General features: G+C 31.2%; 7 protein-coding genes across 10 annotated transcripts; 3 read left to right on the top strand and 4 right to left on the bottom strand.

Moving 5' to 3' along the window:
- The first annotated feature begins 964 nt into the window (after positions 1-964).
- LOC107425030 (branched-chain amino acid aminotransferase 2, chloroplastic-like) lies at positions 965-6446 on the top strand. 2 transcript variants are annotated; one of them, XM_016034958.4, is made up of 10 exons: positions 965-1246; positions 1325-1410; positions 1730-1907; positions 2324-2500; positions 2588-2719; positions 2867-2965; positions 3512-3628; positions 4190-4285; positions 5568-5680; positions 6065-6446. In XM_016034958.4, exons 1-10 carry the CDS (start codon positions 1121-1123, stop codon positions 6180-6182), a joined length of 1242 nt encoding a protein of 413 aa, XP_015890444.3. In that variant the 5' UTR covers positions 965-1120; the 3' UTR covers positions 6183-6446. The 2 variants fall into 2 exon arrangements, with proteins under 2 accessions (XP_015890444.3, XP_015890443.3); XM_016034957.4 differs by having other exon boundaries at positions 970-1246; positions 1319-1410.
- A 4687-nt stretch (positions 6447-11133) lies between these two features.
- LOC107425014 (transcription factor RAX3) lies at positions 11134-13096 on the top strand. Its single transcript, XM_016034941.4, has 3 exons — positions 11134-11635; positions 11741-11870; positions 12099-13096. Exons 1-3 carry the CDS (start codon positions 11500-11502, stop codon positions 12850-12852), a joined length of 1020 nt encoding a protein of 339 aa, XP_015890427.1. The 5' UTR covers positions 11134-11499; the 3' UTR covers positions 12853-13096.
- Positions 13097-36863: 23767 nt separating this feature from the next.
- LOC107425000 (1-aminocyclopropane-1-carboxylate synthase) lies at positions 36864-39975 on the bottom strand. 2 transcript variants are annotated; one of them, XM_048478716.2, is made up of 4 exons: positions 39487-39975; positions 38684-39064; positions 38257-38549; positions 36864-38122 (listed from the first exon to the last, which is right to left on the bottom strand). In XM_048478716.2, the coding sequence occupies exons 2-4, from the start codon at positions 38828-38830 to the stop codon at positions 37141-37143; spliced, it is 1422 nt and encodes a 473-aa protein (XP_048334673.2). In that variant the 5' UTR covers positions 38831-39064; positions 39487-39975; the 3' UTR covers positions 36864-37140. The 2 variants fall into 2 exon arrangements, with proteins under 2 accessions (XP_048334673.2, XP_048334674.2); XM_048478717.2 differs by having other exon boundaries at positions 39491-39975.
- An 8629-nt stretch (positions 39976-48604) lies between these two features.
- Positions 48605-53145, bottom strand: LOC107425026 (probable pectin methylesterase CGR2). Of its 2 annotated transcripts, none has more exons than XM_016034953.4 (7): positions 52699-53145; positions 51824-51967; positions 51524-51563; positions 51189-51230; positions 50370-50744; positions 49687-49742; positions 48605-48990 (listed from the first exon to the last, which is right to left on the bottom strand). In XM_016034953.4, the coding sequence occupies exons 2-7, from the start codon at positions 51935-51937 to the stop codon at positions 48838-48840; spliced, it is 780 nt and encodes a 259-aa protein (XP_015890439.3). In that variant the 5' UTR covers positions 51938-51967; positions 52699-53145; the 3' UTR covers positions 48605-48837. The 2 variants fall into 2 exon arrangements, with proteins under 2 accessions (XP_015890439.3, XP_024932239.3); XM_025076471.3 differs by lacking the exon at positions 52699-53145 and adding an exon at positions 52056-52176.
- A 164-nt stretch (positions 53146-53309) lies between these two features.
- Positions 53310-58585, bottom strand: LOC107425025 (GTP-binding protein At3g49725, chloroplastic). Its single transcript, XM_016034952.4, has 13 exons — positions 58036-58585; positions 57696-57760; positions 57523-57585; positions 57250-57339; positions 57026-57138; positions 56798-56866; positions 55433-55577; positions 55291-55346; positions 55153-55203; positions 55008-55062; positions 54858-54914; positions 54325-54444; positions 53310-54212 (listed from the first exon to the last, which is right to left on the bottom strand). Exons 1-13 carry the CDS (start codon positions 58460-58462, stop codon positions 53622-53624), a joined length of 1902 nt encoding a protein of 633 aa, XP_015890438.3. The 5' UTR covers positions 58463-58585; the 3' UTR covers positions 53310-53621.
- Positions 58586-64677: 6092 nt separating this feature from the next.
- LOC107424983 (DUF21 domain-containing protein At2g14520) lies at positions 64678-68229 on the top strand. Its single transcript, XM_048479303.2, has 11 exons — positions 64678-65150; positions 65586-65662; positions 65760-65843; positions 65963-66076; positions 66203-66289; positions 66373-66512; positions 66619-66706; positions 66980-67053; positions 67453-67577; positions 67693-67952; positions 68040-68229. Exons 1-11 carry the CDS (start codon positions 64970-64972, stop codon positions 68079-68081), a joined length of 1272 nt encoding a protein of 423 aa, XP_048335260.2. The 5' UTR covers positions 64678-64969; the 3' UTR covers positions 68082-68229.
- Positions 68230-68584: 355 nt separating this feature from the next.
- LOC107409509 (putative pentatricopeptide repeat-containing protein At5g65820) lies at positions 68585-70924 on the bottom strand. Its single transcript, XM_016016945.4, has one exon. The coding sequence runs from the start codon at positions 70816-70818 to the stop codon at positions 68800-68802; it is 2019 nt and encodes a 672-aa protein (XP_015872431.4). The 5' UTR covers positions 70819-70924; the 3' UTR covers positions 68585-68799.
- Between the last annotated feature and the right edge of the window lie 493 nt (positions 70925-71417).

The following is a 71417-nucleotide window of genomic DNA, read 5'->3' as shown; positions in this document are numbered from 1 at the left end:
TAAAAAGATGTAAAATAATATATTCTTTGCAAATATAGCTAAATGAATTGATAAAATATTTATGAAATGTTGTCAAATAATAACTTATGGGTACCATATGAAATTCAACAATCAGAAACCATATTATATAATAATTATTAACAATAATAGCTCTCATCTAAAACAAAATTATATTATTGATATATTAATAATTACATATTAAATTATCAAGCAGATAGAGTTTTTAATAATTATTTTTAATTTTTTTACATTTCAAAATAAAATTGAAAAAAAAAATTTAATCATTTAAAAATTTTATTTAGTATTGAAATGATACTTTATAGCATATAATATGTTTATAAATATTTTTATATTTAAAATTTTTGATTTTAAAAGAGAGAATTTTAAAAAAAAAAAAAAAGAAGCTGAAAGGCAATATTATTTGAGTGAAACTACTGATACGACTTTTATGTAAGATTTTTATAAAAATATCAGGGCTGATTAATTTATTTTTAAAAATTGTTACAATCAATTTCATATTAAAAATTACCACAAATAGCTATGTAATAACATACTTGACTGGGGCGATCAACAAAAGCATGCTTGACCAGTCGACTGAATGACCAATCGACTAAAAAAAAAAAAAAAAAAAAAAAGGGGGAAAAACAAAACTGGTCAGACTTTTTATATATGCTTAAACTGAAAATTGAAATTTCTCACCAAAAACGAAAAAATATTTTTAAGGGAAAAACGCTGTCCTAAAAAGTAAATAATTATAATCTTGCGCTGGCTAAGGAGTAGAGAGCCGTATATACACGACCAATCTCGTGGTCAGCAGGAATCCGATTAAAAAAAACAAACAAAGAAAAGTTAATTCCAAATTAGTACTTGAAATTAATAGAAATAATATAATAATAATAAGAATAACCAGTGGAGGTGGGTGTTGGTGGGTAAATCTTTTTAGGTTAAAAAAGGACAGAGTCTATACATAGTTTCGTACCTTAGTCAGCCGTCCCTGTTGTTTATAGAGCTTTGTATTTAATATTACTATTTATTAGAGCCTTCCAAGTTTTGCCATTTTCACCTCAGCACATACAGAGGAGAAGAAGAAGAAGAAGAAGAAGAAGAAGTAGTGAGGGAGATGGAGAGCGGCGCCGTTTTGGCAGGGCTTCAACCAAATTACCTTCTCTGCCCCTCCCGTCATTCCTTTGTTCTTCTACCTCCCTTCTTCTCCACCAAAACCAATTTCTCTGCTCTTTCGCTTAAGGTATTTGTTTGTTCGCAAAATTTTTAAGTATTTTTTTTTTGGCACTGTGGATTTCCATATGCCTTTTTGCAGTTGCAGAACCAAACGCTGAGTTCTCTTGCTTCTACTCGTCAACCGCTGTCTTATTCTATTCGCCGCCATGCCACATTATCCGATACATACAGGTTAAAATTCCTACTAATTTTTCGATTTTGATTTCGCTTTCTTGTTTTATGTACGGAAGACGTTTTTGATCTATAGTGGAATGATGATTAAAATTGTGAAAAGTTCAAAACGAAAATAGTAATATTTTGGTAATGGTAATTCTTAAAATTTTTTACCGTTATAACATTCTGTTATGGTGGAATAGCATCCTAGTAGATGAAAATGGGGTATTAATGATTATATTTGTAGAAATTTTAGTTGAGAAATGTAGTTTTGATAGTGGTATCTTTTGTTGGTTGAATTTTTTGTTTTTATGTGTTTGCAATTATGGAAATACAGCATTCAAACAGATGAATTAGCGGATATAGACTGGGACAACCTTGGATTTGGATTTCAACCTACGGATTACATGTATATCATGAAATGTACTAAAGGTGGAAATTTTTCAAATGGTGAATTACAGAGATTTGGCAAAATTGAATTGAGTCCCTCTGCTGGAATTTTAAACTACGGGCAGGTTAGATCACTACATACTCACTGTTTCAATGTTAAAATTTGATTTACTTGTTGATTATGAGCCTCAAGTTACTGTTACTACTCTATAATCATTATAAACTATTGTTTTTGTTGTTGTTGTTGTTTTAATTTGTCCTAGAATCTCTTCAAGTTAAATTATCCTTTAGGGTCTGATTTAGTCTCTGGCGTCCCTGACATCTATTTTGATTTTATTTCTTTTCTTGGCTATTTTTGACGGTAACTTTTGGATTTCAGTGAATTAACTTATCCTCAGAGAATGTTACCATACTCTTAATTATTAGTTGCCCAATTTTAATTTACTTATAATATTTTTTAGTTTTATATCAGTTGCCTAGCCTTAATTATATTGTCTCCTCCCCTTGCCTCCACATTACTTACTTATTCCTATTTGTGTAGGGTCTATTTGAAGGTCTGAAAGCCTACAGGAAGGAAGATGGTAATATACTGTTGTTTCGTCCTGAGGAAAATGCATTACGGATGAGGTTGGGTGCAGAACGCATGTGCATGCCATCACCAACTGTTGAACAATTTGTAGAAGCTGTAAAGGCTACTGTCTTAGCAAACAAACGTTGGGTAATGTGTAACCTAAATGTTGCAGTGTCCTTTTTGTTTGTGATATCTAAGTTATAAGATAAGCAAGTTGTTAATATCTCCTTTCAGGTGCCTCCTTTTGGTAAAGGTTCCTTGTATATCAGGCCATTGTTAATGGGAAGTGGAGCAGTTCTTGGTCTGGCACCTGCTCCTGAGTACACATTTCTGATTTATGTTTCGCCTGTTGGAAACTATTTTAAGGTTTGTTGTCTTTGCTTGCATATTACTATCAAGTATCATTTCAGTTGTAAGGTCCATGGTCACTGACTTGAATTGTAGTCTAATGATGTGTCTTGTTGGCTTGCTGGGTGATTCTACAATCACATATATTTATTTATCTTTTGACAGGAAGGTTTAGCACCAATAAATCTAATTGTTGAGCATGAATTGCATCGTGCAACTCCTGGTGGTACTGGAGGTGTAAAGACTATCGGAAATTATGCTGCAGTGAGATACTCCCTGTGCTTTCTTGGTTATCTATTTAAGTCTTGGCTGAATTCAATTTTATGCTTTTACTTGTTTCAATTATTTTTCCTGTTGTTTTTTCTCTACTATGGGCTGTAATTTCTTAGTGTATTGAGAATTTGGAGCATTCTTCTTCTGACTCTAGATTTTCATCTGACATAATGAATGGAATTTTTTTCAGAGCCATTTCGTAAGATCTGGTCAATGGGCTGACAGAATATATATGTGTGTGTGTGTGTGTGTGTATATAACTTTTTTTTTTTTTCGGGGTTTCTGGGAAATTTAAATTTTTAACTTTATGTATTTGACTCTGACAGAATAGAGCCTAATTTGGCTGTCTTTAAATTTTTAACTTTGTGTATTTGACTCAATGACAGAATAAAGCCTTATTTGGCTGTGTTAATATACTAATTTCGGGATCTCTGTTTGTATACACAGTTTTTGAGACTAAATTTTTATTTATTTATCTATTTATTCTAATTTAGTTGCTTACTTATCTGTTTGCATCTTTTGAATTATTGTTTTTAGGTTTTAAAGGCACAATCTGCTGCAAAAGCACTAGGCTATTCAGATGTTCTGTACCTTGATTGTGTACACAAAAAATATCTGGAGGAGGTTTCATCTTGTAACATTTTTGTTGTGAAGGTAATATGACTATTCTTTTAATAAGGATGTTTATTTTACACTCAAGAATTGTGTCATCCCAGATTGTCACGGAAGAAGAATAGTAACTTAATAGATTCTCTTTAAATTGTTATAATTTATTTTCTGGAATAAACAACTGGATGGATCATAATATAGCTTATAGGTCTTAGTTCTATGAAGAAACATGCTTACCGGTGCAAGCAATTAACGATTGGGTTTACTCAGTCACGGCCCAGGCAATTTGAGGGTACCCTTGGCTTGCCATCTTTCCACAATGATCATTCTTACCTCCCTGCCCTGTGATACCTCTTTAGCTACACTTGTCACTGCTGTAGCTGTTTTTGTTATCTGTCCAGTGATGTTATCAATACAAAACAAGTTCCTACTGCTTCTGAAGATGACAGCAAATATGCTCCCAAGTTACTCTGTGTTGTATACTAAACATATGTTAAGAACTAAAATTCTGCCTTACAGATGAACCAAAATTTAGGTTTAGTATTATGCCCATTACTGATACTTTCAGCTAATATGATCTCTTTTTTCTTTTTTATCTGTTTGTAGGATAACATTATCTCTACTCCTGCAATAAAAGGGACAATATTACCTGGTATTACTCGGAAGAGTATCATTGATGTTGCTCGTAGTCAAGGATTCCAGGTACTCATTTGATTTAATGGAGACAATTGACCAATGTCTGGTCTTAGATGTTGAGTTTGTTATTTAACTTGATATTTAATAGTTCATTTATTATTGAAATTTTCTTCAGAGTTACCTTACTGAAAATTCCAATATCAAGCCATGATTATCTTAATCTTACTTGCTTGAAGTATAAACATGAAATATAGAAGATTGAAAATTATATGCCTACTGGTAATCTAAGCATATGCCTTAATATATGCAGATCAACCCCATATTTTTGTGCAATTATTGTGTTAGTAAATATGTGGTTTTTTGCATATAGGCCTCTTTGGGATGTCTAGGCCAGTCAGTTATGTCACTTGATCATCTAGTATAATGGATACCATCTACTTCCTGCCCATATGGTAGATTATCTCATGAAAAAAATTCATAGATTGTTGTATAATTTAGAATTTATAGTTTGCAAAATTCAGGCTATGCTTACAAGTGCAAGATTTCTAGTGTAAGATTGTGGGAAATGTTAATGTCTTTGGTTTTATAAATATTTTCTTTCATGCATATATTACTTAACGGGGGTCTCTTCCGCTGAGAAGTCATGTTATATTTGCATTTATATATATATATATATATATAAATATGTCTGTCAGTGTGTTTGTATTCTTTTTCTTCCCCCATGTTCGGTAAGCTAGGAGAAACTTGATAGTGACAATCTCTTAAAGTGGCTTGAAGATGTGATGCATAAGAATTTTGAGTGTTTCTCATTCTGTTACATTGTTTCCACTTCTACAAGGCTATCCTTTGGTGTTCCAGGTACCTGTTCATAATTTCTCAGCTTCCCGTAAAGTTATCATGCATAGTGAATTCTTCTTCAAATACATTCTTACAATGTTGCATGAACCTACAGTAATACTTGACACAGCACCGTTTCATTTCATGTCCTCCCCTGTTCACCCTCTTCTATTTTTTCACTACCATTTAATGATCGAGATCAATTTAGAGATAATATCCAAAGTTTTCCACCTACAATTAGACCTCACTGCCAATGGTCTAGTTGAATTTGGGATACTATCAAAGATTGACTATTAATTATTTTGTAGCTAATATGCTGGTGAATAACGCCATGCAATCATGACCAAGTTCCTTTTATATTTCATAACGAGGATATAACTTTGGGAGTGTTTACCAAGATGAATTGCTCTGGTCCTTTAGTTTCTGTATCGTTTAATTTGTCTGCATGGCCTTGGTATAAAATCTGTTCTTCAATTACTTCATTTCACACTGTTCATCTAATAATGTGCAGGTTGAGGAGCGCCAGGTGACTGTGGATGAACTACTTGAAGCAGATGAAGTTTTTTGTACAGGGACAGCCGTGGTTTTATCACCTGTTGGCAGCATTACTTATCGTGGTAAAAGGTAGACTATTTATATCTTGGTGGAATGCATTTAGAGCCAATTTTTCACTGTGCATGAACAGAATGGAAAATTTGGATGGCTATCTTTGACCTTGAACATAAAGGAATACATTTTTCCTTATAATAGTAAAACAATCTTGACTCTCTTTATGTAGCATTTTTTCCGAATCATGGGCTATGAACAATAAGTGGTGTATGTCTTATCTTCTATGAAACTAGGAAAAAAGTTGAGCTCATGGCTCAGTGCCAATGGTTCATTTGTCTGACAAAGAATGACTTGGTTTGAAGTTCTGCACCGACTGTGTCATTCATTGGTTATGTATGTGGGAGCATCTATGCTGGTAGCACTGCTGAAGGATCTTATTCTAATCTTTTCCTTGTGTAGGGTGTCCTATGGAAATGATGGTATTGGCGTTGTTTCTCAACAGCTATATTCTGGGCTTACCAGATTGCAAATGGGCATCACAGAGGACACAATGAATTGGACTCTTGAACTGAGGTAGGTATTCAGAGGAGGAAATTCGAGTTTGTACCGTGAGATCTATCCATCCTCCCACTGCTACGAATTTATTTAGTTTGGTTTCAGAGATTTGTAGATAATTCTTAAACATGTATTTCATATTTGACGTTAAAAATGTTGAGTGTGCTGTTAAGTTATTGCAACACAATGGTCTAAAAAATATTGCACCGGTCACTGCCTATGGATAATTGGTTGACAATCTAAATGGTTGACAGGATCTGTTAATGTAACACTATCCTTTAGGCCATTACGTATTTACTCATGATTTGGCTTTAGGCATAATTTGCTCTGATGCGCATTAGGGAGAAAGGAAAATATGAACCCTTTTTTTTTATTTTTATTCTTTTTTGGGAAAAAGAGTATATAAACTTAAAAAAGGTTTAGTTGTCTTTTATTTTTGGGGTAAACTATTTTATTAAAAGGGTTTAATTGTCTTCAGAGTTTGAGTGGCTACTAAAATCATTTAATTTTAATACTGCGCTAAAACATTTATTGACGTGGTATTATCAACAAATTACAGTGAACATGCAAATCAAAAAAAGTTTCTATAATACATACATGTATGATTTTTCTCTTATCGGGGAATTCTAATTTGTCTAGGATTAGTGATCTCTTACCGCTGACAGGATGATTCTAGACCAATATATATATAAGAGAACAACTACATACATGTGTTTTATATTTGGCTTCCAAAGTTTTACTGTAGTTGCTAAAAAAAAAAACAAAAAAAAACTTATGTATGAACAATCCAACATTTTAATTAGAATTCTACGACTGTAAAGGGAAGCAGAGTGGATGTGCTTCAAGGGTACATAAAAAAATGTTCTATTTCTTAAAAAAAAAAAATAGAAAAAAAAAAACACCATGATTAAAAGTTTTCCAGGATTCAAGTATTATGACTTATGAAGTGAATTTTATCCTTCTCATCTTCATCAAACTTGTGTTTTATTAAAGTTAGAAAATTTTAATGTACGGATAACTCTCCAAGCTATTTGCCCCAACCCCACAATGTTCAGTTTGGGAACCACCATTTCCTGGAGGCATTTTTGTCTGTGCCATTTTGCTTGGCCGCCATTAAACCATTTTGAGGAAAAAGAAAAAAGAAAAGGTCTTACATCTAGAATGCTTCTCAGGACGCAATATCCCACAGAAGTAGTACTAGTTTGAAACAGTCTGATAAAGATAATACAAAATTTACCATCTTTTATGCAAACTAATATGACACCCATTACCTTAATACGTCAAAAAGTTAATATTAAAATATTCGTTCAGATTTATCAGCCTCTTTGTCCTTATTCATGGTTTTCTGGCTTCTGAAGCCGCTGCACTTTTTATTTATTTTTTTTTCCTCCTCACTTTTTCAGTACTTTTTTACCTTAAAAAAACAAAAAAAGAACCATGAAGAAGAAAGAAACCGCGTTGCCGGCTTTACTTTTTGATGGAAAGGAAAGTTGAAGAGATAGAAAAGATTCAATTACTTTCTTCTGTTAGGGAATTTGTAGCAGTCATTTACGGATTGCTTCCTCCATTGGTCTCTGACAACAAGATCACCTCAGTCATTGTCACGCTTACATAACATCAATTCACAGTATTAAAAAAAAAAAAAAAAAAGGAAAAAAGAAAAAATTTGGGAAAATTTCTTTACGGTCGTTCTGGTTTGCTTTTATTTCAAGGAGCCGTATCTGGGTTTGAAACCGTCCATGTGTAGCGGTGGAAAATGTTATTAAACCAAAGAAGAACATTGTAACTTTTTTCCTTTGATGAAGGTAAAACATAATTTGTGGGCAGATGAAGCGAAATTACGTTGTTTTGCTTTCGATTTTCTTTAATTGAGTGTGCTGAAATTATCAATATTTGGTTACTAGTATTTTAATTCCCTGAATATTAATTAATTCTTAGAAATAGAGTTTCCTACGGTTTTCTAAACAACAAAATCACGACACGAAATCGTGTTGAATAATTTCAAGGGTGATTTCTTTGCACATCGGAACATTCTACTATGAATAAAATGCATACATATTTATGTATATATATATATATAATAGCCAACTTTTGAGTACTTTTTCAGTCCTTAGATGGACATCATATGGGTATTTCCTTTTTAATATGTATTATTTATATATGTGCTGTGACTTCCTTAAGGATAGTTTAATTGATAATAACTCCTCATAACTCCTAAGTTTTGATTTGCTGAAATCCTTTTTCCCCAATTATATAAAAAGATAACATGTTTTGACTGTGGCTAAGACATGATGTGCGCTTGCTTTTGAAAATTCTTGGACTTGGACTACAATTTAAATGGTTCCACTGGTGAACACAAGTTAAACAAGTCTTTCACACTGTTGATCTTTCGGGTTCTTCTAGATGTTCATAAATTTTCAACGTCATATTTGAGTTATTAACAGATTTTATTTAAATGCATTTTTTTTTTCTCTTCTATTCCAAATTTCACGTCTAGTACTCTTATAGGTTAATTCTCCTTGAAATGTGTGAAATAACCCAATTTTCCTTACATGGTGTCTAACATGTCAACACTGAAATGAAAGCTGCTTCCAGTCTTAAAAAGACTATAAACGCCTAAAAATTAAATAAGTACAGGACCATAATTTCTAGGAAATTAACTATTTGTGACGAAGTTTCTATGAAATTACTTTATGATTCAATTTTAATTTCTTATATTATATAAAATTAGACAATATTATTAGATTATCACTGCCATAGAAATTAAATTTTATAGTTCAAACTTCTTATATCATGGTCTTTTGTCGAACTTAATTATCACTCATTGATTTTGATATATATATATATAAAAGAAATTAACTGATAATCGGTGGATTGAAAGGATATGCATTTAATGACACATTAAAGAGATTATTTTGACATGTCATCAGTAGCTACTGTTGGGTGTTAGGTTACGATTCAATCAGAATCTTCTATTCTAAAAACTTTTCGATGCATCCATTTTATTCGCTGCTCTACTTTTCAATGGTTGAATTCTCACCTATATCTTGGTTTTAAAGCAAGCTAATTTGGGTTTTAAAGTTTCCCTATTTTCACTTCAAGAAACTCCACCATGTAATATTTTTAAAACATACATACGTAACAAAACACACAAAAAAAAAAAAAGAAAAAAAAAAGAAAAAAGAAAAACAATGTGAATGCAAGTACTCGTGTAGATCATTCTTATAGACATTTTAGATGACAATAATTTAACTCGAATTTATGGTCAAATTAATTTATACAAGAAACCCATTCAGGCATTCTATAAAAGTCAGTCGCCACGGTACATGTATTTCACCCTTCTTTTGATTTTTTTTTTTTGATGGAAGTATTTCACCGATTCAAATATCTTTCTGCATATTTACGGCGAACAAAAGAAAAAGAATTCGATCATGGGCTTGAGCTGTATTGGCCATTTTTAACACTGTCAAATGAAGACTCTTTCAAACCCATGTAGGTCCAAGCTGATTGCACACACAAAATAAGAAGGGGAAGCATTTACCTTTTATGAGAGAGAGAGAGAGAGAGAGAGTGTGGCCTACCAAGTAGACCAATTCCTTCTCTCGTTTTTTGAAAAGTATTGTACTTGTATTTTCCCAAAGAACTTTTATTTACTTTATGAAGCAGAGAAATATATGACAGCAAATGCAGTGAAAGAAATTCCAAGGACAAATCTAAACGGAGTGAAAAATCAACCACTAATTTCTTTTTTAATGCAATCTTTGACTTATACCCCTTTCATGTTAAGTCAAGTCAGTCACCATTTTCTTTTGGTGCACCAACTTTCATATTTCTTATAATTTCATTTCTTTGCTAATATTAATTTCTTCTGTTCCTATCGAGAGCATTTGCTTAGACATTTTACTAACAATTAAAATCACATTCTGAATTTTGAATAAAAAAGCATAACTAGTAGGCAATAAGGTCTAATTTGGTGACGTAACAGACGTGACAGTGGGCTTCTTTTGTTTGTGACTGCTAATATAAAAAGTCTTCGATTTTTATTTTTGGGGTCTCCAAAGTGGCATGTGTCGTTTGTATAATTGGTCCCATCCGTAAATTTTTTTACCAACTTTTTTTTAATTAAAATTAAAAATCTTTCTTTTCGGGTATTTTGTTTAGTTGTACAAAGCCATCTATTATTGTCGCTTTAATTTGAAAAACTTTCCATCATAATTTTCAACCGCATACAGTTTAGTTTCTCTCTATTCAGTGGTGATTTGGTTATCCACCCCATCTAAAACTGGTTATATTAGTTAATAAACTAAATTACGAGTTTAATTACGCCATAATTCACAAGAACATGTTCATATATATAATTTGATGTAAAAAAGGATTAATTTTAATAAAAAAAATTTTGGTTTTGCAACTTGGCTTACTTCGTAGTGATTCTTACATAGCACGTTGGTATGCTATCATCATATGTATACAATGTCTAATATAATAGAAGAAACATTCCTAGTCCATGAACCAAGTGAAGGAAGCATTCAACCATGGTGATGCTTGATGATCACAATGAACTCTTCTAGTTGGGGTCCACTCATTTCCTTTTTTTATTTTTTATTTTTTATTTTTTATTTTTATTATTATTATGAAAGAAAAAAGATGCATATTGTAATATCATAGGCATCAAGCTGTAGTTCTGCGCCATATGACATTGCGGTATAAAATCATCTGAAATAATAAAAAAGTTTGCCAAGACTCGAATCTCAACTTTCAAATTCGCATGTGTGAAGGTTGAGGGATTTCTTTCCTCTAAGCTATCACCTTCGATGGTGGATCCACTCATTTCTTGATCATGCAATCATCATCCACATAGGAAGTAGTCCACTCGTTTCTTGATCATGCATCATCAACCACATAGAATTAGGACCTTTGTTTATTTATTTATTTTTCATATTTGATATGTAATAACTGTTCAATACAATTTTTTAAAGGATAATTAACAATAGTAACATATGATATAAAGAAAGATTATATTGTAGATTCTGAACTAAGAAAGACAATGAGAAAACCCTGGTCTTACTGTTCTGGCATTTCCAATTTCTTCAATATTTTAATACCATAAAGCCTCATCTTTTTTTTTTCCAATTCACCTTTTTGAAATTCTGTGACCCTTTCCATGTTTCTTCTCCTCCAGCTATTATGCTCTCTCTCTCTCTCTCTTTTTCTATCTTATATATATAAATATATATATATATAAATTAACGTTATCATTATTGGTATAATCAAGTGGGTAACAAACACAGCGGCTATCTAACTAGAGTCTCACAACAACAACAACAAACCCAGAAACAAAAATGGGGAGAGCTCCTTGCTGTGACAAAGCCAACGTCAAGAAAGGTCCATGGTCGCCTGAAGAAGATGCCAAACTCAAAGCTTACATTGAAGAGCACGGTACTGGTGGTAACTGGATTGCTTTGCCTCAGAAGATAGGTAAAACATTTTAAGAAAAAATCTATACCACTAATCCAATTTAATCTAATTATTCTCTCAGTTTATCAATTATTAACATTGTATGTATGTATGAAACCTGATCAGGCCTTAAAAGATGTGGGAAAAGCTGTCGTCTTAGGTGGTTGAATTATCTCCGCCCAAATATCAAACATGGCGGCTTCTCGGAGGAAGAAGATAACATTATTTGCAGCCTCTACATAAGCATCGGAAGCAGGTACATAAACATATATACATACACATCATATATATATATATGGTGAGTCTCTAATCTAGGAAATTTTTGTGGTTTAGAATCAACTTATATTGGTCAATAAATAAGTTTATTGCCTGATATAAGGTGATTCTGGATCCTAAGATATGTTGAAAATTTGATTTCTTTTTCTTGAAATCAAAGTGAAACAAAGAACAAAGTTGTTTGGCATAAATTTTTTCATACATGTAGGTGGTCTATCATCGCATCACAGTTACCAGGACGGACTGATAATGATATAAAGAACTACTGGAACACGAGGCTGAAGAAGAAGCTACTCGGAAAGCAGCGCAGAGAGCAAGCTCAAGCTCGGCGAGCAAACAACAACCTAATAAAGCAAGAGATCAAGAGAGAAACCGAGAGTTTTCATGTTCTTCCTGGGTTTCTTGTGAACCAAACACTACCCTATTGGCAGGATCATCAGCTTCCTGGAGCATCATTTTCGCCACCGGTGGTGAATCCGAGTAATTACTACAACCCACAACTCAAAAATTATGAAGATCAAACCGCCATTAAGAATTTGCTGATCAAACTTGGTGGAAGATTTTCCACTCAAAGTCAAACTACCACAACCACAGAATTTCACTATCCCAATCCCATGGTTGATATTTCCTCTGCGCCGCTGCAAGATCAAGTATTTGCTAATTATGATCAACAATTGGCAAGCACACAGTATGAGGAAGATGGGTGTGGTTCAACCATGTTTCAAGGGCTTGAGAGTCTACAAGCTGAACTAAGCCAACTGATCTATAGCAGCAGCTCACAGATTGATGGTTCGGAGAGCTTTTATGGAGTAGACATGGTCAATGGTAGTACTACTACTACTACTACTAATACAGGCGGTGGTACTAGTAGCACTTCTGCAGATAGTGGAAGTTGGGGATCAGAAATGAACTCCTTTGTTTATCCTCCAATGGTTTCAGGCTTCTCTAAAACCTACCAATGAGAGGCCGAGGCATGGATCCCCTTCAAGTTTCTGGTTCTGGCTTTTTGTTTGAAGAGTCAAGCTAATTAATATAGGCACATGTGAAGGTGTGTAGATTTTAGGGGGGTCTAGGGGAAAAAAATTGGTGTCAGAATTATTAATTCCAGCAAATTTACTATAATAAATATTTCATCAATTGCTTAGAAATTGTTTTTACTCTGTAGTACCTTAACACTTTCTTTCATTAGTTTTTGACTATCTCTTTCATGATCGATTCCCTTATATATCTAGCTCCATATATAAATGTTTTTCAATCATTTTGTTATGATGATGAAATTGATATCCTAAATATAAGAATGCCCTTTTCTCCAGCTTAATGTTGCATGCATATGGGTCCAATCGATTCTAATGGATTTACCTTTTTTTTTTTCTTTTTTTTTAACAAGAACTCCATATTTTTATCCATTTAATTTCCTAGGAACACATTGGGGGTTGAATTGTATCAATCACAAAGTACACCCGGAACCCCTACGAAAAGGCAGTAGTATTAAAGTGGGAAAAAAAGAGGCGGTTTGACGTTTTGGATGCAACTTGGGAAGATGTAGCGAGCAGGGTATCAAAATATGGCTGCACTCTTTTATAGTTTCCTTAATGTTTGCAATAACAAACAATATATGTTTGCGCGTGATACACTGTAGAGAGGCACATCTCTCTGATATACAAGTACTAGTTACATCTCATCATGCAGTTCCAACTAGATAAGAGGGAAACTTTTAAGTTGCCCAGCACTTTCTATATATATTGTGGCCATGTCAGGTGTCTCATTTGATATTGAATGTATATATATATATATATATATATAGTATTTTTATGGTGCAGACTACATTTAAGTCGATATTTTTTCAAAAAAAATACCGATTTTGTTGTGTATGTTATATACATATATACAATAAAAACCGATTTTTTTAAAAAGACATCGGTTTAGGTGTGGTCTGTACCATATAATTTATATATATATATATATATATATGTGTGTGTGTGTGTGCGCGCGCGCGCGCGCTTGATTATTGTAGAATATTCATTGTCCCATTTCAACCAAATTCAGCACTCTAGATCTAGCAGTCATTTTTCATTTTTACCTAATTATCATCTACATACAACTCCTAGTAATATATTTATATATATATGTATATATAAATTAGTTCTATTAAAAACAAATTTCCTATATAATATAGATATGCAGTAATATGTTAAATGCTAAAAGTGTCATTTTAAATTAATAAATTGATACTACAATTCTAATTAGACAAGCAATAACTCTTAGTATTTGTTAAATAGATGGTTAGACTAAATAATATTCATTTTTTTTTATTAAACTAAAATTATTTTTTATGATAATTAGATTTTCATTTAAAAATAAGGCCGATCTATTTATAAAATCTAATAGTTATTAAAGATGAATTTTAATTTAATAAAATAAATTTTACTTAAAATTAATTGATATATGTATATTTGAATGTTGAAATAATGGGGATTTCAATTCAAAATTATTGCACAAGAATATAGTGCCTTTGTTTTTGGGCTATCATTGAAAGAACTACTCCTATTAAGTTTCCTACATGCTAGCTAGCATACATCAGACCTTGTTAAACTAATTGACAGTAACATGCGGATGAAATTCCCCATATTAGTTTCATTTGCAGTTTGAAGTCACAACCAAAAATTAAATATAAATAATGTAAAAAGGCATTTAATTAAAGAACTCATTTTACATATGGTTATTTATCAAAAAAGAAAAAAAGAAAAAAAGAAAAACAAAACTCATTATATATTTTTTTGTTTTTTTATCATCAACCTTTTCAGGTAATCAGTCGTTTAGAGGACAATTTAGTGGGAAAATCAATAGTTAGAGTATTTTCAATAGTTTTTTCATTAGAGCTTATGTGATAAAGAATTTAGAAAGTATCAAAGTTTGGGTGATATAATATCTACTAATAGACAATGTCTTTTTAAATTTTTTCTTCAATAGATCATGTTTAGAATTTTAAATGAAATAAATTGATATATTAGGAGAGGAGATGAGGAGAAGATAGAGGAAAGAAAAAATAATGTGAACTGTTAAGAAAAGACGAGAGATAAAAAATTGAATTTGTAATTCACATTATCTAATAGAACTTCTACAAAGCAAAAATTGATATATTTCTTTTTTTCTTTCCAGTGATGCTTTTATTTTTACTAGCATTTTCATTTATATTCAAATAAAAAAGAATTAATTTGATTGGAATGGCCCATGGTTTAATCTTATACGTGTTATAAAGTATCAAAAATTCTGGGAAAAACCAACAATCCAGATTTGATACGGGACAACTTCAAGATGAGTGCTCTCCTATTCCGACTTCCCCAGAGCTTCCGGTAGCACAGCCAAGATGGTCCGGATATTGATACAATTCATTTAATTATTCTTTGTAGTCCAAGACTTCAGTAAATTTCATTTCATTTATCATTTAGTTTAGTTTTAATTTCATTTAGGTTTATGAAATTTCAATAAAATAAGGAGTTTTTATGTCGCGTTACAAAGGACTCTGATCTAGAAAAAAAATTTTCTAAAAACACTATTTATTCATTTGACCTGACCATTTTTTTTATAGATAGAAGCAGCAGATATTTCATTGGAGATGCTTTTATATTAGTGGTAATGATACAAATATGACCATTGCTTACATGGTTTTTTTTTTTTTTTTTTTTTGGCAAGAACCATTGCTTACATTGTTATTACTCATTAGTTGCCTTTAATTATGGAATATGATTTTTTTTTATTTTAAAAACTTAATTCGGAAAGTGAACTATTTTATATATCCAATCAAATTATCATATAGGTTTCCACCAATAATTATCACCGGTTCACAAATAGTATTTTTCTATAAATCAAATACAACGCTTAATTTTATTTTATTTTCCTTTTTCTCTTTTTCGAGTGTGTTTGGCAAGACAGATTGGGATTGGAATTGGGTTAAAGTAATTCCTAACAGGAGTTTGAAGACAACTACCAATAGGATTAAAAAATTCGAAGTTCCAAAATAATTAGCTTCCTACTGTTCTATCTTATCCCATATGATGGTGTTGGATTATTTAATCCCACTCATGTAAAATGCTAATTTAATTTGAAAAACCATATTTTTTATTTTTAATTTATTTTTATTATTTTTTTAATTTGATTCTTTATTCCATTTTCTCTTTTCTTTTATTTCTTCTTTTAATTTAATTCTTTTCTCTTTTTGTATCTCAATCTTTATTTAATTTGTTTTTTAGTTTCACTCTTTTTTATTTTTTATTTTTTTAGTTTCACTCTTTTTTTTGTTTCATTTTTTATTTTCATTTGGTATTAATACCCTAAAACACACTACTTTTTTTATTTTATAAAAGAAGAGTTAATATAAAAAAAATTGTAAAGAAAATAAATAAATTAGATTAATATTTAATAAAAAATATTCAATAAAAGACATATATATATATTGAATTTATCTAATTTAAATCATATTGTTTAATTCAAAAATCAATAGTTATGTGTTAATTTATATTCATTTTAATAATTATTATAAAAAAAACATCAATTCTATCTAAATGATAGAAAATATAAAATTTAATTGATTTTTATCCCATTCTGTCATAATCCCAATCTTAATCTAATTATATCCTATATATCAAATGGACCCTTCAAGCAATATAGATGCATACCGAGGCCAATACGGAGATCTTATTGCAGATTCTTTGTTAGATTTTGGGTTAATTTTATTTAGACCCCCTCACATTTAGTATAATTATAGATATTACACTTAGTTTTAATATAATTCAATTTACTTCCCTTGCTGTCTAGCTTTTCCTGTTAGATTTAACCGAAAATGGGTAATAAGATAATTTTAGATTAAAATGATGGGTTTTATATTTGAGATGACGTTGAAAAAGGCTTGGACAATGTGCATATTGTGTTGAAGAAGTTTCTAGCTTTCGCTGTATGGGATTTTTTTTTCTTCTTTTTAGAGGTGGGTTTTTTTTATTTTATTTTTATTTTTTAACACTCAGTGGACGGCCTTTACCCAGATCTCGGCCTTTACCTAAATTGACCCTAGCCGTCTACATCCATTCTCCTAAATACGCCTTCCTTTTCTGTGGCGCAGTCACTGTTTCCCGTCCCTCCGCCATCCTCACTCTCCCCTGGCCGAAGCCTGGTGGTCAGTTCTAACTCAACGCCAACACCATCCCACTCTCAACAAAGATTGGGATCTCTGTGGAGGATTTGACCATCCTGTCATCCCTGGATGTGGCCATGGAGAAGAGGATCGAGAGGTTGGGGATGAAGGTGGCAGAGAACTTGTTCCATTTCATGCAATTGTTTTGTGGGGTTGATAGGAGTAAATTGGTGGTTCCCTTGGATATTTTGGATAGATGGTTCAAAAAGTTTTAGCTGAGAGCCAAGCCGAATAGAGCGAGAAGTGGGGTTGAGCGAACCTATTGAATTTCATGTTTTGTGGGGTTGAGCGAGAAGTTGGTGGGTGAAGAGTGAGCAAGCCGAATAGAGTTTACCTCTGACACCTGACTTTTTCCCTAACTATTATTTCAAAATTTTTTAAAATTTTAATAATTTTTTAATCCCAATAGTTATATCCACTAATGGAACAAGGGTATTAATGTCATTGTAATATACTACGTAGGAAAAAAAATAATTTAAATGGTTAAATCACTCTGTAAGGGTGATGATTGAAATTTTACAAACTTTAAGATCTATTTCGTATTTTTCCTTATCTTAAAAGGGTTTAGCTAGAATTTTTCCTTAGATTTTTGATGAACCAGCTGTAGTAAAACTTGTTAACGACATGAGACACTAATTACGTCAATGTCCCTTCTTCAAAAAAATAAATAAATAAATAAAATGGTATCAATGTCTTCATTTGCTAGAATTACTTCTACATAGATCTAAGTGTAAAATTCTTTGTTTACATCATTAAGCATGCTTAAAAAGACAAGACATAGTCCTAAAAATGATGCGGCGGAAGAAAAGATTATAATAAAGTAAATTGACATGCTCAACATATGGCTTAATTTTCCTGAAAAAAGGAAAAAAAAAAATCCATATGGCTTAATTTTTAACCTTAACGACATTTGAAGTCATATCCATAATTTGTTCTCGGTACTGGATATGGTAATCAATATGCATGTTTTGTTTCAAGAAAAAAAATAAAGAAAACATGTTTCAAACCTTTTTTAAATATAAGTAATGGATTTTCACTGAAGATCTTTATTTGCTTGTCTTTGTTGAGTAACAGAATATATATATATATATATATATTTTTTTTTAGTTTATTTTATTTGTGTATTGTTAATGTTTTAAATGAACGACAAGGAGAGATAAGAAAAAGGAAGAAAGAAGATCTAGATAGAATTTTCGCTCATACAATGATATCTAATATTCAGGAAATGAAGCAATAAAAAAGCTAATTTTCTTAAATGAATAAACCACATGAAAAGAAAAAAAGTTTAGTAAAGGGATCATGGTTCAATAAGGATATGGATTAATTGTATTTTAGTACTTGTATTTTGGTCAAATTGTATATTGGATTCTTAAGTTTAAAACGCTTATATTTTCAATTTACAATTTGTTTCATATTAGTCTAATTTTCAAATTGACAAACATAAAGTATAAAATTGAAGAAATTTGATTAGTTCTTTCATTAATCAATTAATCATTTTTTTTTATTATGTTTGCAAATTGAGAAAACTAGTTAATTTTTTTAATTTTTAAACTTTCATTAATGCAAAATAAATTGTACATTGGGACTTTAATTTGGAATATTTTAAATTCGATGATCCAGTGTACAATCTAATCAAATCACAAGATATTAAAAGTGCAATTAACACTAAAAATATTCTTATATTCTTATATACAACATCAATATGCATTAACATTTTCCGATTAACTCAATTGAGAATTCAACCACCCTACCTAGCTAGAAAAGGAAAACTTAAAAAAAAAAAGAAAAAAGAAGCTATTTGTCTCTACTGTTACCAATTGCCAATTACCAATAGAACCTATATACTATTTAACTATTTAATTGGTTATCCTAAATGAGTTGATTTTTTCTAATTATATTTTTAGTATAAAAAATTAATATATAATAAAATGCATCCAATTAGTTTTTGTATACTAAATATAATTATCATTACTAGTGATAAATAGTAAAACTAAAAAAAAAAAAATTATGAATTTAGCAGTATATTTTCATATCTAACTCATGGAATTTTATTAACGTCAAACATTGTGGATTTGGTTACATAAATCTAGGGCTGTTCATTGGTCGGTTTTGGTCGGGTTTCGATTGGTGAACAAATTTATTCGGTCGGTCGGTCAATTCACCGACAACATTTTTCTAACTATGGACAACCGATTGACGCCGATGGAGTATCAACCGGTCGGTTTTGGTCGATTTCGGTTAGAACTAAAACTCAGTAAAGTGACAAGAGAAAGAGAAAGAGAAAGAGCAGAGAGAGCTTACCATGGTAGATGAGACCCAACTCAGCATTGCAACCTGCCAACTCACCATTGAGTTTTGAATTTGTGGGATCAGGTTCTTGAATGACAAGGATTATCATGGTGGGTTTAAGCTAGGGGATATTAAGAAAGTGTTCTCAGCAATGGAGGCCAATTATACTGCTTGGGTTCACAATTTCGCACCATTAGTAGTTGGGGCTGTTGTTCTTACAGCAGTCCAAGAATTCAGTCGAACCCTGTTCAAGATGCGACTTGATATCTCTCTTTATTTTTCATGAACAATATTCAACTGTGATCTGAGGGGAGTATTAGGGCTAGTGAAGGTGCACTATTGCGTAATCCAAACCTGTAACAACCCGTCCCAAAGTACGTCGAAAATTTTCTCGATCAACCTCGGTCAACATGCAAAAATTTCGATGTACTTTGGGACGGGATGTTACAAAACTAGTAAGGACACCTCAGTCCCTCATCTTTGAGAAGATGACTAGAGCTTCCTCGCATTCAGAGAGACCTAACTCACCGTTGCAAAGAAAGAGAAAGATTATGATATTATATGTTTGATTAAAAGTCAAAATGGGCACCATGGATCTTGTAGGAAACTACATTTGGTGATGAACCTAGACATTATGGCAGAAAAATCGGTCAATTTTGGTGACAGATGATTATGGAATTCGAGGAACCGGAGCCGACCGCTTTCTCTTTGTCGATAGCAGTTAATCGACCAATCAATCATTGGTCATCAAAAAATTTCAGTCGGTGTGGGTCAGTCGGTCAGTTTTTTTTATCCTTCGAGTTTTATGCACAACCCTACATGAATCTACTTTCAACAATATGATATATTTTCATATTTAGCTCATAGAATTTAATTAATGTCAAACATTGTGGATTTGGTTACATGAATATACTTTCAACAATATGTTACTTATTCCTGACATTTTTGAAATATAACTTGCTGGTCAATATAGTAACCATGAAGTGAAAGCGCACGATATGGATATATTTATATATATTTATATAGGACTATTTTCATGTTAAGTTAATTCTCGTGGAATTTATAGAAGATCATAAAGCAAGAAAAAGATTGATTTTCCTTTAAAATTAACCATGGCTAACAATCTGATAGAGTGGTTAGTATGCACAACTGGAGAATTCTAAGGTCAACGTATCTTTTGGGTATATATTTATATATATATGTACATATATTATATCTTTCACTAGTTCATCATACCGATGTAATAATCTTTCAAGATTGCCCCCACCTAATACGTTAATTTGCATAGAATAGGGATTTTCTGTCCCATTTTTCTATCATCTTTCTTACTCAAACTCGATCAACGGTAGAATTTCACTCATCTAAAATATAGTTATGTATTTTTATATAGCTTTAATATATATTTTTTTAAATGAAATAACATTACATAAAAAAAAATAAAAAAGAAAAAAAAAGAAGAAAAATTCAAACTCATTTGCAGAGTGTGCATTCAGTTCTTGTAATGCGCGACAGAAACGACCAGGCTTTGGCTAAATTAGGCGTTATCTGATTTTGCCGTACATTATCTTTTGATTTTACCGTAAATTAGGCGTTACTCTCTTTTGAGTTGATGGTTTGTATATATGATACACACTGAGGTTGGGCCAACTTAAGCAAATACTTCAATGGATGAAAATCATATTATATGCAAAGAAAGCAATAGAAAATTAATTATCTGGAAAGACATTAAGATAGTAAAAATATAATTGTTTTATGCGATCTGCAAGTCAAAAGCGGATAATTAAGTATAATATAAACAAGGCAGCAATAAGTTAAAGACATATTTGACCGGTTCGTGTGTAGCCTATATATTATTGATATAGCATTAAAAGTAAATAAAGTTCAAATATTTGGGTCAGTCAATCGCAAATCTTTTCAGTCCACGAAATTATAAAATAAATAAATAAATAATAATCTTTTCAATAATACGTTTGACATTTAAGAAGAAAACAGCAATTAATGAAAAGTGAACCAGCAGAGAGAGTCCGCGTACGACAGAACTATAAAGCGTTTTAATTTCCCTTTGTCCGCTTCAAAAGTGGCCAGGATTACGATTGGCAAATGCCATAACATGTAACAATAATCTAGAATGTACATGACTTTGCAAATGTGATCATGAAATATTTTTCGTTTCTGGCAAGGAAAGTCGACAATTGTTGATACAGACTAGTACCTAACTGTTTATGATTATTGTATTAGTGCGTGTGTTGGTATATAATTATATATATATATATATATATATACACTGTGAAGATATTTAATGAATAATTTTGATAAATATTATATTATCTATTAAATAAATAGATTTAATGGTATAATAATTATGGACAAAATCATTTATAACATTTCAAATGTTTATCAACTCTTGGATATACTCAATAAAAGATCAAGATGATTTATTTAATTATGTTTGTTAAATATTTTAGTACATTGAATACTCTTCTCTCAAATTGTTGATAGTTGATCAAACATTTTTTGAATTCATCTTTACCGTCCAAACTCTATTGTCATCACAATTCCTTTCTCATACATTTTGATTGTGCACTTCCTTTGTTGTGAAAATATTTGAATTCAAAACATAAAATAATAGTTTTTACCATTTGGTTATCCTTAAAGGCTAATTAGGCACTTGATAACCCTTAATTGGTATATATTTACTCCAATCAATAGAAAATAGTTAACCAATATAAAGAAAGTAATTAATTTCTTCATACATATGCAACTTAGTTCCCAATTGGTTCATGTCAAATTTGATGGGAAAGTGTTTTCTGGTAATTCTATTTCAGGGAAAAAAAAATAATAATAATGGTGTTGGACCTGCTATTTTTTGACATCATGACTCAACTATATTTGTTTAATAATTAAAAAAAAAACTATATATAATAAAATATCAATGATTTTCATCTTTAATTTTTATTTTTGGTATTTAAAAAGTCTGCTGTTTCCGGTAGGTGAAGAATTAATCACGTGACTTGTCAGTCGCGGCATATTTTGTATTGTACGATTAGTATAGACATTTATACGATTACCCGGTTCTTGGAATATATACGATGAATTATACAAAGATGCCTACATGCTATGTTATATGTGATGCATGCATGCTATATATATACGAGCATGCTATAGACATACATAGAATAATATACATGCCGGTCTTCACCGAAAGTAAACAGGATAAGAAATATAAATTGGAATTTAGATGTAAATAAATAAATAAATAAAAGATAAAAAATTAAACAAGACAAAGTTCAAACTTTTATTTCTTTTTAGAGGTCAAAACGGGGCCGACTCTATTATTAGGTTAGTGGTATATGTACATCACATGCAGTTGTTTGCAACCAGATCATACTAATAATTACTGCTTTTCATCTTGACTCCTTAATTTGTTTGGTTGTCCAATTAGTTATATAATTTTCTTTTCCATATTAATTAATCATAAATTGTTGACATCTTTCAGTACTGTTTGCTCAATTTGTCAATATTTGTAGATTTTTAGAAACTTCAAATTCTTTGACTAAATTAAACCAACTCTCAAATCAAACTTTTTATTAAGATATGTTTGTATATTATGGATTGAGACCATTTCTTTTTCTTTTTTCTTTTTGTTTTTTTGTTTTTTTTTTTTTTGGAAACAGATTGAGACAAATTTCTATTAAATATATTATTTTTGCATTATCTTCTACATTTAAATATATATAGGCATGCCTCATGTTGAGTACTGCTATATTATTTTTAATATACATCTAATTAATATTTCATATATAGTTTGGAAATCTGGTTATGTAATATATATGTTCTAATTGATTAATATAAGTATATTACCAAAATAAGCAAACGAGCTCTTCAGAAAAATAATATTATAGAAATTGGGTTTAGCTGGCGCCCCGTCTCTCTACATGCGTTTATAAATAAATATAAAATATGAATTACAGAAATGAGTAAAAATGTTCCAAACATTCTCAACAAACAGCAAGAGTACAAATCCACTAGGATAGGTGCCGATTGAATAATAATAATAATAATAATAATAAAAATTTTATCAGAAAAAAAAAATTATGGTATTAAAAAAACAATATAGATTTTTATATAGCAATGTTAGATTTAGCAAATGATACGGTATATTATGTTATATTTATTTAATTAATTTAATAGTTTATTTTTTATATTTAAATTGTATAGATTTACTAATAAATAATATTTTAATATTTATTATTTATTAAATTTTACATATAAATCCGTACATTGTATGAGGAAGACCACGGGTATGCAGACTTTTCTGTGAAATCAAGGTGTGAGAGTTACAAGTGTCACAAAATGGCATAAAGTGACAAAGGTTCCATGTCTCCGACCATTCAAAGTTGCATATATTTGCTTTGGTATTGACAATGGCAGAGGAAGCAAGACCCGGAAATTTCTTTACGTGTATATATATATATATGGTGTAAGCAGTGACATCAATATAGAAGACAAGAAGTATGAGTGCACAATAATGGATTTATTACTATGCAGCATCATGCCATGAATGGCATGCTCTCAAAAGGGTCCGGAACCATATCACTTTAATTAATATTGTAAGGTGTGCTCTGGAGTATACAATTTTTCTCCCTAGCTACGTATCTTAATTAATTTAATTATTCGCATAAATTGTTGTAATGATGAAAAAAATATTAATACTTTGCAGTATTAATAATGCATTCTCATAAAGTTCTGACTAACAATTAAAAGATTAGAGCTTCTTCTTCTTTTTTTCTTTTTATTTATTTATTTATTTATTATTATTAATTTTTTTGTTGCTCTTTGAAAGGAAAAGACTATAGCTTCTATTATTATCATCTTGTCCGGGCCTTGAACATAAAAAATAATTTAGCATGCATGATGAAATAGAATACATGTGAGAAAAAAAAAATATCTGAATTGTTAACTTTAATTTTTAAAATAACAATAATAGTAATAATAATAATAATAATAATAAAGTAATGTGAAAAACAGATAGAAATTGAACTAGAAAATGTTGGAGAATGTTGAGAGGTTGAGATTATTGGCCCCCAATGATTAACAAAAAACATAGATATATATAATTAGGAACTGCAGGTGATGGGGAAAATGTTGTTCAATGAATGAGGACTCTCTTATCCAAAATCCCTCTCACCATCAGGCTTTCTTTCTAAATACTCCATGTTTCTTTAATTACCTCACTTCACCTCCATCTACTATTGATCAATTTGTCATGCCCCTACAACAACTTGACAACTGGCTCTAAGTGTCTTTTTTCTGAAGCTATTTCATATACATACACCAAATTGGAAGTTTTGAAGATAAAATTATCATATCATCCTTATATAAATCTCATTTTATACATATATATATATATATATATATTATAGTAAGCAGTGCAGCTTTTAAAATTTATATGGAATTGAGTAAACTATAAAAACAGATGACAATAGTGATAAAATAAGTAAATTAAGAATATGTTCATAAATAAACAGGATTGTTAGAATTAATTAACTAAATTAATTTTGTTTAAAGTAAGAAGGAATGATCCTGGACGAGAAGAAGCTACCGTATCAGAAAGACCCTTCAAGCATAAAACCAAAAACTTAATAAAAAATTAATAGTACCAAAATAATAATAATAATAATAATAATAATAATAAATTAAGGTTGCTTTTAAGGGCTGCTTCTGTCAAAACACCAAATGAACCTTGATTGAAGCCCTCAAGGTCACACATCCACGACAAATAAATAAAATAAAATAAAATGAAAAAGCACTCCCCCATGACCTTCTTGCAAAGCTTTTTAATTTTAAATTGAGCTATAATCAAAATTACAAATCTCACTTTTTATTGTTTATTCAGTGATATTGACACTCACTAACACAATAATTATTCTATATTCTAATTTGTTCTCATCTTCAAAGGAGATCTGCGCGAGCTAGCTAGAGCTTGTTAATTTTTATATTTATAATTAGATTAAAAAATGATCATCAACAAGTCCTCCTTTTGAAAATGGATATGCCTCTGATTATTCCTTTTCCAGGAAGAAGAGGTTAATTAGCTATAATATTAATTATTATGTTATATATATGTGATATGTATACATATACATATATACACACACACACACATATATATATATATATATATATATGGCTGTGGAACAAGGGAATGATAAAGGGATGGGCATAGTTCTTGCAATAATTAAACAAACTTGTAATTATATATCGAAATTGCTGGTACGCATTAACATGTTCAATGGATTTAAGTAATATGTATTTGTCTATAATTTATTATTATTATTATTATTGTTATTATGAAAGTGAATACAGATATTGGCATTCACACACACACTACATAAACGAAAACTGCGCAGCTTGTGGTTGCAAAGCCTTTTCAAAAGCAAAAGCATAATGTGTTTTGAAATTTGCTTCTAGCGTACTATAGTTGGGCCTTATTAATCTGAATCTCATATTGGGCTAGACAAAAGTTTTACGAAGTCCATGGAAATTAGATGGGATACAATGGGCCCATTTACCTAAATGTAACATGGAGGAGGTCCTCTTGGCATAGTATATAAATATAATACGCAGTTTATTATTTTTCCTTTTTATGTTTTTTAAAGTTATTATTATTTTTTCTTTTGGAGATATTTGAGCCTTAAAACATTATTTTTGAATCGTATTAGAGTTATCATTAGGGTTATTTCTAAGAAACTTACAACTTTTTTAAAAAATTCTTGTAATAATGGTAAACAAAATTGATTTCGACATTCATGAAGTAATTTTTTATTGGGTGGAAATTGGTGATATGCACATATTACGTATTTAATGATGAATATTATATATTTATATATGTGGAATTAAAAATGTGGTAGCAGGTAATATCTATATTATACAGATTACAGGTTATATGTTTTTTTTTCTTTAAAAAAAAAAACTTATTTATAAAGAAAATAACAAATAAAAACATAAACTTGAATAATGATAGAAAACAATGATTCATGAAAACAAGCAACTAATCCATTAAATACATAGATCCATTAAATCCATTATTTTAATATGTACTAGGCGAACGAAATGGTAAAATACATAGATCCTTGATTTTGAAAAATTATACTACGTGTGTGTTGCTCTGCTTGTCCACAAAATTAAATTTAAATTAGATCTTTTCCGGTCCATTTGAAATTGGATATGTTATAGTACTCAATTTATTATTGGGCCGGATATTAGGCTTAAGGATTGGAAATGGAAGATCTGAACTGCCGACAGGCAAATATTTTGTGCTTTGCATTTGCTTTGCTCAAGCGGCACCGGTTATGGATTCTATGTACTCATCATAGAAAATTGTATACAGCCATGATCTTATGTCTAATTATGAAAAGTTCTTAAAAATGTCGGTATAACTTATAAGTGGCAAGTGATTGGCAGTGCCACTAGGGACTTGGTTTTGTTTAGCTTTCTCTGTTTCCCACTCTTTAAGTGCTTATTTTGCACTGCAAAAATATATGTCAATTACTGCTTCCCTTTTACAGTCCATTATTTTCCTTTCCTTTCGTTTTTTTTCACTTTTCAATTTTATCCATTCTCAAATTATCTTCATTTTTTTTTTAAAAATTAATTTGAAATACCAACCAACCCAAACAAACTCCTCCTCTATAAAAAAAAGAAGAAGATAATTTGAGATACCAACCAACCCAAACGAACTCCTCCTCTATGTGGCTGTATCTGCCATTAAAGTCTATAACATACACGAAACTATTCCTTTATCCAAAAATAAGAAAAGAAAAGAAAAAAAATTAATTAGGATTCGTAAAAATAGAGTCCCAAAATAAGTATAAAATATGTTTACATATATATATATATACATATAGCTTCCGCTTCCTTTTTTTTTTTTTTTTTTTTTAGTTAAATATGTGCTAATTCTACATTATAAAGTGTGCACCACCAGTTTTTATTTTTTTATTATCAATAATAAATTTAAAAATCAAATTTATTTTCGCCAAAAGATTGGTCCCACTCCTCGTAGTGTAAGAATGATGCCTTTTTTTAACAACTTCCAAAATATTTTTATGTTGATTTATCTATACAAACTAGGTTATTTATATTTTTCATACCTTATTAGACTACAATGTTTTCAAAGGCCAACTTGGTGTCCAGTTTGGAGATGGGTCATCAACTCGGAAGGCCATCTCCTCCTCAGTTCATTCAAATCTGGATTAAAGATAATATAGTACTTAATTGAATTTGGTCTTTGGGCCCTGCCATGCTGTTAATAGGATGAACCAATTCATCTACCATTTTCCATCCCTAATATTATAAAGTTAGGGGACATTATTTAACGTATTTGCATTTTTTCCCATTTGTATTTGTGGGTTTCTCTCACGTCTTAACAGCAAAAGTGAAAAAAGGAAAAATTCTAGTAGAATAAGCAAACAACATTTTGTTACAATACTTTTCAATAAAAACGATCCATTAGTAGCCTATGTCGCTAATTTGCATTTTAGTATAAAGTTTGTCTCTACAATCTAGACCAACAAATCTGGAAATTTAGGCACACTGAAAAAGGTTCATGGAAGGCACACCAACCCAGTTAATAAAAGTGTAATTAGATGCCCAAATGGCAGCATAATGATAAAAAGCAAGCGGAATATTAGGGATATCTCAGCTTCTTTTGGAAGCAATAAAGAGAAGCTTTAATGTTGGGAAAAGGATTACATATCCCTTGACATTGTATTACCATCATTCAAACAGACAAACTACACCGTCTAACAAGCGATCTAGTACGGCTTAATTAAAACCACAGTTTCTCGGAAACCGACCATCTTACAATAAAAATCTTTATAATTTTCTAGGAAAATCAACTCCTTACTCACATTATTTTAGTCCAAACACGTAAACTACCCTGCAAAAAAAAAAGGCACCCTATGTTGTTCATTATTATTCCCACCAATTAAGCTTTAAAGATTATCCATATCAGAAGGGAAACAAAGTACAAATGTCGAAATATCACTTAAACTTATAAATATATATATATATATTATTTTGCTTATGATATAATTAATGCGCGGGAAAGAAATAGGTACGTACAAAAGTTGAAAATATACATGTTTGTGCTTCCAAGATGTTTCCTTTGCATGTCAACAAAATGCAGAAACATGAAATTGGGATGTTGATATAGTTGAAAAATTGAAAAATTGTTTCAGAATATTGACGGAAAAGTCATATAAGGTAGTAACTAGTAAGTAGTTTACAGCTGCTTAGTTTTATGTTTTTATATAATATATACATAGTTGATAAGACGTTTACTGAACAACCCCTCAAGCTTGAACATAAAGTTACCCAAGATGATCAAGGAACATATCCTGCAAAACTTATCCCTATCCTTGAAAAACTAAGCCCTTCAAAAGAACATGCGCATGAAAATTTATATATATATATATATATAAAAGAACATGCGCATGAAAATTTATATATATATATATATATATACATATGCGAATTATTAGACTTCAATGCTTGGAAAAACAAGGCCTTCAAGAAAACATGCGCGTGCTCTTTCATTTTAACAGGACAGGTATATTCAGAACTAAACATGTGCTATAGTTGAATTTAAGTCCCTGTTTTGGTCATCTGCTAAACCCAAGTTAAAAAAAAAAAAAAAGAAAAGAAAAACAATTCTTTTGGTTTCAGAAATAAGAATCTGTTAAGAATTTCTTTTTTTTTTTTTTTTTTCTTTTTCATTTTTATTGAAACTTCTTTGATGTGCACAGGCTATAGATGGAAATCTAAATTGAAGACTGGAGATGGGCATAAATCGATCGGGATTGCCTTGATTTACAGCTTTTAAGTTAGAGTTCCTCATATATTATATGGACCATAGCCTTTTTTTTTTTTTTTTTTTAAAAAAAGAAAAAAGAAAAAGAAAAAAAAGTGGCCGGTGTTCAATATTATCTTTAATTTGACTTGAAATTATAAATAGCATCAGAACTGATTTGATTCGATTTTTATACTCCCTTAATTGGTTCGATTCAGTTTTGATAAAATTTTATCTAACTTAAGTTGAGTCATAATGACTATATATTTATATATATTTTTAATATTTTTTATTATGTATAAATATTTTAATTTTTTTATTATAATTAATCATATTTTAAATATATTTGATAATTTTAGATTATTTAATTAAAAATATTAAATTTAAATTATTATAAAATAATAATATTTTTTTAAAAAATAATGATTAAACATTTCAAATATGTTCAGAGGTATATAATCTAACTTTTTTAGATATTAATATCTTAGATATGTTTATAAATATACGATTTAATATTTCAAATGTATTAAAAAATAAACGATTAAGCGTGTTTAGATATGAACATCTTAAACATGTTTAGAAATATACAACTAAACATCTCAAATGTGTTCAGAAATATACAAGCGAAAGTCTTTAGAGATATTTATAATTTTAAGATTGAATATTTTAACGAACATATCTTTCTATTACCCAAAATTGTTCTAACCGGAAATATTATTTTGTGTAATTTTTATAACTATCATTTTTATCCAAAAACGGTATAAAGAGTTTTTGTGGAGTGATATTTGATTTGTAAACGATTTGTTCAAAAAAAATATATATATTTTTTGACTTAGTTAAGACTGCATAAATTGTGGGTATCTTAGATATTAAAAATACTATATAAAATTACTTTATATTTTTTATATATTTAAATGGTAGTGTATAAAGAATAATATTGTATAGGTTCTTTTAAAATTATAAAAAGAATTTTTCAAAAAAAAAAAAAGTATTGAGCCACAATCCAAACCAACCAAACTGAATCAATAATCGTTAGTTTGATTTAATTTGGTTCAGTTTGCAAAAAAAAAAATAAATGAAAAAGATCATTTTATTTTTAAAAAGATACTCTGTAATGAGTTTATTAAAAGATTCTATCAATTTGATATAACAATAAATAAATAAACACTGTGAAGATGATTGTTTAATTTTGAAACATTTGTTGTATTGCAGTATGATTAAACAAAAAATTAAAAACAATACTTATTAATTATAAAAACAATTCATACTAGAAATATAATTTTTATATGAAAATATATATATGTATATATATTTATATAGACACATTAACATTAGAAACTCATTTTGGAGTTCGTATATTAAATAGACATTTATATATATATATTATATAGATAGCAATACATTTAATTTCTATTATATTATAGATAGAAATCCATAGGGTTATTAAAGTTGCTTTACAAAAGGCATTATCTCATTGATTGATAATACAAATCCAACGAACCTTTATTTTATACCTACTGGGAAAAGATAATACGAAAAAAATAAATAAAAAATAGGGCCATATACACTCATTAATCATGCATATCATTTTGATATTAAAAATAAATAAATAAATAAATCATGCATGTATCACAAATAATGAAACTAATTAGTTCCTATCTTTCCATATCCATGTATAATATGGCCGATTTTTATCAAATATATTATAAGAATACATATTTCATATAATTATAGTAATATGTCTATTTTAATATATTTAGTCTATTTAATTTTCTCTACGATGGATCATACAATTTCTATAATCATACATTTTTAATCATATCTAAAATCTCAAATCAAATCTTGCGTAGATGTATCCCATTATTTTGACAGTATATGTTTTTATTCAGCCGTTTCATTTTGTGCAAACCTAATATTAATAAATATAAATATATCTCCAACAAAGAATAATTTCGATCCTCAAATATATATATCTCAGATACATATAGCAGTTAAAAGATTTATAGAAATTAAATTAAAAAAGAAAGCATGGGCCGGGATATGCAGGGGAAAAAATACCTATAATATATATATATATATATATATATATATTTTAAATCAAAATAATTTTTATTTATTTATTTAATTTCCATCATGATCTGTAAATGAAGACAAACCTCTAATTGCTCAATCATTCACTTGAAAAATTCCAACAACACTAATCTACAAGTGGAGCCAGTAAGTGGGACCCCCATAGTAGGGGATACTAAAAAAAAATTAAAAACAAATTGATCTTTGGGATGTGGGAAGTGAAGTGGGTAAGGAGGGCATATTTAGTTATAGTCACTTAGAGAGGGAGGCAGTGAAGCATGTTCAAGTGGCCCTCCTTGTCCCCATGAAAGTGAGCATCACCAAAGGGAGGTCATACCAGGTTGCTTCTTCAATAAGGCCTAAGAAAAAACCAAAGGCAACCTAAAAACCCTACCCTTCAATTTCTTCCCAAAAAAAAAAAAATAAATAACAATAAACCTTCAATACCGCGTTCAACAATTATCTATGCAGGTGTTCTATGTTCCCCTAAAATGTGCTATTCCTGCTCTTCCTCATGTGAAACCCACATGTCAACCATACCATGTAATCTAAATTGTCATCTCATGCTTTCAACGGAAAAAACTACCATTACATATACATATATATATATATATATATGCTCATTTAGTTTTGTTGCTGTGTATTACTATTTCTATTTCTATTTTCTCTTTTCTATTTATATATGTGTTTTTGTATAAAACTTGAAAAGGCCTGGTTTTATGTTTTTATTTAGATCGGTTTTAATTAATTTTTATAGCTTTCTTTTCAATGTCCCTTTATGATTTGTAAAGTAGACTTTAATTTTGTGGGTGATTAATTAAGGCCTAATTAGGGATGTTGGGTGTCCAAGTGTTTGTCGAGAAACATCTTTATTAATCAAAGGTTATCATGTCTGTGAAATTTTTTTCAATGTCTTCATAAAAAGCCAACAAAATTATAGCATTTCATGCTGTCCTTTATGTATAACACCCAGCTTTACTGAATTTGTCATAAAGCTATGCTTGAAAGGTTCTAAGCAATGCTGCTGTATATATGTTAATTAGTTAATAAAGACTTTGTGTATCTAAAATAAATAAAATATTATTGTCTAGTTTACTTAAAATAAAAGAAAATAAAAAAAATTGCTAAGAACATTTTTTTTTTTTTTTTTTTTGCTTTTAAAAGTACAAACCAAAAAGTATTGGTCTATATATGACCAAACAAGCTATATATCTTCCTTTTGGTTTTCTGTAAATTTATAAGATCATAATTGATTCCCAAGTATAAAATAGACTACCCACAGAGTAAAAAATGGAAAGTTTACGTGAATTGAGCTCAAATGGTAAATCACCCACATTTATACTTGGAAAGTTGTAAGTCAAAGACATCACGATGAAAATAGAGAAATTATTGTAGTTGTAAAGGGATATTAATATAAATGATAACAAAAAAAAAAAAAAATGAAGAAGGGGAAGGAGAGAGAATAAATTGATTTCTAATTAATCTTAGTGATTGACGGAAATTGTTAAATTTAGGATTATCAAACCTGGCATTAATGGAAACATCAATTAGAGAAAATTCTATTTATATGATTTTTAAAATTCAATATAATTAAACTCTAAATTGATAAGTTATTTATTATCAAATCAATTTTTTTTAAGTATGAATTTATTAATATATTTAATTTCCTTATAAAGAATTATGTTATTATTTTGTTTATCACACAATTTAAAAAATAGTGGAAAATTCAATAAGGATACATTTGATTTATGGATTAAATCATAAAATAGAGTATGTAATTCTAAAATTGTGAAATTCCTTTTATTAGGTTGATTTTGAAATTGACCTTGTTTATTCATATGAAATCTCAATTTTTCAAATTAAAGAATTGCTATTGTTTTTAAAAACCTTAAAATATGAATTTTGTAAAACAAAGGAATAAAACAACACACCAATCCATGCTTCAATTTTTTTACACTGTTTTTTTTTTTTTTCTTCCACCCCATTTATTCTTTTTTCTTTTTTTTTTTTTTTTAGTTTTTTATTGCTATGGACCTAAAGTGTAGGAATAATTATTTTATTCCACTCTTTTTATTCCTAAGACTTATTAATCTTTATTTCTTAGGAATAACCATTTTTTCAATCAAAAGTACTCTAAGAATACAACTCAAAATCCTAGGTTCAACCATGTTTGGTTGAAATTTTCCTACCCTTTAATTTAGAATATATAATGTTAGCCTTGTCAAAAAAAAAAAAATGATAATATCTTAAAGCTTACATACAAAAACCATACGAAACCTAAAAAAATAAAAAATATTACACATACTGTTACTCTATTTATATATATACACATTATTTTCCTTTATAAAATAGTAGCAACCCAAAAGAAGCTTAAAAAGATATTTCTTTCATTTTCAAAAGATAAAAATAAAAATAAAAAGATATTCCTCTCAATTCATCATATTAAGCTAAAAACCATGCATACTCTCTAAACCCGTTATACCAAATAATCTCTCATCAATTATATACCTAACTTTTATTTATTTGTTTATTTGGTCGTTATTATTGATTCTCCAAAATTGTAATATAACTCTTTGCCGCCCCGGATCTTACCAGCTTTTGAATGTCTTAATTTAACAAAACCGTGTTGACACTGGACTTGAAATCCGTAAATTAAATATTAGAACATATGTAATGGAAATAGAAACTAGAACATAGTATCAATACCAATGTGTTCCAGTCGAACGAACACATGCATTTAGTCAACAAGAACATGGAGATCGACCAAAATACCTTATATATTACTTTATTTAATCCTAACTTATTAATATTCTTCTCCTTCACTCAGTAGCTATGAGAATGAACAAATCTTCAGTCCACATGCAGGATCATGGGTCGCTTTTCAAACCAAGAAGTACAGAATAGAGAACTTATATTATTTAAAAAAAAAATTCCATAAATAATTAACTAATAAATTAATGTCCGTAATCTTAAATATATATTTGAGTGGCGTATTTTAAAACAAATTGTCTTACCAATTGTTTATTATATATTATTGTTATTCTTACTTTTTTACTTTAAATTATAAATGTCAACAAAAGGGGTGGCAATATTTTATCCTTCCCACATGACTCATGCAAAATAGTTAGTAATTTGACTTTTTTAATATCCACGAAGAAAAAGTTTATTTAAAATAGTAATTGGTGACCAAATCTCATGGATAGTCTTCACATAAATTTCAGATAATCGTGGCTTGTTGATGTGATTGTAATATTTTTCAAAATGAGAATTTTGAAACTGATCAAAGTGAATATTTTTAGATGACAGATCCTAAAAAAATTCTTGATGAGTATATATATTGTAGAGGTTTGTCGAAATTACTTTTGACTATTTTAGTATCAGAATCACTTTTGTCATTGTCATATATTAATTAATTAAACTAATGTACCACCCAGTTACGTATGTACCGGGGAAATGACAACAAAATTAATTTCTGTACATACTAAAGCTAACTATAAAAAAGAGTGTTAATATATTAACATATATGCCTTAAAATTTAGAACTTTAATCTACAATATGCTTTCCACTCTAAAAGCTGAACAAGAACATTTTTTTTTTCCTAAAGAAAAATGAAAATTGATATAGAACTATTATTATTTATTATTTTTTTATTAATATTAGAGGTGAGAATTGGGAGATTCAAACCGGAAATTATTATCCAGGAAAATTTAAATTGTTGGTAATTGTTGGTGAAGCCTTCATGGAAAATTAATTAATAACGATTCATGGTTGATAGTCTCACCTCCTGATGTCAAAGTGAAACACATCATGCAAGGATTTTCTTTTTTGGTGCAAATACCTATGCCCACCTGGTGTATATATATATATAATCTATATTATATGATATTATATGTACGAATGATGATCAAGTTGTATTGCGTTATCCATGTAAACCTTCAGGGGATCAACCATTTTATTCAGCTTTCATATATAATTATTTATTTATTGAATGGACATAAATTGAATAAGTTTTTATGCTTATTATCCTTTGCCTTGCCATGAAGCAAGTGAAGCATTGACGTACACAATGTTAATTCCAATGAAAAGCTTTACTTTTTTTCTTATTATATAATAAACAACAACAGTTAAAAAAAAGAAAAAAAAAATGCTACTCTGAGGCTGTGCAAACAGTACTTAGTGATATGTGGTTGGTAGGAACTAATTATTTCAAGTATGAACGCATGACCTATAAAGACATAATTTTCTAGCTGGTACAAGTCATTCGGATTAATTTAAATTTTATATGCTAAATAATTGGTATAAAATATTCATTCATAAAAATGTTATTTGACGTCAATATTGATATATATATATATATATATATTTTTTTTTTACATTAAAAGAAAATTGATGATCACTAAATAAAACACCACTTTAATATATATAATAAGAAAGAGTAACACATATTGTTCCCTTACATTTTGTGAAATAAATGATAAAAAGTTTCCTATATATAATACATTACCTGAAAGCATATTGGGTGCTTCCACAGTTACATGCATCATGCAGATCCGCCAAAAGTGTCTTCTCTATTCCTAGGACGTGTTAAATTTTATTTTTTAAATTCTATTAACGTGTTTAAAATTTACTTAGGACTTACTAATTAAGGTGCTTGTATCTCAAACCCAAACGATGTCGTTTCTTCTTTCTACCATCAGTCGTGATTATTAAATAATGACAAGATTTCGATCGAGAAATTATTCAGGAAATATTATAGTTACATAAATCCTATATGTCATTATCATTTTTTTTTTTGACCCCCTAATGTAATCAAATCAGAAATAGCGCTTTGTAGTATGCTTTATTGCTTTCCTGAAAATTATTTATTATTGTGAATTCCAAGAGCGGAGTGTTTTTATTGGGGCAAATGTTGGACGCAGAACCGCGTAAAATTAATTACCCGAAAGTTCAAAAAACTTTTAGACTTTTTTTTTTAAATAATTTTTTTAATTTTTATTTAAGATTTCTTGCAAGTAACTCTTCCTCATCAACCTTGCGTAGTTGGTGACGACTTTGAGTCCTTGAACATCCCAGAGAGTTTCAACTTTATTTACATTTATTTATTGAAATTTTTTTCTTTCAGTTGAAGAGAGAGAAAGAAAGAAGGAAAAGTGTGAGGGTCTCTTTTTGCTCTCTCTTTCTCTGTCTAGAAAACCACCTCAAAAAGCCTAGCTTTCTGAAAGCCCTAAAATTATAGACATAAGCATGTTTGACTTTTTTTTCTTTTGACTCTAACCCACATTTAAACATTGAGACTACCAACCCATTAATATTCCAATATATTATCTTATACTTAGTATTAGTATCCTATTCATACGGCTTAAAAAATGTAAAAGAGAGTCACCAAAAATACAGTGCTAAATGATAAAAGGTCGGTCAGTCCTCGGCCTGTGTCGGCAGCTGGCAGCCGCTAATGTCGCCGGCGCTAAACATATAAACTATTTGGCAAGCAATATATTTGTTCACACCATGTAATGTGTAATCTTCCAACATATAATGATTAAGACAGATAATTGTCATTAATTAATTAACAGGTAATTAATCACATTTTCTTGGATGACATAATACAAAGATTATCTCATACATGGGGGATAACAATAATAACTCATCAAACTTGTACTTACTAATGAAACTAAAAGCCACTTCTAATATCCATAAGGACCGAGTGCACTCCTTTTTTCTACAATTTTGGAATCTAATTTTTTTTTCAAAAAATATATATATTTGGAATTAACTAAACCAATAAAATCTTGGCAAAAAAAGAAGGAAAAAAAAAAAGGTTTCAAGTGGGGAATGTGTTGAGCACTGGCCAAACTATCGTTCATCGGGTTGGCGGTTGCAATCGTCGAACGATAGCCGGAAAACCCACTTGGTGAGTGATCTTCTTCTTGAGTTCTTGCGAGATTGGCTGTGACCATTGCTTCGGCTTTGGCCGAGGACTGTTGAATACTCTGTAACGAAAGCTCTCAATCTTTGCATTGCTAGTTCAAGAGTTTCCTCGGACATGTTAGCAAAGCATACTCGAAACCATCCCGGTTCTGTGCAATGACAAGACGATCCGGGAGAGATATTAAGCTTGACATCGTAAACGATCCTTTTCCACAGCTCCATTTCGGATTCGAATGTGTTGGACCTCAATAAGTGCCTCATGTCCACCCAACAGAACAAACCGGCGTTGCTCTTGAGGCACTTAATCTCTGCCTTTTCGAGACCGGAGACGAGCATTTTATGCCGTTGTCGAAGCCTTTTTTGGTTCTCGGAAATGTACTTGTTCGTAAACTTCTTATCGGAGAGCATGGCGGAGAGAAGATATTGAGTTTGTGAAGAAACCAACCCGAAGCTCGACATTTTGGTGGCAGCGGCTACAACAATGTCATCGTTGGAGTAAATAGCGCCGACTCGGAAACCGGGAAGACCAAGATCCTTGGAAAGACTACTGACAAGATGAACTCGTTTCCAAACATTCTCACAGTTTCTAGCTTTGAGAATTTCCATGACGCTTACGAAGTCGGAAGGGGAGCTAAAAACTGTCCCTGCATAAATCTCGTCGCTTATGAGATGGATTCCTTTGGATTCAATAAAGCTTATGAGAAGATTCAATTCATTTCGAGTCATTGTCGTACCCAATGGATTAGATGGGTTAGTCACCAAGACGCCTTTAACCCTTAAATTACGATTTTGGGCATCTTGGTAGGCTGCTACTAGAGCAGCTTCAGTAATTTGGAAGCCATCCGAGCTAGTACACTGTATCGGTACAATTTCAACCCCGGTTCGCCATTTAAGATCTCTGTCGAATCTGCAACAAGTAGAAGTTAAGATCAGGAAAAACTGCATTCAACCATGCATTGAATTGGATATGGCTTAAGGTTATAGGAGAAGTAAATGGTAAGAAAAAAGAAAAAAAAAGGTAATAATAGTAAGAATGCATACCCAGGATAGTATGGAGTTGGAAGAAGAAAGGCTTCGCCGGGTTCGGCGAGACAGAACATGAGAGTCTCGTTAGCAGAAGTTGCACCGGCGGTGAGGACTAAATGGCTGGGATTGAAGCTGACTTTGTTTCCTCTGATCTCCGCCATGTATTCTACAAATGCTTTCTTGAATGCTGGAAGACCGTGATAGTCTTGGAATAAAGCGAGTTCTCTGAAAATGGACTCTCCATCTCTCTTAAACCCAGCCGCGTCAGGATTTTTAGAGAGCCAGGACTCGAGAAAATCGAAAGAAAGCTGATGAAAGAAAAACAAAAACAAAACAAAACAAAATACATTTATTACATTTGCATAGAAAGAGATTATTCATAAAAGATAAATAATAATCTTTTTTTTTTTTTTTTTTTTTTTGGGTAAAAACTGAATATTACCTGATTCTCTGCAAGACCCATTTGGATAATCCCTTTTGGATTCCGAATCTCATGGAAGGGATTTTTCTCATACTCCTCCCATCCGGAGAAGTACGAAGAATCTTGGCCGTGAGAATTGCATGTAGCTTTTCTAGACAACAACTTCATTTTCGATTTTATTTTTTATTTTTTTGGAACTTTTATTAAGCTCTAACCGAAAGATGATAGAAAGAGAAATTGCCAGAAAGCAATGTTGAAAGAGAATGAGAGAGAGAGAGAGAGAGAGAGAGGGAGAGAGTACAGAAGTTTTTGGTTTTCAAATGTTGAAGATGATTATTGGTTTCCTTGAAGTGAAGAGGTCTATAGCAAACGTAGCATGTATATATAGCGGTAGATTTTCGTCTACGAGGAATGCCACGAGGGACAAAAAAAAAAAAAAAAAAAATACTTGTAAATCATCAAAAAAAAAAAAAACAATAATTTTAATTTAACCTGAAAATAACAATTTTAATATAAATTAAAAAATGAAAAACAAGAACGTTAAATGCTACACTCTTTTGTGCACCGTCCCAGCTATTGAAAAAATAGGAATAATAATGTACATGAAGTAATCATAATAATGGCACTGTTATTGGAAAGTATCGTACACAACAAGTGGGATCGCGTGGGCTTTGCAAAATGTAAAATCAAAGAGAGAGATTTGTGATTTTGCAAAATAAAGACAAAGAAAACAGCGTTTTTTATTTTTTGATTTTAAAGAAAATAGAGTTTTTATATGAGAGTGTCACTGATATTTAGAGGGAAAAAAAAAAACAAAAGATTACCGACAGGAAATCTCATAGAAAATGGTTAGAGCTTCCGTGGTCCATATGCTCCCTCACTGTACTAGTCCCATCTCAATTCTAAATTTTGTTGTCGGCCATTTTCTTCGCTCTCTCTCTCTATCTCTCTCTGTCTGTGTAAACCTTTTCCGCAAGTACTTGTGTTTTCTGCTTAATTTATGTTCGATCACCCATAACAAGCTAGCAAACAGCCTTTTGTGATTTCTCTAAGTCAACCTTCTTTTTTTTTTTTTTCTTTTCAGAATCTGGTTGGAACAAAAGGGTGTTACTTTGTGCAAACAGATTTTCCCAGATATGAATCATTGATCATCGTTTTACGACTACTACTAATACACAATATATTTTCATGGAATAATCAAAGAACAGGTTTGAAATTGTTTTTTGGGAGGGAAAGAAAAAGAAAAATTCAACTTTCAAGACAAACGTGGCCTCTTTTTTGGACTGCCCAAAAATAAAATTCTTAGTAACAAAATCTTGTCCTAGCTGATATCTTCCTGATGATAATGCCTGCTATTTATACATATATACATATATATATTTGGACGGTGGGGATGCGTGGTTATTTTTAATACAACTTCGTAAAGCAATGATAGAATGGAAATCTTGTATGTATTTCGTATGTGTTGGAAAATTATTAAACAGTAGGTAGGTATAAATACCCAATCAAGCAAACGTATACCCAAATAAAAATAAAAATAAAATTTTAAAAAATAGATTAATATTTAATATATATAATTGAAGTAACGACAAATCCAACTAATTAACCAATCGTCCGCCCTTAGTTTTGGGCTACCTGATTTCCAAATCTCCCATTCGACATGTCACAGTGCAATCATAACCATAGATTTTTAACTGAAAACCATAGGGTAATTTTTATGTAATAATTAAAGTGATTTTAACTATATATATTTATATTTATTTATTTATTGGAGGGAGAAAAAAAATGTTAGATAGGCAGGGTAGGTGAGCTAGGTGGAGGGTTATGGTGGTATAGTAATGGGGCAGTCTTAGTTCCGCTCCCAGATTTGGAGACTTTTTTTTTTTTTTTTTTTTTGGTTCTATTTAATAACTTAAAATTTATTTTATGCTTTTTGAACATCTTTTTGTGAAAAAATATGAGTCGATAGAAGTGAGGGACAGCTCACAATCGCTTTGGTCGAGATGGTGTTTTTGGAATACAAGGTGGTGAAGTGGGTCACTCAACACTCTCACTCCAAGGAAGTTGCTATGAAGTTAACTTTGGAACCGGAATATCTCTTACTATACGTTATATGTACTATTTGTTATTTGGATTTCAGAATGGCCAATTGGAAGGGACCATTTTGGTGTTTTTCTTTTCTTTTTTTTTTTTTTTCCTATTTTATTGTGTGAAAATCCTCAACACACTCTCTTTCTTTCTTTCTTTCAAACCTCTCTTCTTTTTAACATCTACTGCCAAGTGTTTTTTTTTTTTTTTTTTTAAATAATAATAACTTTTTTATATCACTGTCCTTTTGACTATAGAGAGCTATACTCTAACGCACTCGGTTCCATCTTGCCCTATCTAAATGGTAAGGATGGGTATAAATTCAAATCGATCAAACCAATTAAACTAAATCAGTTTGGTTTGCCTTGATCTGAACAAATTATATTCAAATCGAAATGGAAAAAAAATAGATAAATATAATTTTTTTAATATATTTATTATAATTAATCATAATTTAAATATATTACTATGATTTTTAATTATTTAGAATTAAATATTAATTATATTAAATTTAAATTATTAAAAATGATAATAATGATTTTTAAAAAAAATTAAAAATTAAAAATTAAAACATAGTAAAATAATAAAACATAGTATGTTGGACCAAAGTCCAAACCAAACTAAGTAATTGATAACGATTGGTTAGATTTAGTTTCTTTTATTGATTCAATTCGGTTCATTTTGCATAAAAACATAAAAAATCAGCTAAACCGGATCACTCTCTACCCATTCAGAAAGAGAAAAGACAAAGGGAAGCTAAGGTACTTATGCCCCATTTACTTAATTAATTAATGTTAGGGGGGGAGAGAGAGCGATTAATTTGAAATTCTTTTTAATTTAATTGTGTGGGACATGCGTTTCCCTCTTTCTTCAACAGCCACCTCTGCATGAATTGGATTATAGCTCCGGACAAGGAACAAGGTGATTTCTTTGTACTTTTGGTCTATGTGCATATATATAAATATATATATATATATATATATATACATATGTGATAGTTTTTTTTTTTTTTTATTTAATCGATGTTGGGGTGGGAAGATAAAAATCTCTAGTTTAAAATTACCATGTCAACATGATAAAAACTGATTATTTATATATATTTTTATGAGAGGCATAAACATTAGTGGTTTATGATTTGACATTGGAGCATATTAACTTCTTTAATATTTTCCAAAGTGATAATTAATTTTTTTAATTATGTTATATTTGACTTAAATTATATTTAAAAATTTGATGTAGTTAACTGAAATAGACTTTACTCAGAAAATCTAAAATATTTTACTCATCTGTAAATTTTTATTCAAAATCAATTCGTTATTCAAATAATCGAATTGGTTACACATAGCTATTTTCTTTACATAATGAACTGTTTTTAGAAGAATAAAAAAAAATATATTATATATGTATATAGAGCATATGACTATTGATGAAAATAATGAAATTTTAACTCTGTATCCTTATCTTATTAACGTCTAATCACTCTTGTCTTACAGGTTTTACTAAATTGAAGAACTAGAATACTCAAAACCAAGAAAAAAATGTCTGTAATTATAGTCTGAGAATTGAAAAACAATAACCAAAAAACAAAAAAACAGTCAACAAAATTATCCACATATATAATTTAATGACTCGTGTATGAGTTGGTCTGTAACATTGTCAAAACTCGAAAATGACTACCTTCAAGGTGAAGATTTGACAAAAAATTTAATAAGGATTTAGTTCAATATCATTAGTATATACTAATTAATTAATATATTAAAAACAAATTTAATTAAATAGTTAATTATCCAAGGGTATTCGAGAAGTAATACATGCATGGACCACATGTTAATGGAAAAACCAAGATGTATTCCCAAGCATACAACAAATGCGGTCTCATATATAGCTACAATGATCTGATTGATAAGCAATTTGTGACCATTTCAGCTTGGTGGACTTATGAACACAGTTATGGAACGTCCATGTGAAGACATGACGAGATACATTCCGGCCCTAATATATATATATATATATATATATGAAAATGATCTTGCTCCTCCACTTGGATTGTTCTACATCGTAAAATTATTATTATTGTTTCTTTTGCAACCAAAAATTATATTATAAATAATTAATTTACTTTTAATTATTTTCTATGTTTAATTTAAAATTTTTTTCATAGGTGATCACCCATTTATTTTTATGTTAATTAAAAATTAAGATAATCTCATAGATCTCTACACTTTGATACTATTGAAAAATAGTATAGAGCAAAATTTGAATAGTAATGCTAGAGACAGTAAAATTGTATACCAAATATTAGATAAAATATGATACGATAGTTTGTTAACAATTGACAAATAAATATAATTTAAAATCATTAAAAAAAATGAATCCAATATAATAAATTAAATAATATCACACTATTTTACATTCAAAATTAAGTGAATTTGTAAATTTAATATGATTTCAGAATTCAAATTATTAGGAAATGAATTCAATATCTATATTTTTACTTCTTCTTAAAATTGGGGATGGAAATTAAATTCAAACTCTGCACTTTTATTAGAAAAGAAAGTGCTAGTAGTGGGGGGTTTAATGAATTTGGGAGTGGTTTTTAATTTAATTTAATTAATTAATTACACGAATAAGTTTGATGGAGAGAAGGGATTGAATAATAGAGGAAAGGCCACGTGGTTTGTAGTAGAAGAAGGGTTAATAGGGCATGTGAATAAGTGACCCCCCCACCACAGCCTTCTCTAAACACATATCAAAGACTAAAGGGACCATAAGAGAGAGACCATAAGACGTAGTCGAGTTCTTGCTGACAACTAACATGATGCTCACGTTAGTCCATTCCTCTCACTCCTCCGAGGAGACACTGCCATGGACACTTTGCTTCCTTTCTTCAATTAAAGTAGGCCCCTCCTCAGCCCCTCTTCGCCCTATTTGTACTATTATTACTATGCCTTTCTCTCTCTCTCTCTCTCTCTCTCTCTCTATATATATATATATATATCAACATTGACATTTAGATTTGTATGTTTATCCAATTCTCTTGAATAGTACCCCCTTCAATTCTAGGTCAACGTTGAAAAACTATGCATACCAACCTAACTCACTTACTAGCAAGAAACAAAAACACACGTAAATTCCAGACAGCTAGATGATTCTCAAGTCTTCTCCACAAATGAGATAATTACTTCCCAAATTTTTTCTTTTATTTTTTTCAAATTAATTTCATTATTTTCTCTACCATTATTGAGTCGAAAGAAAGTCGTCCATTGCCGAGTTCCTGGGAAAAGAAAATAAATAAATAAAATTCAAATCATGACGTTATGTGTTTTTAGTGTTCACACGTTTGCAAGTAGTCGTCTTTCGTATTTGCAAGTATTAAATCTATAATTTTTTGAGGGAAAGAAAGATTTCGAATGGGAGGTATTGCTACGTGGGAAATTTTGTTTAATCAAAAGCTTGGAATATATAGCTGCTGCTCATGCATATCATGCAAGTTGTAGTGTACAAGTTTGCATGGAAATGTAATGCTGAATCAGACACATTCCTACTTGGTTATCGGTTTTCCTTATTTAAATTGAATCATATTAATTTTTCCCATCACCCAACCGCTTCTTATCCAATTTGGAGTATTTCTCGGATATAGAAATGGGATTGACGTGGATGTTGATTAAATTTTAGGCATATCCAACTGTTGATTTCAATCGGTTGGTCCAAGTTGTGGCTGGCTTTTTATTTGATTGGTAAGAGCAAAGATTTTTTTTTTTTTTTTTGGTGATGTATCTGAACAGTTTTGTGTTCCAATGTTAGGCAATATTACATCATTCTGATATTGATTTATAATATTCTTATAATGAGAGTAGTGATGTTTTAAAGCTTTAGTGTTTTATTTGCATCCTATCAAATACTAGAGGATAATAAAGAACCCCAAATAAATAAAACTCCTACTCCTGCTTAATAACTTGGTATACCTAAGTTTCACGTCGTATATATAATCACATATATATATATATATATATATATCTAAGCTGAAGAAAGAACCAAGCAAAATAAGTGGACAATAGCATATGTATACCTCACCATCGTTACATTATTAATTTGATATTTCTTACCCGAAAAAGAAAAATACAAAAAAAAAAAAAAAAAAAAAGAAGAAGAAAATCCTTCGGTTTTCTTGTCAGAAACACGATTGATTTGTGTTAATTATACATCCGAAACTGGTATATTGACTTACGAGTCAAAGATCATATTGATATATATAGTATGCAATTGTCGAATTCTTTAAAATGAGAATGACTCATTGAGCAAATTCATAGCAAACAAAAACAAAAATAAAGATATGTTTGGTTTATGAAATAGATAGTGAAATAAAATAAAGATTTTTAATATATTAATATTTTTTTATTTGGTTGGATTTTTAAAATTTGTTTTATCTATCTCTATGGAATCCTGATTCCTTAAAATAAAAAATTATTATTCTTTGTAAAAAATTCAGAATCTGTATGTATTCTATAACTAAAGAGATACAAAATACACTATTTTACATTTTTATTTTTTTACACTTTGATATTTTTTTAGTTTTATATTAACTTTTTTATCTATTTTCTACCCAACTAAATAATAGAAATAGATATTCTATTCTACTTTATTGATTCCCAGAAATGACTAATCTTTAATTTTTAAAAATAGTCATTCTTTTAATCCGTAACCTAAATGTGCAAAATAACTAGCTATGGAGTCCTTGCTACCAAGATATCAAACAAGTAGCTATCTTCATTTAATTAATTTGGACAAGAGAAGAAAAATCAATTTGTTTGAAGTTGGACATCCCAATTTATTACAAAGTTGATGACCATATTGTAAACCCAGTGTATTTTGATCCTGCAAAATATGATTTTTTTAAAAACCGGATGGAACTTTTCTTGTTCTTTTCCAAGTGGGTCATCGAAAGGTAACAATGAAGCATGGAGTGTAGCTCTAAAGGGGTCTCAGTTTTGAAAATTATTTGCCGTACCTTTCGAAATCATCAATTCCATCCAAAGGCTCGAATCAATGAGATTTTTGCGTGTCTTATTGCATATCAGATGGGGGACTCTTACAGCCATGCTTGAAAGTGAGTGCTCCTTATTTCTTTTACTTGTCGGAATTGGAAGACTCAGAATTGCAGATCGTTGTTTAAGGAAACAGTGGTGGTCTCAAATTCAAATCCATAGAAATTAAAAATTTTCTCTGCCAATTTTTTCCATGATTTTGATTCTACAATCCAATTCTAAAGTAGTATTATTATTTATTACCCCCCAAAAAAAAAAAAAAATGGTAGTACCCGTACAAATTAGTGTTAGGGCTTAGATTGGACATGATGAGTTGGGCAAATGTCTCAGTGGACCTGGGTTTGGCAATTTCTCGAAGACGAAAACAAAACAGTGCAAAATGGCCCATTAGCAGTAGCAAAATTAACCGACAGTCAGTTGGGGACACTAAATTGCTAATTTGCCTAATAGCTATTAGCTATGTATGTTTCTCATCCAGAGTTGCTGACAACTAGTTTTTCTCTTGCAAATTATTCTAAACCGGGTAAGCTAAAGCTGATTAAAAAACTGGGGGAAAAAAAAAAAAAAATCTCTGAATCTTGAAACGAAGAAAATGGATGATGGGTTCCTGAAAAGGGTACAGAAATAAAGTTAATGGGCCAGACGTTTATTTATTCATAGTGCAACAATATTTCATGGGCCCAGACCTTGTAAGAACTGGAGCACAAGCTTATGTCTGGATGTGCTTTCTTTCAGGTTAGCAAAGTTGCAGTCAGTCGCTTCAGTTTTTAGAAACAGGTTTTTGAATTCTAGCTATATGGAAGCATTTTTTCACCACTTCGTTTGTAGTATATGTTATAACAGTTTGTTCTGCATTTCACCATTACAATGCCACAAATATCAGATGTTCTCGAAGCATAAATTCTGTTTTCTTTGTTTTTTCTGTTTTCATTTTGCAAATGGGTTGCAAAATATGGTAGATGTACCAAAGCTCAAAATCTTATCATTTTGACCAAAATTGTTCGGAGCCTTGAATCAATGTCTAAGGCATGAGCATCAGTGAAGAAGAGCTATGGAAAGGGATATAACACTTAATGGATAACGTTTAGAAAGAATTTCGATCTTCATTTTCTTTTAATAGCAAAACAAAAAGTCTTCAGACCCTCTATTTTCACTGGGAGTAGTATTATTTCGTAATTTCTGAAGCAATTTCCTTCCAATTCTCATACAAAATTGGTGTGGGAGACCTTAACAGATAAAATTAAAATGCATGGGAAAATACATGTTCACAGGTTAAATCTGATGCATATATATTTGTTTGTTGAGTTAATATTATTGTTCGTTAATTTATAACCCACAAAAAAAAAAAAAAAGAAAAGGGAATTACATTATTGGTTAATAATTAATAATAATACAAATTAACTTCAGGAAACATTACTTTTAGGAGTGTGTGCTATTACGCTGTTTGCTATACCATAATTGCTACTACGAACAATTTTTTTTTTTTTTTTTTTTGTTTTATTTATGTCACAAGAGGCACCATGCTTTTTTACCTTGTTGAACTTAACCACCATTGCTTTAATTCCACCATAGTATGGGCTATAGTTTAATTCCACCAGGAGAGTTAAAGAAGCAAGCCGTCAAATCGTTTTGTAACGGTCAAGCTGATTGATGAGAACTCCAGGAACAGTTATTCCTTGGTGCTTTGGAAGTCGTTTTACAATTTTTATTTTTATTTTTATTTTTTTGGTAAATAACACGATTCACAATTTGGAACTCCATAGATAAATCATTTTTATTTACTTATTTCTAAGAACTGTAATTTTGTAGTCCATTACATTGTTAAAATTATCTTTTACTTTTAAATTTTTTTGATATCGTTTCAGTTTCTTCTCTGCCTTGTTTTGGTTCTGCGGAACGGAATGTGGCTTCTTCTCCTTGTGGCTTTATTCCTTATAAATTTATCCAAAAAAAAACACACTCACACACACAATTTTGATACTCTTTAATTGTTCTGTTTATATTTAAATAATTTAAGAATTAAATAATTAAACAAGTAAAGGCAAAAACGATAAAAATAAAATAAAATCGTAATTTAAAAGCAAAGGATGCACAATTTATCAGTAAGATTTCAATATTTGTAAAACATATGGAACATAAAAGGTACGCTTCGATTTTTATATATAGATATATATACTTCTTATAACCTGGGAAAAGTTTGTAAGACTTACAGAATTCGAAAAAAAAAAAAAAAAAAGGGGATTTTTTTTCCTTTTTTTAATAATAATTAAAAAATGTAATCAGTTAAATCATATTTGATTACATTATTTTAAATTCTAAGCCATGAAAAAAAATCACTAATTAATTATTAATAAAAATGTTTCAATAATGATAACATGGTACAAATTTAGCCGTTAGATAAATTTTGTTGACATCTCAGAATTTTGCTTATTCAAATTAAAATCCCCAATTTCATTACAAATGGAAAGATTCTTTATCTAAAACTAATGCCTGAGAGCGTTATTACCACCTAAATTCACATATAAAACCTCTTCTGAAACACATCCACCAAATTATAAGAGTAAATTCCATCAATTGTTTGCTAAAAATGAATTGAGTAAAACAATACTAAAGTAAATTCCACCAAAAATTGAATGCAGAAAACTTTTATGCCAAAATTTTTTTTTCTGCTTTGGCACATATAAAAAATCCAAGTGATCCGGTGATTTAATGGGTAGTTTGAACATTGGTATCACATACAAAACAGTGCAATAACTCTTAGAACTCATAAGTTAAGATTGCATAATAAAGCAAAGATTAGGAAAACAAATTCACGAACATAATAACTAATAGATTGATCAAAATGAAATGCAATTCACCCTATATATATTTTTCATCAAATAATTAATAAATATTAACTGTATAGTTGATATGCTTTAACATTGCTTATAGCAAATTTAATAATCAAGAGGCATTTTTATATGGCAACCGAAAACTTCATTTGTTCCTGTGGCCCTGTCGCATAACCAAAACTGGGGAAGAATTGATGTTATAATTCTTATACTAATGGTACGACTTGAGGTGGAAGACTTGGCAGGCTGGCGTGTATGACATCTTGGATGCAGCCTGCTCAAACTTTTTTATGATAGTTTCATTTTCTTCTAAGCTCATTTGGACAAAAAAGCGAATCCACCAAGATGAGCTCCGCATTTTGGCCTGAAGGGAAAAAAGAATTATTAAATCAAACTAGTAAATAAAAGAGCTAAAATAACTATTTTACAACAGAAAAACTTGAACCATGTGGTCCTGAGCAACATAAAAAAAGGAAGTTTGCTGTAACATCTTAAAATTTAATACTAAGCAATCACGAATTCTCGTCTCTGATTACTATTACCAAATACCAGAATAATTAGGACAAGTATAGATCTTTAGAGCAATAGGCTACTTTTTATTTGGATGTTATCTGCTTTTGATGCTTGATCATGTTGACATGATACAAGAAGGCTTGATGATGTTTTACTGCAAGTGTTTATAATTTATCACAAATCATTATCCACTCCGGTGACAAATCAATGCTGACCATGTGTTAAGTTAGCTTCAGAACCATTTTCCATCCAGCTTTCAAAATTATTAACACTATGTAACACTTATAGACCCAGTAGACAACACTAGGAAACTTCTTTCAAGAATTCATAAAACTAAAAAATTGGACTTCCATAAACAGCCAGTTCAATACCTACCTACTGCTAACATATTCATTGATGTCATCATCCTAACAACGAAAAGCAAAATTCAAAAGAACGGTATGCATAACATCCATATATTTAAAGCCTATGTCAGATCCAGATTGTTAAAACAAGAAAAAATCTAAAATTAGCAAGGATAAGAAAGAACAGCAGTATAGTCACTTACAGGACGTCCAAATTTGGACAACTCAGCAACTTTAGCTCTCTGTTTCCCAGGATAACCTAAACATAAAAATGAAAGGACCTACTGATTAGAGTAGTTGATCGAAAATCAAATACAATATAACATAGATCCATATATTTAAATTCATTACTGATTATAAAAATAAAATGGTTAAGAATGATTGAATAGGAAAAGAGCAGGGCTATAAGTTTCATAAAACATTCTTGAATAATTTACATAACATAAATTGAAATTTTATTCGAAGGTGTACAAATGTCCAACAAGGGAATATGAACTTAGTGCTGTAAATGGAAACACTCATTTCAATCATAAAATATTACTAGCAGAATTTTTCATAGCATCAGCGGGAAAGAACCTAAGAAAAGGCCACGAAAAATTATTATATTCTTTCAGAATCGAAGCCCCTTAGCAAAATTATTACATTAATCAGAATTAAAGCCACTTATTTGAGATCTGAGTATGCATGAATGTACATCAGACTGAGAGAGAGAGAGAGAGAGAGAGATAGAGAATTTTTCATTATCATTACAATGATTATGAAGCTACCCACTCTGAAAGAATTATTGGTACTGTGAGTACTGTCCCAGAAATTTTTGGTCAAATACCATATTAAGATCTTTAGGGTTAATATTTTACGACACGTCATAAGTTTTATAAGAAAATACCTGCAAAGATAACAAGACCATCTGTCGACACCCTTGCCAATTCTGGAAGAGTTCTGTTCAAATATTTTGGAGAAAGGTAATCCAAAGCATCTGACACAAGAACAAGAGAAAATGACTTTGATCTGTAGGGTAGAGGGAATTTAATATCATCGACACGTACAATGCCTTTGTGTACAAGACTTTTGCAGGTCCCATCAGCATCCTCTATGTCATATGGTTCCACACCCCATGCTTCAGTTTCCTTTTCTTTTAACAATTTGGAGACCACTGAACAAGTATCAGGACCAACATGCAGAACCTTGTGCATACTGTCACCGTATGCTTTCTTCAAAACAGGTATTGCTCTCTGGACCTCAAATGTACATGAATAGTCACCTTAAGAATGAAAATGAATTTACAACTCATATTAGAATAATGTTTACTACACTTTATTAAGTAAATATATAAACACATATAAGTTATGTAAGCATGCTTGCAAATACATAACATGCTTTTGGGATCCACTTAAAGTATTCAACAAAGGTGGTCAACCTTCCGTCATTTCTCACTGAATTAGCTATTTCATGTATGCTAGAATAATCAGAAAATCAGTACCAACTATTCAAACCAATACTCAATTATTCTTTGAGTAACTCAAAAAATTCCATACACCCATATTTTATAACACTTGAGCCTTATCTTTAACATCCATTTACAAGAAGAGAAGTACAAAAGCAAATTGTTAAATTCATTTGACTGCTACAAGCCAATATCGAGTGGAGACATGAAAATCTACAACTTAAAATGGTTTAAGATGGAGATAAGAAAGGCCTAAAATACCTTCAACTCTATTTACTGCTTCCTTGTTACCACTGAAAATACCTGCATTTTTAAGAGTAAGAAATCAATCAATGCACTGAGTGACAATGTAGAACATCAACTGAACAACAAAGCAACCATTCCAAAATGAAACACCAGAGCAAAAAAAAGAAACGCAATTAGCATGTACTAGAGAGAGAGAGAGAGAGAGAGAGAGGAAAAAATTAAAGGAGAATGTTCCATGGCATCGTATTACTAATATTCAGCAGCATGAAAAAAACTATAGCATTGGTTGAAGCAAAAGATTAAAATTTATTGATGTGACCATGCAAAATGTAATTTAAATATGAACAAACCTGAGCCTCTGTAAGCATAGCCGATAAGAAGGAGTGCCCCCTGGGGTTTCAGCAAAAATTAAGAAACTGGTATAAGAATTTAACAAACAATTTGACTATTATGTGTGTTGCACTTAACTTGTGCGGAATAATCAAGACAAAGTTGTATGGTTAAGCAAAAGAATGGAAATCTGAATCTCCAAATCTAAGTAGCTACATCAATTAACATTTCCATTTTTACCAGTAGTTACCATAGTTGCATATTAAAATATTTAATATAAGCAGCAGGAAAAGTAGCAAATCCATAGATGTGAAAATTACCACAACAACAAGCCCGATCGATAACAAGGGGGATGATCTTGATTTCGAATGAAATGCTCCAGCAAAAGGAAAGCTTCCAGGACGCCGTGACGATCCTATTTGCCTTCTAGACATGGCTATTTCTTGAATTCACGAAACTTTACACTGCTCGAAAATATAAAAATATAGGGAAAAAAGATTTAAAAAAAAAAAAAGAAGCTTAAATTGACCAGCAGAGAAAAGTATAAAATACCAATTCTTAGCTGTCCAAATCAGGATATTTATCAGGATGCCAAAGAAACATCATATTGGTCAAAAAATTAACGGAAAAATTATGCTTAATTCTAGTGTGTCACTGCTCCCATTCTAATGGACCCTTTTTTTTTTTTTTTTTTTTTTTTTTTTCCAGAATCCGATCGCCGACTGAATTTTTTTTTTTTTTTTTTTTCAATTCCAAGACACAAATTTGAAAATACTTCTTTGCAAGCGAACTTTGAGGTCGGACTTGGAAGCACAGTTTTTAGCTAATCTAAGAAGGAAATAATAAACAGAAGCACAAGCTCATAAATACCAGACTTCGATTACAAACACTAGCGAAGGCCGTCAACTAATTGAAAAGAAAAATATAAATAAAGGAAACTAAATTCTATATAGTTACTTTATTGTCGGAAGCTTAGCCACTCATCTATATATATATATATATAATCGCTAGGGTGTACAAATAAGGTTTACAAAGGAGGTAAAAATGCATCATAAAAATTTTCGAATACAGATCCACGAACTGCTAGCAATGCGAAAGCAGAGGCAATCAAAGAATGAAAATTGAAGAAGAACCTGCTAATGAAAAAAAAAAAGCGGAAGCTAACGAAGGAATTCCCGTATTCAGTGCCACATACCTGAAAACACCAGAGGGTTAAGCGTTAAAAATTGGCTCAGAGCAATAAGAGCATTTACGAGGTGAGAGGGGTGGTTTTGGATCCTAGATCTGTGTGGATTCTCTTCTTCTCTTTCTTTTACTTTTTTTTTAATGTTTGGTCCATGTCGAGCTTTTTTGGTCCTTTGGATGGCCAGAGAGGAGACGAAGACAGAATTGTAAAATCTGACTGTATTTTTTCTAATTAATAATTCGAGAAGGTATCCCATGAGAGAGTGTACAAGCGAGTAACGGGTGGGGGCTACATCGCTTGCTCGCTCGCAGTGTCACGCGGCATCGTTTAGCAAATTGATGATTCCAAATCCCAATCCACCGTTTGTGTCGGCGTTGATACTTTTTGCTTTCTCATTGCCTACAAGTCAGCTTTGTTGGAGGTGGTGGTGATGGTGATGGAGTGGAGTCGTGGAAAGCCAGTGGATCTTTATCTAATTTGGTTTTCTAAATTTCAAACTCCTCATGGTCATGGGCCAGTGGATCTGGCACAATTGAATTTTATTCTCTACTAAGGAACTTCATCATTATTACATGACTATCGGTAGGTATTATCCCAAAAATTATACGAGTACAGCTATAGTACCAACTCCTTTTATCAATACTTTCAATTCCAACTATTTGATCAAATACTTTTTTTTAAGTACCAACTACGTGTATGTAACAAATACCTGAATAGTGACTATTTTAAATTTTAAAAACATTGACTCTATAAAATAATTCTTTTGTCCGACTAATAATAAGTTAAGTGGATCGTTACATGTTAGGCAAAATTATTCAGGAAGAGAAAATCCTCCGCATGGCTTTTCATATATAAGAAGCCCTTTCAGCAAAACTCATGACATCAGTGAAGATATAAATAACAATTATCAATTTTGATGTTACTAGTATTGCTCAGCTGGCTATTTGAGCTTCCTCTCCACGAGGTGGCCTCCATTTCCGATCAAAAATGTTCCTTTCTACTACATTAGCAGACTTCAGCTTCTCATCTTGGTCCCTCAACCTCTCATCGATGAGTTCTAGCAACTCTTGCAGGCCAACTCCCATTATAGCGGATGTTTTGACATGCGGACCAGACCCCTGCTCGGACTGCAAGACATTTTCCATTCTCCAGTCCTTGTCCTGAGAACACTCATTTTGTTGCTCATCCATGTTCCTCCTTGCCATCGAAGAACCAATTTCATCACCCCAGGGGTCTAGCTCATCTTCTGATGCCAACCAGCCATCAGAAACGTCTCCTTGTTGGTCTTCCATAGCTTCGAGATTCCCAAGTGACAGTTCAGAGACACATTCATCAGCACAATCATTAACACAGGCTCCATTGTCATCTGCGCCAGAGAAACTGTTGGCCTCATTCTTTTCTGTTCTTGGTGATAGCTTGGTTGTCATATCATCTTCTTCTCCAGAGAAATTGCTAGTCTCACCATCTGAACCATTATCAAGATATCCATCTACTCCCATGTCCTCCTCTGCTTCATAATCAATCTGAGTATTACTCAAATTATTAGATGCAACTTCCTGTGGTGGTTTTTTTTTTTTTTTTTTTGGTCAAATAAACATACTAAATGGAAACAATAGAAAAAGGGTTGTTGGAAACCTTATTCCAAACTTCAATCATATTCTGAAGTTTCTTTTCTGATACCCCAATTTGCTGGAGAACATGCAATACAGTTGATCGGTGTTCATCAAGATTGGGGGCAGTGCAGTCCAACACATGCTGCAAGAATAAAAATAAATCAGATATATATCTGTGAACTGACGATACATATCTTGACATGACTCCTGAGATTTTTATGCAAAAATTATCAGCACACTAAATTTTAGTATAAGGCATTCCCATTCATAAACATGAAACAGGAAATCCTGCAGAACAAGCACTTTCAACTGTTACATACGCTTCATGTCCTGAAAGCACTTTACTCTGGAAACAGGTAAAAGAGTGGTTGATCAACTGTAATTAGAATAAATAAATTTTATGGCATGTGACAAAAATCAAACTATTACTGGTGCTTCTGTATTTGAACTATTTCAACAACTCACATGAATAAAAACAAGACATTTATTTAAAAAGAAAGATGAAAATCAAAATGAAGATAACCTACACGTTCAAACCAGGGGGGAAGTGCATACCACAAGCAAATCAGCTTCTACCACTTCTTCTAATGTTGCATGAAATGCTTCCACTAACTGCAAAAATAATTGCATTGATAATGAAGATTAACATGACAGGGAACTATATATGGATAAAGCAGTTGAACATTCTTTCCAATTTCCAAATACCTGCACCGGCAAATCTGATATAAATCCTACTGTATCACTTAGAAGAACCTTCCTTCTGAAATACAAAATTTAAAGATCAGTAAAAGTAAACATGTGTATGTAGAACAGAATAAAGCAACATCGACTGATTCCTCAAAAATGTTACCCTGATGGAAGAACAACACTTCTTAATCTAGGATCAACTGTTGCAAACAATCTACAAAAACAGATCACAGAAAAATAAATCAGATATCATAACTTTATATTGAAGATCAAATAATGCACCACAAGTGTATAAAATTACCGAGAATCACTATAAAGATCACTGTCTGAGAGTGCACTAACCAATGTTGACTTTCCCTGTCAAAATACTGCAGAATCAAATGTTTATCTTGTTTGAGTAAGTATGACTAAAAATCAAACACTACATCATTTAAACCACCTACAGCATTTGTATATCCAACAACAGCAACAGTGGCTAATCCTTGACCATGTGAACCTCCATGCCTCTTGCGAGCAGCCCGTTGCAAAGCTCGAGTACGACGAACCTCTTCAATTTGTACTAGTAGATAATTCCGCCGTTCCAAAATCCTGACATTGTAGTGCTATAACCATAAGTGAAAATTATGAATAAATGCAATGCAAAAAGAAAAATAGAACTATAAAAATCAGTATCTAATATCTCATCATCCAGATAGCAATCCAATTTTAAACACAAGGAAGCAGGAAGCAATTACAAATTACTGTCTACAGAAGTTTCTAGACTCTAAACCTTCGCATTTCATAGCACCTACCATCAGGATTGGAACTCCCTATCAAGTCCAACATAGAATTGCATATGACCAATCATTAAACAAAGTCTTCTTAATCAATTGACGAAAGAACAAAAAAGAAAGAATGCTCAAGGACAGCCAAAGAACATTAAAAAAATTTTATTTACCAAAAACGAACATAAAAAACAGTTATTATATGAAATAGGACTTCCACATAAATGAAAAATATTTATTGATGCAGGACAATGAAGGTGGAAAACTAATGGGGCAAAAGGTGTCACTTTGATGTCACTGTTAGTGACCGTCACTCCAAAAGCTATTTTTGAGTGTCTGAGAAATGTTATTGCTCTTAGTTAGTTGTGCAATGTCTTTTAGTTATTTTTGTTAGTGTCAATGTGTCATAGTCAAGGATTGTTACTTGACATGCACCGTTTCATTTTTTAGTTTTGTCTGTTTAAGTAGCTCGTCCTCTTCAAAGGGAGCTTAAATACTTGTAAACAATTTTCTGGTCTTCTCTGGAAGTTTTGAGGCTTCTGTTAATGGAATTGGTTAATCCACAATCATTCTCTGGCTTCCATTGAATCTGGTTTATCTCATTTGTAGACTTACTTCTTCATTTATGAACTGGAGGGCCTGCAGCTATTCATGGGACTTAAGTAGAACATATCTAAGGAAGCAAAGACCATGTGCCCTTAGACCAGCTTACGTCTCACATTGAAATTTATGTCACCAAATGTTTCAAGCTTATAAATTCAAACAAAAACAGCATCCTATCAATTAGAACATCCTTCCAGCAACGAAAGAAAAACAAAAGACAGCTAGCACAAAGTTATGTTGCTGATATAACTATGTCAATTAACCTGTTAACATACATTGCTATGTAGAAGAATCTTTGTCACACATAAAGGAAAAGTAATGTTCTACTGTCTTAGGCTCAAGTTATTCATTATGGAATCGCCATAAATTGATGAAGAACAACTAAAGACAGGAGTATCTAACAATCAGCATAGTAAAAGAAATTAAAATCATAGGATGAACCTCCGTCGTTGAAGTTGAAGCTCAGTTTCTCCAGCACCACTTATAAAGCCACGTCCCCCGCTTCCTCTCCTGCAGTGGACATCCCATTCGTGTCAAAAAACATTCTAGAAAGCATATCACAAGCACATAATTTAGTCCTTCGAAGATTTTGTCAACAAATTCGAATTACACATTCTCCACCACTTGACAGTTCAACATTGCTTTAACACAAATTAGGCAAGAGATTACCCTCGAGCACTGACAACTTCAGCTTCTCCAGCTACTCCAAAAGCATAGCGTCCATCAGGGCCACGCATACGCACAAGTCTGCTCTTCTTATACATTAAAGCTGCCAATTCAGCCTGGAAAATAATTAAGGGGCGAAAGAAAGGTTTATTAAAGCAGCTCTCCAAACAAAGTGAAAATCAAAAATAAAAACTCTTAGCACTTCTCAAGTGCGGCTACCATGATACCTGTAACTTAGCCTCTTTTGTGCAGGCATGAGCATTGAATATCTCAATTATAAGGCCCACACGGTCCAAAACAGGTTTGCCCCAAGCCCTCTGCCATTCAAAAGGGAAGGAAAATATTAATTACGAAATCAAATTTATTTAACCAAACTTGGGCATGGCAATAATTCTCCACTATAAATAAAGAAATAATGAAATAAAGAAATAAAAGACTAAAAAAAATTAAATAAATAAATTAAAGGAAAGGGAAAGGAATTGATTAGGCATAATACTTGCCTCCAAATTTCTTTGTTGAATTCCAGATAGAATCGCATTCACAAAAACAGCATCCACTTCACCCTGTTGAAACCATATAGATCAGTAAAATTACAAGACAAAGCCTGCTAATAATGCAGTGACCTACACTTCCCAAAAAATGCTGTGCATCATAAATATAGAATATATCTTGCCTTTGACTCCAGAGCATTTAACTGGCATTTAACATTTTCCACTGTCCCCGGGCCAAAATATGTGTCTGCACAAGGAACATTCAAACGCAGCTCAAGATTAACGACCAGAAAAACAATAATGACAGTGTAAGTTACCTAGTTAACGAAATTCAAACAAAAACTTAAAAAGGAAAACATAGCTCATTATAAGTGCCCAAACATAATCATAATGCAGATAATCAAAAAATTCAAGCCACAATCAGAATACCCACCAATTAAAAAGTCAGAAAAAAAGAAGTAAATGAGAAAAGGATCACAGAATTCAAGTTTTTAGTTGAAGAAAACCAAATCAAAGATGTACCTGCACGAGTCTTGTGGCCTCTGATAGCTGGGTTTTGAACGACAATGTGAGGGGGTATCTCCTTGTCGAAAAAATCGATATCAAAATACCCATCTCGCTGTTCTTCGAGTGAATTCGCGAGGCAAAGAGCTTCGTTAAGCTTGGCCTGCAAGAAGGTATCGGGCCGAAGCCGAGGCTGAACAACGAAGAGTCTCGGCGGGCTTGTGGGGTCCCTGTTGAAAATCGAAACTGCCTCGTATCGTTCTTCGCTATCTTGCTTCGATGACTGCGAGTATGGAGCAGAGCGAACCCAAATCCAAGCACTAGTAGAAGAAGAAGTTGATAATGATGATGGTGATGGGAAATGATTTGGGTTGGAACAAAGAGAAGTTAGGGTTTGAAAGAGATGCCGGAGAGGACCACGTGAGAGGGAGATAGCCCTCATCATTATCTTTGGAAGAAGAAGAAGAAGAAGAAGAAGAATTATATGAAAATGGCGTGTCTTTTGAATGTTCAGTAAGTTCTTACAAGAAAAAGAAGCCCACAGACTTCTTACCCCTAAAAAAAAAAAAAAAAAAAAAAAAAAAAAAAAAAAAAAAGGCCTATGTTTTTCTGCCATCTGCTTTCATTTTGAGTGTCTACTATATTAATTTTCATTTTAGTTTTAATTTTGAATTATTATTTGCATTTGTTTGGCATGTCCAAAGCCAAAATTATTCTAATACCCAAAAAGAAAAAAACAAAAGCCAAAATTATTCTCTTTCTTAATGGCTTGAATTGTTGTTTGCATTGTTCAGCACATGTAAAGATCAATTTTTTCTCCTTTTTAGTCCAATTTTTTTTGTTATTTGCATTATTCAATACAAGCAAAACTTAATTTTTTCTCCCTCATAACTGGTTTTTTCTTCCTCTTAATCTAATTTTTTCTCCCTCTTGATAGGTTAAATTGTTGTTTGCATTATTTAGCACGTGTAAAATCTAATTTTTTTTTCTTTTTTAATGAACTTATACATAAAAATATGTATTGAAAATAAGTTTGTTATATCTCATTGATCCAAATTTTTTTCTATTTAAAAGACTTACAGGTGAGAGACTATATTGAAACATTTTTTTTTTTTTTTTTTTACTTTTTAATGGATTTACACATGAAAGAGTGTGTTGAAAATAAATTTAATATACATTGTTAGACCTATCCATTTCCTCTTAACGGGTTAAATTATTGTTTGCATTATTTAGCATTTGTACGGTCTAATTTTTTCTCTCTTTTAATAAGCTTGCATGTGAGGGAGTGTATTAAAAATAAATTTAATATATATTGTTAAGCCCGTTTCTTAGTATTTTTTTGGGGATAGACGTCAATTTAACAAAACTGAACCTTGATTTACCTGCCAAAGAAAAAGAGCTTCATATGATAAGCCCAAGTTGTCTTTTTTTTTTTTTTTTTTAAAGTGAAAATTTAATTCTCTTATCCTACTTTAAATTCAAAAATAGGTATAATTCAGAATAAAGTATCAAAACTCTGAACAATTCCAAGTTCACCAAAATCTGCTATCTAACAATCTTTTGTCTACGAAGTGTAATTTACAAGCTCTGGCAATAGAACATCGTAATTCTACATTCTAGTTAATTACAAGCAGGAAAAAAAAAAAAAAAAAAAGTGTTGAAATCAAAAGAAGCAGTTGAAGAAAGACCTAGAGAAGCCTATTGCAGAACTGCCATAGCCAGTGAATGAAATAATATTTTTTTTGGTAATGTGAATGAAATAATAATATGTGGTCTTTTCGGTTGTATAAATACAGACTAGCAAGGTAATAATATACATAATGGAACAAAGAATGGTAGAAAATTGATCCCATTTCTGTATTTTGGCACCAAATGATACGAAAACTGGAAGATAGAACTGACATGTGCATGATGGTTCATTGTGAATTGAGCTGCCATTACTGAGTTGCCCGCATTCACATATTCACTTCTCCCACATATGCTATGAGCAAAAGTAGTTATTGATGGGAAAACTAGGGGCCCAAAGAAAAAAAAAAAAAGTTTTTACTTTTGAGTTACACTTATTGAGAGATGAAAAGGTAATTTCAAGTGTATACAGGAGGGTTTCTTCTTCAATTAATATCCAACCAATATGAGAAGGTTAAAACCAATGAGATGAATGAAATTTGGCGTCAAAATCTCCCAAAATTCAATTCTCTGACCCTGAATCTTCTGAAAGCCAATGAACCAAACTGCAGCACCACTCCGTAACATCAAGGTTCTCCCATCTGTGTTAAAAATTTAGGACAGAAAACAGTAATTCCGTATACTGTAATAAGGTGAAGCACAAAGGTAAACGGTTGTTAGTTATATTTTTCAGGCGGCAATGAATGGAGAGAATGGCAGAAAAAATTGAACGGTTGTTAGTTATATTTTACAAGAATCATGCATTATGGCTCCTCGGTTGCTTGATATTGCAAATACTGCTAAATCAATGGGTAATACTTGTCCATCGACCGCAATGCTTAGTAGATTTAGACTATAACGAGGCCTGAAACCTAAGAGGTATGTTATAGATTAGTCAAATTTCAATGTTTAACAGTTTATATCATTCAAATATGTGCATTAATAAGTAAATAAATAAATAAAAAGAATGAAAAAAAAAATTTGCAAATACTAATGATATTAAAACTGGTTATCATGTAAGAGTTCCCATTGTTCAATTAACCTACAATTTTGGTGTTAACTCAAGGTTCTATTCGTTTAATGAAAAGGTTCTCCTAGATTAAAATTTCAATCCATTTTTTTTATTGTTTGTTTTAATTTTACTAACCAATATTTTTAATCTAGCAAAACTATATGTTTTCTTTTTGCATTTTAGCTTCTGTGAAATTAAGGAAGTCAACGAATAGTGTGTAGGTGTACAGAATATTCCTTTGCTTTTTTTTTTTTTTTTTTTTTTTTTTTGTCGAAGTCCAAATTTTACTGGATTAAAAGTAAAAATTGAATTTTGTGGAGTTAGAGACTATCACAATATACAGTTCAAGGATTATGTTGTATGTTTTTATCAATTTAATTTACAGCTAATCTACTTCTCAAACTGACTTAGCACCAAGAAAATGAAGAAGAAAATCTCTAAGATACTGTTATGAAGTGTCAAACATTTTGAAGGAAAATGATTTGCAGAATTCTGTTTTTAAGAATTAGTTTCCTCAAAATTTATTTTTTAATGTTTGATTAGTAATGAAAATTTTAAAATATACAAGTAATTAAATTAATCTGTGTTTTAAAATTGAAGATAAAATAAAAATTATGTAAATAGATTTTACCTTTGGTGTGTTTTAACCCTCTAAAATTGCACCCATAATTTATTATAATGATCTTTGCAATAAATAAATTTCATGATAGATGATTACAAAGTCTATAATCAAGTATATCTCAATCGTATGTTTGCATGACTTTTTTTCTTCTTTTTTCTTAATAATTAAACCATTTATCAGAATTTGATTTGAAGCTCGCGAGTCTTTATGAAAATGAAGAATTTTGTATATTCCTCTTGCCGACTTCCATTGCACACTTGAAAACCTGCAATTCAAGAACCAAAAAAAGTCCACCATCTCTAGAAGGTTTCAATTTCCGTTGTCCCCAACACTTACTGTTGCAAATCCCGCTCTTTCTAAAAGAGAACAAATCGTTTTACAGTCCATGTAATAGAAGGGACACAATTAATTCCGATCAAACCGCTTAAATCACGTTTAAAAACGTAGTTTTCTAATTCTGATTATTTGGTAAAATCTTCTTCTTCAAGTTAATCCTGTTAAATAATAAACAGATTTTATAATTTTTTATTCTATCTTCATGAGAAAAACTAATTCAAGATCCAATATAAACCCATCTTTATATCCATTAATGCTCATGCATTACAATCGTTCTTATTTCCTCGATGAGCTCCAAACATTCATCAAGCTCCTCATTGGCACCATGATATGCAAGCAATTCACTTGATTCGGTATACCGTCCAAAATGTCACACAACCCTTTCTCAACCTTTCCAACATTTGCAAAATCCATGGTAAGCATCCATTCGGTATAGCTATGAAAATAATGTTTTTGTATATAGTCTTTTAAAGTAAATTTTTAAAAATAAATGTTTTTATTAAACATAAACTAATAATTGTTTGGCTGTCAATTAAAACAATATTGTAAATATTGAATGAGTATTTTACAACATAATTGTAAAAATATCTTTCACTTTAAATGTATATACTATCAGTGTTTAGAAAAAAATTACATTTTAGTACCATATAAAAATACACTATTTCTCTTAGGGGCTGTATAAATTTTTTTTTTTTTTACATCAAATATTCCTTATTTTCAAAACTATTACAAATTGATTCAAAATTGTTAAAATTATAGAAACCGAAAAATAGGTTACATGCAATTCATGTGACCTTCAAAATTGCACTTTAATACATTGTAAAATTGTTTTTTACTTTGCTTTTTCATTTTTTTACAATTAATTCAATAAAAAAAAAGATTAGTGAAAACTTAAAACCAAAATAAAATATAAAAATTTACCATTTTATCCAACCAAACAGCAAATATGTATTTTTTTTTTTTAACAAAACACGTATTTTTTAATAAAATTTTTACTTTCCCCCAAAAAATAAATTATTTTATAAAAATTACTTACCACTTTTTCTTATAGGTCATTTTTTTTTTTGAATCTTTATGATATGTATAGATTATTATTTTTATTTTTTAAAAAATTATATTTGTACTTTTTATAGTACTTTACTAATTTATTAAAAAATAATAGTTCCTGTTAAAATGTTAATAAAATTTTAATTTTTTTAGGATGAAAAAATATTATAAACTTTGGAAAGAAATTTAAAATTTTATAAACCTTGCTAAGAGAGAACTTTTTTTATTTAAAAAATTAGAAAAGTATTGAAACGTACAATCTATACTTGTTATAGAGATTCAAAATAAATAAAAACATAAATTACTATATTAAAAAAAAAGTGATAAGTAATTTTCATAAAATAACGCAACTTTTCTTTTTCGGAAAAGTAAAAATTTTATAACAGAAAACACATATTTTATAAAATATATATATATATATATATATATGTGTGTGTGTGTGTGTGTGTGTGTGTGTGTGTGTGTGTTGTTTGGTTGGATTAAATCATGAGTTTTTTAAATTTTATTTTGGTTTTAAATTTTCTTTAATTCACTAATCTATTTTTATTGAATTTAATTGCCCAAAAAAATGAAAAATAATTTTTTAAAAAACCAAATTTATGAAGTACTAAAAGTGTAAGTTATGAGGTAACATAAGTCGCAAATGCTCTTTTCTATGGTTTATGTTAATTTCAACAGATTTGGACTAATTTGTAATAATTTTAAAAATAAGAGATATTGAGTCTCAAAAAAAAAAAAAAAAAAATTGTACAACCTCTAAACGAAATAATATAATTCTACAGGGTACCAAATTGTAATTTTCTCTAGTTTTTATTATGCATCCATAATTTTTTTTGTAATTTATTTATTTTTATTTTTATTTGTCTTTATCAAATATTGCTTTGTTTCAACTTCATTACCATAATTTTAACATTATTAAATTACTTTATATTTTAGAATAATGATCTAATTAATATCCAAGCACTTAAATTTGATTAGATAATATGTCATCCAAATTTGCTTCCAAATTTTCCCCTCATTTCTTCTTTATAAATGGAAGTAACAAATCTTTTTAAAAATTGAGTTATTTGTCTTCAATAACATTATCATTATGAAAATTCAATTTAAATGTTTGATTTTGAATTCAAAATAAACAGTGGGCAAATAGTGCTTAAGACCAAAAGTGTTATGTGCAACCCTAGAGAGTTCAATTTTTATTCAATTAAATAATCATGCTAGAATATAGATTTAATGTTTAATAACTAAATGATAATACAATTACATACATCTTTTAATAGAATAATTTGGATTTGGATGTGATGTTTTATTTGTTTGTAGGAACAACAGACGGATCTTAACATGTGTGATTTTAGGGCAAATGAATTGCAAAATCTTAGTTAGCATTTTTGTTGTTAAACGTAAAAGTGTTGTGCAATAGTAAATGATTAATTATAATTAAACAAAAATTATGTTAAATTAGTGAAACTTTCTGGAATTATACTCATCTTTTCTTTTGATAATTCTTAATCTGTTTTACTAAACAAAGCAGTAAATATATCTATAATTAATCTTTTTCTATAAATATATATTTATTTTTTGGGAGACATTTTTCATTCTCGAATAAGTTTTGGGACCATGTATGGATTTATTTAATTTTTTTTTTTCTTTCACCTTGATTGTTTTGAAGTTTTGAAAGTCTTTTACAAAAATGAACTTTGTACATTGCTATTGCCGACTTTCATTGTCAAAGACGAAAACCTGCAATTGAAAAACAAAAAACTCTTCCATCCCATGCCAACTCCATCATCCATTTGCAAATCCCATTGTCACACTCTTCCCAAAAACGTAAAAATCTGTTTACAATACATCTCAAACTATTTCAACACTGTCCATGTCATCCCCTGGCTGACCCCACTCACTTTGTTCGTCACCTCGTGCTCTACTCTATTATATATGATTTGGATGGTCATCGCACTCCACAAACTGCCACTTTCTTATCTTGAAAGACTTTCTTCAACTGTCAGAAAGCTCTTACCTCCAAGACTCTAATTAGTAAGTCGTAGATGAAATAAAGACAGAAAAATAAATAAATATGTTCTAGACGTTACAAATAACCGAACCAGATAAAGGGAGTCGAATCAGATTTCATTCTGTCCTTTTCCAACAAGCAGAAAAACTAAACACACTATCTTCTTTTTTTTTTTTTTCTTGCCAACTTCATTGTTCTGTAGCTAGGTTCAGGGTTAAGACTGTACTAGTAAAGAATCAAGAAGAAGAAGAAGAAGAAGTAAATGGCAGTAGATCAGTATAGGTGCTGCGGGACGGATTTCTTTGTTCGAATTGCAATAATAACATTGCTGGTTTTGTTTTCTGGATTGATGTCTGGCCTCACGCTAGGCCTCATGTCTATGAGCCTTGTCGATCTTGAAGTTCTTCTCAAGTCTGGTACACCCACTGATCGTAAACATGCCGGTATTAATTTCCTTCTTCTTTTTGTTGCAATTTTTATAAACATTACTTGGAGTTATCTCGCTCATACTTTAACTTTGCTGTTTTTCAGTTGGGTCATATATATATGTTTATTTTCTTAAGCTCCCACATGATTTTCTTGAATTTCCGTTTGAAGGATTAAAGTGTCAAATAGAGTTGATCATTTTGTAAGTCTGTAATATTGAAAAATTGACGAACTGACTTCAAATGTATTAAATTCAACGGCCAAAAAAAAAAAAAAAAGATATGAATGAGGAATTAAACAAAATGAAAGAATAACTGTCTACAAGTAAAAGTAGAGGATTCCTTTCGTGTACTTTTATAAGTCTGAGTTATCAATAGTAATAAATTTGATAAAGAGATTGAGCACCGCGCGAAGAGTTTCACATGTACCAACCAACTTCTATGACATAACAGCTAAGATATTGCCTGTGGTGAAAAGACAACATCTATTGCTTTGCACCCTTTTGATGTGCGATGCTGCAGCCATGGAGGTAAATTACTATATTAACAAATCCTTCTAAGCACTTATTTATTTTCCCGTGGCACAACCTGAAAATAATTGATCCATTTGTTTCTCAAACTCTTCAGACACTTCCTATTTTTCTCGACAGTTTGGTATCCGCATGGGTTGCTATCCTTATATCAGTGACCTTGATACTTTTCTTTGGTGAGGTTAGTTTTCTATACCATTTTGAATTCATTCCAATTTTTCACTCTTTAAATTTCTGTGGTAGTACTTGAATAAAAAAATAATCTCATGTTGTTAAGTATAAATATATTTTGATATGCAGATAATACCCCAGGCTGTTTTTTCTAGACATGGTTTGGCAATTGGTGCTGCAGTTGCTCCATTTGTTAGGATTCTTGTGTTCGTCTGTTTTCCTGTTGCATATCCTATAAGCAAGGTGATACTTCTATGGACTTACTTTTCATGAATTTTATTGTTTACTCCCTTTCCTTTTGTGCTATGGAGAAAAAAGAAAAAACATTAGTTACCTACTCGAATACTAATACTGAAGGAATTTTACCAGCTTTTAGACTTCTTGTTCGGCAAAGGGCATGATGCACTTTTTCGTCGAGCTGAACTGAAAACACTTGTTGATTTTCATGGTAACGAGGTAACTATATTTGTACTTCTCCTTGTTATTGTATTACTTCACTGCAAATAGCATTTCCGTTCTTCTTTTTGGCTGTTATGCAGGCTGGTAAAGGTGGTGAATTGACGCGTGATGAGACGACCATAATTACAGGAGCACTTGAGCTTACTGAGAAAAGAGCCAAGGATGCAATGACTCCTATTGAAGAAACTTTTGTAATTGACATTAATGCCAAACTAGACAGGTATAAGGGAAGCTTGTAAAATCTATAATCTCATCGGAATACATCTTATCATTTTGGTCCCCTGGAAACAATAAGATGCCCCTATTGTTTCATTTCTTTTATGCAGGAACTTTAAGAAAGTAATTTTGGAGAAAGGGCATAGTAGAGTGCCAGTTTATCATGAACATCCAAGAAACATCATTGGACTTGTATTGGTAAATTTTTGTCCATCCATTTCAAGTTTTGATTACGAGATGAAAAAGTCTGACCTTTTTATGTTCAATTACATTGCCAAAGCTGATTAGTGATATACTCACTCTTCAGGCATCATGTCACCTATTAAGCTGAAAATAAATTCTCTTTACGATCGTTTCTCTGGTTAAAAATTGGACATAATTGTTTCTAACAGAGATTAATTTCCTACCATTCCTTGGGACAAACTATGGTGATCTTGTTCAGTCACTGTATATGATTATTTTGAATTGCAGGTGAACAACTTAATTACCATAAATCCATCTGATGAAGTTCCAGTTAGAAACATTGTTGTTCGTAAGATTCCAAGGTAATTATTTGTTGACAATAAGTATATTATATATCCTATTATTTGCATAATGTCAACATATATACACACTCACAACCAACCTAATAGTTATTTATTATGTTCATTTCCTCTGTATCTGAAACAGTGCCTACTTTTTTTTAACTCATGAAAGATTCTTGAAGTTTCCATTTTAGCATCAGATGCCTCTATGCAATGGATGTTAGCATCAGATGCTCCATTATAGTAAAATCGTATGATTCTAATGTTTATTCCTTGTTGCATGGATTTTCTATACTTAAAATATTCTAACAGGACATTTTGACACAAGTTAACGCTTTTAGGCACCTCATGATCATCTTCTTAATGATAAATCACTGTTATACTTTGGACTGAGTCATCTGCATGGACATGGTCTTCCAGGGTCCCAGAGACGATGCCATTATATGACATACTAAATGAGTTTCAGAAAGGTCATAGCCATATGGCTGTCGTTGTAAGACAGCACAACAATGTACAGCAGCAAGCATCAGAAAATCCATGTGACAGTAAGCTCCGAATTTAATCATGCTTTGGCAAACCTTTAATAACCTCTAGCCTTTGTCATCATTAATTTGATCTTTCCCCTGAGTGTTTATAATGCTACTTGATACATAAACTCAGCGAGAGATGTAAGGCTGGACATTCATGAGGAAAGACTTCCCCGGGGAAAAACTTCAAAGACTGAGAGATTACTGAAGAAGTTGAACGGCTCATCCAAAGACGCAAAGTTGAATAGAGGATTTTCCAAGAGCAAAAAATGGTCAAAGGACTTCGAATCAGACTTCTTGCATTTCAATGTGGACCCACTTCCAAAGCACAACGAGGACGGGGAAGCTATGGGCATTATAACATTGGAAGATGTCATTGAAGAGTTGTTACAGGTATTTAGGATGTTTTTTTGGATTCACATTTCTTACTCTATTGTCAGGTAAATGTTCCGTCTTGAAAACATAATATCTTTAATGCAGGAAGAAATTTACGATGAGACAGATCATCACAACGAAAATTAACAGGCCTAAGGCTTTCCTACCAAGTATGCTACACACAGAAATTAAAATTTGTTGGATTAAATTTACTTTACCTCTCCTGCAAACTGGAACACTTTAGATGAGGTACAGAGTTACAGCGAAATCTTGATCAGGGGGAGTATATATTTTATTTGCTGAATTTCCCTCATATAAGCAACTTCCGTTTTTTTTTTTTTTTTTTTTGCCTTCTCATTTCTCTTCCAATTGATGGTCAATACCATATTACAGCCATCGTACATACGTTTGCAAGTTCTAGGCAAACTAGATAAAGGAGTTTAGACGCCATTTCCACAAGTGCTTGAATGTTTTGACCAAATAAAAACACTTTTGCGAAACATACGACCCAAGAAGAATGTTCAATGAGAACCACTGCATTATTCAAAATCAAAATTTTCAGCTTCTGCGCTAGTATAATTCTCTTTGGTCTGAATTAACCGTATAATAATTTATTTCGGGGTCCTACCATCATTGCGTTTGGGAAATAATTGGCAAGCAACTATAATTCAATGTATATTGGATTTGACGTTTCTACAAAATTTGTCTATCCAAATACTACATACACCACTAGCAGCAGAAAAAGAGGTAATATACAAAAGAAAAAAAGAAATCCCAGCAGCTTGAAGCAATTAAGAATATTTTGAAAGAAATTCGGCATTAGCAGGGCAAATTTCATTTATTTTTCACACCTTTCTCTTCCAAACTACAAAAGTTTAGCTCTATCTGTTTTGCCACCCCAGCGGCGTCTTCGAGCTCTCCTTTTCCTCCCATCCTTTTTCTCTTTAACTTGTTCTTTCAAGTCCCTCTCTCCTCGCCTTTTATACATTTTGAAAGTGATCTGTCTATCTGCAGCCATCTTTCTCACCTTCTCAGTGATCTCTGCTGCAATCTGTCTGTTATAGAGTTTCTTTAAACCGCGCATAAGCTTAGCGAAAGTATCAGGCTGTGGCATCAAATCCAAATCCATCATGTCCAAACAGTAAGAACAAGCCTCCTTCACATGCCCTTTGGAAAACAATGCATGAATCCATATTGTCCATGCTGACACATTAAGCTCACACCCCTTAGTTACAATGCAACTCCATACATCTTTAGCCATTTCAAGCTTCTCAGCTCGTAAAAGAGTATTCATTAACTCCTTCAAGGTACCATATTGTGGGGCAGACAAGAGACCTCTGCCAACCATTTCTTTGAAGTAATCGCATGCGTCAACGAGACAACCTTGTTCTAGGAACCCATGAATCATGATGACAAAAGTATCTAGTCCTGGACTAAGCCCCGTTGCTTCCATTTCATTCCAGACTCGAACACCTTCTTTAACCTCTCCCAATTTGCATGCCAATCGGATCACCGTGTTGTATATGTTAAGCTCAGGAATGCAACCGATCTTTCTCATTTCCTCCATGAGCTCCAAGCATTCCTCAAGCTCTTCCTTCTTCTCATGGGCCATCATGATATGCAGATAAACCATTTGATTTGGATTATGCCCTCTCTGTATCATACTATCCAAAATCTCATAACCCTTTTCAATCTTTCCCCATTTGCAAAACCCACTAATCAAAGTTGTGTAAGTCACAATATCTGCCTCAGAACCACTCCTTTGCATCTCAACGAATACCCTCATTGCCTCCTCCATCTTTTCCCGACCACAAAGCGCCTGAATCAAAATGGTATAAGAAGTCGCATTGGGAATACAGCCTTTTTCCTTCATCTCTTTCAGAAGACCATATGCGTCCGCCATTTTCCCTGCTTGAGCATACCCACCAAGCAAATTGTTGTAAACTACAATGTCAGGTTCGAAACCAGCTTCTTTCATCTGAACCAACACGAATTTGGCCTCCATAAGCTTCCCTTCTCTACACCAACCATACAACAAAGAAGTAAAATGCTTGAGACTTGGCCTAAATCTAATCCGCATATCCTCAAACAGTGAAGCTGCATCCTTTACACTTCCATTCTTGCACAAAGCATCCAACAGACAGCCAAACGCATATTCATCGGGTTCGCAGCCGTACTTGGGCATTTCGTCCAACACTTCAATTGATTTCTTTACCATCCTCGCCGAAGCGAACCTCCTCATCAAAACCACAAACACATCAGGGGTTATCAACTGGGGATTCTCTTTCCTCATTTCCTCGAGCAAAGCCCAAACAGCGCCGAATTGGCGCATCTTCCCCAAGACCCTGATCATGGCTTTGTAAACCTCGTAGCTGGGTCTGTAACCAGGCTGCTTCGAAGCCCAGACAAAAAATCTGTACCCCAAGCTTCCGGCATCGCCGCACCGGTTCAATACACGTTCGGTCAAGCCCGACCGCAAGACGACCCCTGATTCTTGCAGAGCCAGCTCCAGTTTCGGAACCCTCGAGTGGAATCTCTTCAAGATTCCGTAAATCTTTTCAACGTCAGAAGAAAACTCATCGCAGCTCTGGTCATCCATACGAATGACCGGTGAGGTTTCAAGTCGCAGCAATCCAAAACCATTTCTGCTGTTATCTGATACAACATTGTTGGTTTTGCTTTCTTTGTTATCAGTGAAAGTGGTGGAGGTGACTTCGGGTCGGATAGTTTCATGGGTCGGAGCGGAGGTGCTGTTTGGTTGGGAGGAAAGTGAGATATGGTGGTTTGCGCGCACATGTCTGGCGTTTCGAAACACTCTCCTCAGCATCGTCTTGCGGGAACTAAGTGCTGATTCCGCTAGTGAAGGGTGAGTCTTGTCGTTCATCGGTGAAGCTTCATTTGGGACGGACCGAGTTTGGGTCCGACTTCAATAGTGGGGTTCAAACCCAGTGTGTTTATTTTCTCTGGCCCAAACCCATTCTGGCCGAAGCCCACCCAATACATATCTATACACACTTTTTTTAGTTCTTTTATTATTCTTTTTTTAACATTAATTAGACTTTTTTTTAGCGGTGTAATTTGTAAATGCAACTGTTTTGATATTTAATATTTTTAATCATGGTAGATTTTTTAAAATTATGTATAGTATGATTTTTGACTGCGGCATCCAAAAATTATACACTGCCTTGTATTATATTAGCTTTTATTGTTATAAAAGAGAAAAAAAAAATAACATTATTTATTCACATATCTCTCAAATATTAAAAGAAAATTGAACAAGTAAAATGATTTTGATAAAAATATGGATAAATATATATGCATATATATATATATATATATATATATAGGTATGCTTTGATAAAGAGATGCGTTACTTGTGGACTAAGATAGTTATTAGCTTTGTTGGAAAGTTTCACCAATTTTATTAATACAAGAATAGAACCATTAATTTTATTTATCAATTAACATCACACTATATTGAAT

The sequence above is a fragment of the Ziziphus jujuba genome, chromosome 7 (assembly GCF_031755915.1).
Source record: "Ziziphus jujuba cultivar Dongzao chromosome 7, ASM3175591v1".
NCBI lineage: Eukaryota > Viridiplantae > Streptophyta > Magnoliopsida > Rosales > Rhamnaceae > Ziziphus > Ziziphus jujuba.
The sequence above is the reverse complement of the archived record's forward strand: the minus strand, read 5'-3'. Positions and strand labels throughout refer to the sequence as shown.

Excerpts from the sequence above, each read along its gene's own strand:
- LOC107425000 (XM_048478716.2), bottom strand. The coding sequence starts at position 38,830 with ATGAAGTTGTTGTCTAGAAAAGCTACATGCAATTCTCACGGCCAAGAT. Across the intron at positions 38,550-38,683 it reads TGGGTCTTGCAGAGAATCAG|CTTTCTTTCGATTTTCTCGA; the intron begins GTAATATTCAGT and ends TTCTTTCATCAG. Across the intron at positions 38,123-38,256 it reads CCAACTCCATACTATCCTGG|ATTCGACAGAGATCTTAAAT; the intron begins GTATGCATTCTT and ends TACTTGTTGCAG.
- LOC107425030 (XM_016034957.4), top strand. The coding sequence starts at position 1,121 with ATGGAGAGCGGCGCCGTTTTGGCAGGGCTTCAACCAAATTACCTTCTC. Across the intron at positions 1,411-1,729 it reads ACATTATCCGATACATACAG|CATTCAAACAGATGAATTAG; the intron begins GTTAAAATTCCT and ends ATGGAAATACAG. Across the intron at positions 2,966-3,511 it reads CTATCGGAAATTATGCTGCA|GTTTTAAAGGCACAATCTGC; the intron begins GTGAGATACTCC and ends TATTGTTTTTAG.
- LOC107425026 (XM_016034953.4), bottom strand. The coding sequence starts at position 51,937 with ATGTCTAGAAGGCAAATAGGATCGTCACGGCGTCCTGGAAGCTTTCCT. Across the intron at positions 51,564-51,823 it reads CGATCGGGCTTGTTGTTGTG|GGGGCACTCCTTCTTATCGG; the intron begins GTAATTTTCACA and ends CTGAAACCCCAG. Across the intron at positions 49,743-50,369 it reads TGGTCTTGTTATCTTTGCAG|GTTATCCTGGGAAACAGAGA; the intron begins GTATTTTCTTAT and ends TTTTATGTTTAG.
- LOC107409509 (XM_016016945.4), bottom strand. The coding sequence starts at position 70,818 with ATGAACGACAAGACTCACCCTTCACTAGCGGAATCAGCACTTAGTTCC.
- LOC107425014 (XM_016034941.4), top strand. The coding sequence starts at position 11,500 with ATGGGGAGAGCTCCTTGCTGTGACAAAGCCAACGTCAAGAAAGGTCCA. Across the intron at positions 11,636-11,740 it reads TGCTTTGCCTCAGAAGATAG|GCCTTAAAAGATGTGGGAAA; the intron begins GTAAAACATTTT and ends AAACCTGATCAG. Across the intron at positions 11,871-12,098 it reads TACATAAGCATCGGAAGCAG|GTGGTCTATCATCGCATCAC; the intron begins GTACATAAACAT and ends TCATACATGTAG.
- LOC107425025 (XM_016034952.4), bottom strand. The coding sequence starts at position 58,462 with ATGATGAGGGCTATCTCCCTCTCACGTGGTCCTCTCCGGCATCTCTTT. Across the intron at positions 54,445-54,857 it reads TAGAAGCTGATTTGCTTGTG|CATGTGTTGGACTGCACTGC; the intron begins GTATGCACTTCC and ends TTATTCTTGCAG. Across the intron at positions 54,213-54,324 it reads TGATTGAAGTTTGGAATAAG|ATTGATTATGAAGCAGAGGA; the intron begins GTTTCCAACAAC and ends AGTAATACTCAG.
- LOC107424983 (XM_048479303.2), top strand. The coding sequence starts at position 64,970 with ATGGCAGTAGATCAGTATAGGTGCTGCGGGACGGATTTCTTTGTTCGA. Across the intron at positions 65,844-65,962 it reads TGATACTTTTCTTTGGTGAG|ATAATACCCCAGGCTGTTTT; the intron begins GTTAGTTTTCTA and ends TTTGATATGCAG. Across the intron at positions 67,578-67,692 it reads ATCAGAAAATCCATGTGACA|CGAGAGATGTAAGGCTGGAC; the intron begins GTAAGCTCCGAA and ends ACATAAACTCAG.